This window comes from Gossypium raimondii, chromosome 1 (genome assembly GCF_025698545.1).
Source record: "Gossypium raimondii isolate GPD5lz chromosome 1, ASM2569854v1, whole genome shotgun sequence".
In the NCBI taxonomy this organism is placed as follows: Eukaryota; Viridiplantae; Streptophyta; class Magnoliopsida; order Malvales; family Malvaceae; genus Gossypium; species Gossypium raimondii.
This window is the reverse complement of record NC_068565.1, coordinates 45,694,474-45,755,421: the sequence shown is the minus strand read 5'-3', so window position 1 is coordinate 45,755,421 and position 60,948 is coordinate 45,694,474. Positions and strand designations below refer to the sequence as shown.

Below are 60,948 nucleotides of genomic sequence, written 5' to 3'. Positions count from 1 at the left end.
GGTTTGTATATGTTATGTTATGCATGGAAAGCTATGTCACGTTTAATTTCTGCTCTGAATATGTATGATATTTTCTGTACTCTATGTCTATATCTGGGTTGGGTTGTAAATAACATGTGTTGGAAGTGATTCTGTAAAAGGCGATAAATCGCATATTGATCAGATAGCTCAGCTGCAACAATTCTGTAAAGTGTCTTGTGGACACTAAGTGGTGTGTAGGGATGGATGGGTGTTTTATACCCATATGGTGTGGTGGGATGGACGAAGTTGGTGTGTGGTGGTTAGGGTAGGATTATGTGTCGTATTTGTTCTGCTCTACTATAAATATGTTTCTGATAGATCTGTTTGATATGTATTTTACCATGTGAAGTTTATCGTTATACACTGAGTTTTAAAACTCACTCTCGGTTTCACTGATATTTTCAGGTTATATTAGTATTTCGATTCTTTAACTATTTTAAATTGGATTAAGTGTTCTGTAAAATTTGGACTGTTTAGACATTTTGAGACTGTCTCGGTTTTGGATTTTATTCTAGATATTTGCATGACAATTGATAAAATGATTTACCGAAAACGATTATTTTCCTGCAATCAATTGTTTTCGAGAAAACAAATTTGGTTTTCCAAAATATAATGATTTAAGAGTTTTTGTTGCAAAGTATTTGATTTATTTAGAAAATGTAAACATACAACGTTTTTAATTAAATAATTATTTCAAACACGTTTTTTAATAAAACGGGCTTTTAAGTAACAAAAGTTCACGATGTTTTTTCAAATAAACAAAAGTCGAATTTACAACTGTTTTACGTAACATCTCCAGATCTAGCCATAATGTCCAGACCGAGTTTGGGGTGTTACAAGATATAAATGAGGTTTTCAAGCAAAGGAAAATACATGTAGTGGCAAAATTTGTCAGACTTATCTTCCATCAATATTCCATCGATGATGTACAGTATGTATGCTCTAACATAATGCCCAAACTCTTCATAAATGACATCATATGATGGCAACTTCTTGGTAAATGTTTGTAGCAAAGTGAACTTGATTCGACCCAGTTAATATCAATCTCATCGATCAAATATGAAACTGACTAGTTACAATAATTCCTTCAATTGGAAGGCACATGATTAGGACTATATCTTCCAAGTTGATTGAGGCTTATAGCATAAGGAAAATGGAAGGTAGGGGTTTCTAGCCTTCACCTTTCCACCATAATTGCACGTAGTGGTGATCGCATGTTTCGACACTCATAGATCTTGTCTTCTTGTATTAAGGTTAAAATTCTCAATGGTCAGAATTAAACATAGATACATAACATTATTTACATGAAACTCGACACTTATATATGTCAAAGTCTTATTTCCTAACAATTAAAATAAAGTATTAATACGTGACATCAATTTACATGAAACACGGCATCCATAAATGTTGAAGTTTTCTTGTATTAATTAAAATTAAAACTCGTAGTAGTTAAATTTGAATACAGATATGTTTAATTTACAAATAACCCAACACCCATAGTATCGAAGTTCGACATTTTGTACTGGATGCAATTTTCTTTACTTTATTGTAAATTTGAGAAATTTTAAGCTTGAAAAATTTGACGGCTTAACATACCATCATAATAAATATAGAATACTTCATTTAATATATAATATTTTACATTTTCAAATTAAAAGCATTTTATTCCAAATGAAGTTGAACATTGAAGAGATGGTCAATGCCGTGCTGAAACCCCATTGATGCAAGATTTCAGTTGGCACACCAATCAAAAGTTTGAAAAATACAGTTTCAAATGTGATGGGAGTGTCTCTTAAGCCCGAAACGTGTTCTTTTGAGGTGGTATCATCCTAAATGCGGTCCTAATATGAAATCAAAACATTGACCGGGATTGGAGTTGGATCCCTTAGCTTGATGCCCCCACTTCTCCACTAGTCCGCATCCAATCAATGTTGTGAAACGTTACAGCTGTGTGCCATTGTTGATTTTGGAGCCCCGCACCCCACACACTACATTCCCCTGTCAATGTCCATGCTCCAGTCCAACCTAGAGCTGTCCATGGGTCGGGCTGGGCCGGGTTCGGGTCAGGCCCGGAAAATTTTTTTGGCCCGACTCTTAGGCCCGGGCCCGGCCCGGTTCCAAAATATAGGCCTAAAATTTTGCCCAGGCCCGGCCCGAGAAAAAAAGAGTAAGCCCCAGCTCGGCCCGGCCCGATTTTTAATAAATACAAAAAAATATTTTAAAAATAAAAAATAAAAAAATATTTTAAAATTAAAAAATAAAAATAAAAAATATATATTTATTATATTCGGGCCGGGCCGGGCTAGGGCCAAAAAAGTTGAGCCCGGCCTATTTTTTAAACGGGCCTCGTTTTTTTGCCCAAGCCTATATTTCGGGCCTATATTTTTACCCGAATCCTCCCATATTTCAGGCGGGCCGGGCCGCCTGGCCCATGGACAGGTCTAGTCCAACCCTATCAACCAACCTTATTATAACCTATTTTCTCTTTTAAATTTTAGGTGATCTCTGTTATTCACCTTTCTATTCATGAATTTGATTATTTTAATATTTATATCATTTTTAAAATTCCAAATTTTATTGGATAAATATTATATATAATTTTATGCTAACATGATATTAAAAAGTCATGCTCTTTTAGTTCATAAATTAAACAAAAATTATTTACGATCATAGCTCAAATTTTAAAATTCAAAAAGTATGTGAATTAGAATAATTAAATTAAAAATAAAGATTACATCTACAACTTACATATAATATAAAGCCGATAATAAATTTTAGTATAATGATTTTAATCGTTATTATTCGAATTAATATTAAAATTTTAAGACTCAAAAATAAAATAAAAACTAAAATTGACCAAATTAGACTAAATTCGTAACATAGTACATAATATAGACTAATAATACAATTTCACCTTTATATTGTAACGTACGTGGGGAAAACTTAAAAAGTAAATAAAATAATAGAAGAAAGAGACGAAAGAGGTTTAAAAACGACAAAGGATTAGCATAGTGTTTTAGGATAACATTGATGATCCTGGCTGTCGCTGCCGCTGGCAAAGGCATCTTCTATTTGTGTACGTGCGCATTGTGTGCCAACTCATGTCGTTGCAATCAATTCCAATGCCAACCATTATATTAAGTCGGAGAAATCATAGCCTGAGGCCGGTTCTAGCTTCAATTTTTGTGAACTTGGTCTGCAAAACCACCCCAACCATTAACTTGAATTGGTTTAAATATGCCATCAATCCCTATACTTTTCCTAAATTTGAAATTTAGATTTTGTACTTTTATTTACACGAATGTTATCTTTTTATTTTTCAAATTTTAATAGTTAGGTTTATTTGTTAACATCGTTTATTTTTTTCATTAATTTTTTTGGTGCAGAATTTTAAAATAAAACAAAATACTCACTTTGTAATCATATAACTAAAAATAATAATGTAATGAACTTAAATTAATAAAATAATTTTAACAATATTAACAATAGAATTTAAATTTTCAAATCTAAAAATATAGAGACTGTACCCATAGATTTGGAGTGAAAATATTAAGAAGTGAAATAAAATTTAAATAAAGAGAATTAAATTTATTCGAGTTAAATTTTTTTAAAAGAAAAAGAGACATGTCGAAACAAAATTTTATTGACAAAGAGATTAAATTTTAAAACGTATAAATTTGAGATCTTTTAAAAATCTTCCAAACCAAAATAAGAAAACAAATATACTTTATTATGATAATTTGATTTGGTAATTTACTTTAAAATTATTTTTATAATTTAATATTTTTATATATTTTTGATTTTTTTATTTTGTATAAATCTCTAGAAATTTATATATATATTGAACTTTTGAAGAATATTTTGTATCTATTTTTCAAGAGGGCCAATTTGCTTATTCTTTAAATTGATAGGAACTCAAAAGATATTTACACTAATTTATTAATTGATTTATTTGAATCATAAAAGTTAATTCAACTAAAATTCAGCAAATGAATTACGAGATTATTTGAAAAATAAAATAAATCAATTAAACTAACTCGAAATTAAAAAATCAAATCAAATTAAATTTTGTTAAAATGATATTATGAGTCGCATTTTCTTTAAATTACTCATTAATATTAGAGTAAAAAAAAAGAATGAGGAAATTAATCCTTGTACATTAGATTAAAATAATTTTTTTTGCTAAAATTTTCATTTATTGTTAAAAATTTACCCTTTTTTGGGTTAAGAGGGTAAAATACAATCTAACTTTAAGTAAATGGGCATCGATGATACTTTTACCATGTAAACTAAGGGTGAGTTTGGATGGGCGGTACGTTTACTTGCGATTAGTGTAAAAACAACGGTGGCGGTGAGATTAAATACTGTGGCGTGAGATAAAAAGTAAGTTAAACGCACCGGACCGCACCTAATGCCCAACTAAACCCACATTAAGTTGAGAGAAATTGAATCTAAGGACTTTGACCGATCTCAAAGGTGTAACACTACACTTAACCTTACCATATCCTTCTCCCTTGTCTGCTGCACTGCAACCCAGCTATATTACAGCCTGTTTTCTAATCAGCTCTCAACTTTCCTTTTTGATTACAGATCCCTTTGCCCCCTTACCCTTTTAATATGCTTTAGTCGTCGCATAAGTCGGTAAACTCAACACCAAGTAATTCGCAGGGTTGCAACAGCAGCAGCTGGGAGAAAAGACGATCCAAAACTCTTCCTAAAACGAGCAAAAATAGTAAGAGTTATATTAATGGATCCGTGTCCTTTTGTACGGATCCTCGTAGGTAATTTGGCCCTGAGGTTTCCACTTTCTACAAAGCCCTCGCTTTCAAGGATCCATCCTTCTACTTCTCCATGTTACTGCAAGATCAAACTCAAGAACTTCCCTCACCAGGTGGGTTCAATCCCTTTGATCCATGCAAACACCCAAAACCCAGAAAGCTGCAACTTCTCTTTGCAGAAATCGCTCGCTGCGTGTTTCAGTTTAAGCAAGTCCCAGGTGGATAGGATCATCTCGAAAGGGGGTTCATCATATAAACTTTCCATCGAGGTTTACGCTGACCCTGATGGCAGTACCTGCGGATTGGCATCTGGGAAGTTATTGGGGAGGGTTACGGTGCCCTTGGATTTACGTGGAGCGGAATCAAGGTCGTCTGTTGCTCATAATGGATGGATTGATATAGGCCGAAACAAAAGCAACAAGAATGGATCCTCTGCGCAGATGTTTTTAACTGTCAGGACTGAACCTGACCCGAGATTTGTGTTCCAGTTTGGTGGTGAACCAGAGTGTAGTCCTCAGGTTTTTCAGGTTCAGGGGAGTGTTAAACAGGCCGTTTTCACTTGCAAGTTCGGTTTTAGAAGCTCCAGCGATCGGAACTTGGGATCAAGGTTTGCTTTTTCCTCCTGATCTCTGTTTTTTTTTTCTTTTCAATTATTGTTTGGATTTGCCGTTTAATTTATTGTTGTCCATGTGTTTCTCAAGGTTTTGTTTTGTTATATTATTTTACAGGACATCTTTGCCTGAATCGAACACTTCAAGAAATTGGCTACCATCTCTAAAAACAGATAAAGATCAATCCGCCAAAGAACGAAAAGGCTGGTCAATTACAGTCCACGACCTCTCAGGCTCTCCCGTAGCAATGGCATCAATGGTAACCCCATTTGTCCCTTCCCCTGGCTCGGACAGGGTCAGCCGTTCAAACCCTGGAGCATGGTCAATTCTTCGTCCAGAATGTGGAACCTGGAAACCCTGGGGTCGCCTCGAAGCCTGGCGTGAGCCTGGTTTCACTGACGCCCTTGGATACCGATTTGACCTCTTCCATGATGATATCGTGGCCACAGGAACAACCACCACCGTCGCCAGTTCCACCCTCAGCACCAAACTTGGGGGGAAATTCACCATGGATATGACAACAAACATAACAACTCCATCAGTAAGCCCGCAAAGCAGCTGTGACCTGGGGTCAGGCTCACGTCCCGGGTCAAGACCAGGATCGGGATCAGGGTCAGATTTCGGGTTTGGGTTGCCCCTTTCCCCGCAGAGCATGTACCGGGGTGGATTTGTGATGTCGTCAACGGTGGAAGGTGTGGGGAAATGCAGTAAACCGGAAGTGGAAGTAGGAGTAAAGCACGTGACATGCACGGAGGATGCTGCTGCCTTTGTGGCGTTGGCAGCGGCTATGGATCTAAGCATGGATGCTTGTCAGTCCTTCTCTCAAAAGTTACGGAAAGAGCTGAGACAGCAAAGTCAGAACTTTGTAGATTAAGGGTTTTTGTCGATTTAGTTGTTTTTGGATTGGGATTTGGGATTCTTTCGGCAGATAAGCTAACAGCAGTTTTTGAGTTGGATGTAAGGATTAGTTTGTACAGTGCGGAATGACGAGGCATGAACTTTTTTTATATATATTTAAAAAACTTTATGATTGTTGATTGTTTAATTCCTTGTACTTTCTCCTCATAGATATAAGTGCTTTTGCATGAGAATCCTATGTTGAAAATGTGGAAGGAAAGGGGTAGTCAAGAAAATCCATTTTTCAAGATGCTGGGAGGGATTCATGTTCTTCCCTAACTAGATTGTGTCAAATGCACTAGAAATCGGATAGAATCACCCCCTTTCACTTTAACACAACAATGTTGATTATTAAAGCAGCAGATTAACTAATATGTTTACTTCAATTCATCATGCAATCTTTTATGTTTTTCTTTCATTTCGTTTTGCTGCAGATATAAGCAAGGGAACCAAACCAAATGGTTAATGAATTTCATCATTACTGGAGTTTTTAGATTTACAAGTGTAGAGACATGAGAACAGAAAGCAGAAAGTGAAACAGCCTTTAGTTTTTATCCACCTTGTTGGCATTTATTACAACTTTGGTTTGATGTAATTATTGGATGTGCAGAGCATCCACTCCAATTTTTTTTTTTTATGATATAGAATTAAAAGTTTAATATTCGTGCATTCAATGGTAATAATATATTTACATCACAGAGTTAGATAATACAATTAAAACGAGCTATTCAAATAAAGGGTTGTAATTACTTTTCGAAAATTCAAACTCAAATAAATTTTATGGATAAACAACCCACTCTTTAAAAAACAAAAAAAACTATGGGTAAACTACAAAAATAGTCACTTTTGTTTGGCTCAGGTTTCATTTTACTCACTTATGTTTGAAATGTTACGTTTTAGTCACTTATGTTATCACGTTGTAACATTTTAGTCACTGAGCCGTTAGTTTACATTAGCATTGTAACGATGAAACTGATGTGGCACGTTAAATCATCATTTCAAACAAAATTCTAGGTTAATTTATACAACCGGTCCCCATTTTTTTCGTTTGGAGCAATTTAATTTTTTTCTTTTATGTTTTTAACTTTCTTTCTTTTCATTCTCTTATGCTTCTCCTTTGTTTTCCTCCTTCTCCATTTCTTTCAACATAATTTTTCTATGTTTTATTTTTTGAACAATTTAATTTTTTTTTGAGTGAGGCGAGCTTGTGGACTAGTTACAAATGGAAAGCATAGAAAACTATGTTAAAAGAAATGAAGAAGGAGGAAAATAGAGGAGAAGCATAAGAGAATGGAAAAAAAGTTAGAAGAACATAAAAGAAAATTTTAAATTGTTGAAAACGAAAAATATAGGGACCAATTGTAGAATTTAACCTAAAATTTTCGTTTGAAATGATGATTTAACGTGCCACATCAACTTACCGTTACACCATTGTCGACAATTAACGACTCAGTGACTAAAATGTTACAACACGATAACGTAAGTGACTAAAACGTAACATTTCAAACATAAGTGACTAAAATGTAACCTAAGGCAAACAAAAGTGACTATTTTGATAGTTTACCCAAAAACTATTCATCAAGTGAAACAAGTAAATGAAATCTACCCATTCCTCGATGAGAACAAAAATTTAAAATTTGAGAAACATAACCTTATTTTTAATTTCTTTTATCCAATAAAGATAAACATAACTTGGAGGTTGACCGGTTTCTATGGGGCCGCGGAGGTGCAAGGATGAAGGGAGGCATGAAATATGTTTCCCAAATTAATTTTTTTGTTTCTGGGTTTTGGTATTTCCCTTTTCTTTTAGTTTCTTGTTGCTGTAAAATTTCCATTTTTGGGTTGATAAATCAACTCCCAAGATGGGTTCATCTTTTTGTCTTTCATTCTTATGAAATATCGTACTTTGCAAGAGATGAAAATTTAGATCTAATATTAACTTGAGCCTGCATCAACTACCTCAAAAATTTGAATACCAATCTCACTAATTTCAAAACTATGAGCTTCTTCCCTCGCTTTCCTCATGTATGGTACTCCTTTGAGATTGAATATTGCACCTTATACTGTTATAACCAATTAGATCTCCTTCAACAAATGACCTGTAAAATTTTGATAAAGATTAGACACAAAAGATCATGGCAGCCTCACTGTCAGAATATTGGGCATTCAAGTTAACGTCTTTACTGGTTTCAGCGGTTAAATCAATTCATGACATGCAAATATCTCTCAGAAATTGCAATCGACAACCAAAGGCTAGGCAATTTACTCTGGAAGTACCAAGACATTATCTAAGCTTCTTTTTCGCCGTCAGACATAGGTGTGTAATTCCATTCTGTCAAGCATTTAAAAAGGGATTGAATGAGGGTTTGTAAGGAGACATATATTCATGTTACTAGAGACTAGCAATCAGCAACAATCCTCTAGTGTTTGTTGACAGTCACAATGGTTACTTAATGGGTTCACGTTATACAACAATTTCATGCACATAAAAACAACTCGATGCGATCCTTAGACACAGAAGCCATTGCAATCGTTGGCAATGGTTCACAACAAAAGCTTTCATTGTCACCTTCGAGGGAAGCCCGAGACCGCTGCCTTTTTCGTCCAACTTTTCCATCATAGGGATGAATCCTCCAAGCAAGGGTGAGCCAAAAAGAGAATTAATTGAATAAATTGAATCGATTTTATGGAACCAAGTCCATTTGTTTAGTTTTTGGATTATGTAGTTTGCTTATTTGGCTTCATCGTGTTATTCAATCGGTTATCAATTTTAGGGTGTTTTTGTTTAAAGGAAAATAATTTATAGAAAATGTTGTTTATATTTTTTGTATTAGGTGGAAAATAATATAAGTACATTTTGTTATGGGAAATAAGTTTTCATATTAAAAACGCAAATAACTTTTTGGAAATAGAGTTGTATATAAAATTAGCTTAAATAAAATCAATGATTATATTGATAATAAAGTTTTAATTTTAATTTTTTAAAATAAAAATTAATCTCAAATATTATAATTTTTAATATGGATAAACATCAAAACTATACATACTTTGATTCAATGTGCAATATCATATGTGAACTTTATTTTTGTTCAATTTTTTATTTGATTTAATTTTCGAAATCACTAACATTATTGAATTAGCACAATTTTACGTTGATATATTGCACACACAAATAATTATATTAATCCAATATAAGAAATATTGTATATATTCATTTATGTAAATATGTACAATTAAATTAAGATCAAAATTTTATGTATACATTAATGTTGTCAAAAGCTTCGGAACTAAGACATCTATATAACTTGAGGTGCAAGGTGCAAAAAAAATCAATTGTCTGAGTAAATCTAGCTGCAAGTATATAAATATAAATGTAATATGCATATAAAAACATATGTAAGTGATACATATAGTTAATAAATATTAATTAATTAGTAAAAGAAAGATAAATTATAATATTGCCAGGATTTGGGAACCAATTGTCCAAATGACTGATAGGATCTGGACCTTCGACCCGGATAAACCCGACCTGGAAGATGAATGTTCGCCTACAGGTATAGTCAGCTGAGGACCTCACAGGAATGCAAGATGTTCGCAAAGATAGCTTGCGTAAGCCTCGCGCAAACAAGGTCGCAAGAGGGAGCTTGCATAAACCTCGTAGAGATGAGGTCGCGAGCCATGTCTGCGAAGAGGACCTCCCCTTGTGACTGGCAGGTGTGAGGTTTGTTGGGAGAGTCAGTCCTAGGGTCAGAAAGGATCGAGTGCTTCACAGACAAGCATCCAATAAACCAAATGAGGTTCAAAGAATGCCAACACCAGGGACAGGGAATGTCAGTACCCTTGGCCCAAAGGTCATGGCAAAACAATGAGCCCTATTGTGAGTTGTAATAGTAGTAATAGTAGAAATTGTGTATAAATATCCCCTGTATTTCATTTAATACAACATGAGAAATATTGCTCAACAAATATAATTCAATATATAAATTTAAAACATTCTTCAGTAGTTTAAATTTATTAAATTACTTAATGTATTGTAAAATAAAACACAATAAAAACGAAATTAAATATCAGCATTAGAATCTAGCTTTAAATTTCCTTCTCTTCTCCCCAAAATTCTTAACTTTTAAGAGTTAACTAGGTTTTTATATAATAAAATTTTGTGAATAATTAATTAAAAAAGTCACTTGTTATATTTTATTATATTTTTCTTTTAAAAGTAAAAAAAAAAAAAACAAATAAAGATAATGGAATGGCTCTATAGTGAAATGCGCTTTTTTTGCGCCCGACTTTGCAAAAAAGGCACCTGAAAAGCACACAAACCGCTCGTCTGATTGAAGTCACCTCGCCTTGAGGTGGCTGAGGCGGTAATGGCCACTTTAATTACTTGATTGGAATTCATCTGCTACTTGACAGGTGAAAAGAAGGGTATTTTGTAATTGGGTGATTTATTGTAAACATGCCATCATTTGAATTCGGGTTTAAGGAACAGTTGAGTTAGCCAACAAATAAAGCATTTGAAATTTATGATGCCAAATCTTCTCAAAGACAATATTAACAACAACAATAACAAAAAAAGCTTACTGGATCAATCAGCTCGTAGTAATATTAATGATTTTTCTTATGTTCTGCTTTGGTTAAATTTGCTTTGAAGATAATCCACAGGAATAATTAAACCATATACACCCAACAAAAGGAGGTAAGGAATAAACTCCAAAGTCAAAAGTCTTTGCATGTGTGCTACAAAAAAAAAAAGGTATCTTGAAAGACAAAGTTATTTCAAATAGAAAAACCCAGGAGAAAGAAAGCAAATTTCTTTGTCAGTTTCTTTATCTTCCTAAACTTTCTTCTGCTAAGGATAAAACAGCTGAAAAGGTTCTTGTTAAGAAGGCCTGAGGGTTTTCCCAAAGCTTACTACTTTTACCTAAATGACCGCAATGCTCTAGTTTATATCCAATGATTCACCAAAGGGGGGGGGGGGAACAGGTTAATTGGTAGTCTTAGAGAATATGGATAAACCTTGCTATACAAGTAATTTATTGAGTCACTAAAAAGAAAAGTTAATTTTTACACTGCTCACAGCACATTCTAATAGAAATTTAAACAACAATCCCTTTAAGAACTCATCTTGCAACATTCTAATAGCCTCACATTCCTCTTTGCTTCCTCCGAAAGATATTCCACCAAACATTGCCTCCCTGTTTATACTTTTGTTGTATAATCCCATGCAATATATATATACAATGCAACAACCTGTCTTTCCATATTGTAGCCTTGGGTCAATAGAGCCATGAATAACTGTTTGAAATGCAGGGCCTTAGTTATCAGCCTTCTTATCTTGAATGTCTTTCAAGTTTCAGTAGCTTCGGTTGTTTCCACCGGAGATTTCAACAAAGACTTCTTCGTGATGTGGGCTCCTGATCATGTAAACACTTCATCTAATGGCAGGGAAAGAAGCCTGAAACTTGATCAAGTATCTGGTATGATGGCAACAAGAGACAACTTCCTATTCTTTCATTTTTTTTTTCTTTTTGGTTTTCATATACTTATACATTTGTTGTAATTGATACAGGATCTGGTTTTGCATCAACCCAAATGTTCTTATTTGGTCAAATAGACATGCAAATTAAACTAGTGCCAGGGAACTCAGCAGGGACAGTGTTGGCCTACTATGTAAGCAATTTCCCCTTCATTTCGGTGTTTCTAATTTATTGTGTAATTCGATAAACCAAATTGCTTTGACATTGCAGTTGGCATCGGATCAACCTAATCGAGATGAGATAGATTTTGAGTTTCTTGGCAATCTGAGTGGCCAGCCATATATAGTGCAAACAAATATCTATGTTGATGGTTTCGACAACCGTGAAGAGAGGATTTATTTATGGTTTGATCCAACAGAGGACTTCCATACATATTCCATACTATGGAATCTTCATCAAATTGTGTAAGTTGGTTGTCCTTTAGAAGATAACACATATTTTTGTACTTTGTTTCATCAATCATCACCGATGATATTATGTTCATCTATATTTCAGGTTTATGATAGATTCAATTCCTATTAGATTATATAGAAACCATGCAGACAAGGGAGTGGCATATCCTAGGTGGCAGCCAATGAGCATAAAAACCAGCCTATGGAATGGGGACAGCTGGGCGACACGCGGGGGATTAGACAAAATTGATTGGTCAAAGAGTCCTTTCATAGCTTCATTCAAGAATTACACCATTGATGCCTGTGTTTGGAAAGGAAATCCAAGGTTTTGTAGGGCAGATAGCTCAGCCAACTGGTGGAACAAACGCAGTTTTAGCACTCTAACCAGGGTACAGAATAGATGGTTCAAATGGGTGAGGAAGTACCACATGGTTTATGATTATTGCCAAGATAACCAAAGATTCCAAAATAATCTTCCCAAGGAATGCTTCCTTCCCAAGTACTAATACAAAATGTAATAGATAGTTTTCAAATCGGTTCATTGGCTTTAATTGTTGCAGATTTTTCTTTCATGATACTTATACTCTAATGAACTATTAGTATGTATAGAAACTTTCCCAGCCTCCAAGCCTAGGGCTTCAATGCTTAACATCATCTTTATCAGTAGATTGAAAGTAAGGTATTGGAACTTTTTATGCACTAGCTGTCCCCACTGGGCTGACAATGTTCAATATATTGGTCAAGTTTCTAGCCAGATTCCCTGCAGTAAATGCAACAAATCATTTAAATGGTAAAATGTCGATGAACAATTATCTTAATTCAACATTCGGCCTTTTCTTATGCATTTAGCAACGGGTAAAATGCAAATTCTTGGGCTTTTTCGCCCTTTGCAGGCATATCAACGCCATGATATTTTACTAGGTAAACTACTTAATTAGTCACTGAAATTTTCTCGTGTTTCTATTTTCGTCACCGAATTATGAAAATTTTCAATTTGATCACTAAATTATCCGAATTCAGTTTTTTTGTCATTATGTGATTAAGTCTGAAATGGTTGGACGATGTGATTGTTATAAACTATATGAATGGTCACCTAACTATGAAAATATTTTTATTTTGGTCACCCAACTATAAAAATTTTTCGATGTCACTAAAGTTTTCGAAATTAGATTTTTTAGTTACCATTCTGTTAAGTTGACAATAGAAGTTTGACGTGATTTTTTTTATTGACCTAATAACAAATTTTGCCATTCAATACTTATACGTTGTATTAGTTTAATATGAACTCTAAAGAAATAAATAAACATAGTCCTAAACATTACTAGTATTTGATAATAATTTCTTACTAGTTTTTTCAATGATTTTTTTTATAATAGTAATATTTGAGTTTTTGACAAGGGAGTCAGTACCACATTAGTGGGCGCATTGTTTTCCTATTGGAATTGGTATGTATCGGTACTAGTTTGCTTCGGTGTATCATTTTGAATTTATCAATATTTTTAAAAAAATATTTAATATATGTATATAAATATATTTACAAATATCAAATGGATGATACTACATAAATTTTAAATATAAAATATTCATCAATTATATAAATGACTCAAATCTCAAAAATATATATATATATATATATCATTTAAATAAATCCAAAATTAATAATAAAACCAATCATCAAATTTTAGAGATTTAACTTCTCTCTATTTATAAAAGAAGCTGAATGGCGAGTGGAGATTTTTTCTTTGATATCGGGTGACCGGTTTTTTATTATTATATATTATTATATATTAAATGTGAAAGTATGTCCATAATTTTTTTTTAAAATTTTTACATTTCGATAAAGTCTTTTTTGATCGGTCACATCCCAATTAAATCTTTAACAAGATAGTAAATAATTAAAAAATATATTTTTATATTATTTATGCATCGACTGGTGCATCATGTTTCAACTAGTGTGATCGGAATAGATCGAAAGAAGCTAGTGCAACTGATATGGACTAGAATTTTCATTGGCACAAAAAAGAGTGTTGGTTGTTTCAGTTTAGCATTGGAACGGTATGAACCGATTGATATGACCAGAACCGGTATGGAACCGACCACCATGGTTTTTGAGCATTAGAGAACCACTATTTTAACATAAAAGATTATATATAAAAAACTTTCCAATAATTTATGATCTTTTATCATCGAAAACTAAAAATCTTTGAAATTTTTTGTGTTAGATAAGCATCGTTTAGTCTAAAGTGTTAAAAAATTTTATCAATAACTTAAGATCTTTCTGGTATAGGAGATTGGAAACTTTTAAATTTTCCTGCATTGAATAATATTGGCTAAGAGCATAAAAGAATAGGTAGAGAGAGAGAGAAAAAAGCCAATAATTAGGATTAAATTGATAAATTTGGTAAATATTGAGGGTTAAATTTATTGATTTTAGAATTAAGATTAAATTGATAGAAAACATAAATATTGAAGGGCTAAATTTATTATTAGACCAATAAAAATTTACTTTAAACTTTCGTTATCAACTTAACGACATGATGACTAAATTAGAAAATTTTATAGTTGGATAAACATTGGCCATTCTTTTAGTTTATAACATCTTTTAGTTGTTTCAAACTTAACAGTAAAAACAAATTTGGATAGTTTAGTGATTAAATTGAAAAAATTATAGATTAGTGACTAAAATAGAAAATAAAAAGTTAATTAACTAATTAGAGAGTTTATCCTATTTTAAACACCAAAAAATTAAAGTTTTTAAAACCGAATGAAAGGAGCATCACAGTAAATAAATTAGAAGGGAGTTTAAGCCCAACCTGAAAAAGGCTTAGGGCTGGTCCATTTAATAAAAGTGGATAAAGCCCAAAACACTTCCCACTTCTTTGGTCATGTTAAAAGAGAACAAAAGTAACAGAAGCTCAAACTCTAGTTTACATAAACCCTATAGGCTGCGACGGAGCAAGGAACCGGTTGTTTCTCAACGAAATATAGAGATGGGAAGCTCAAGCAAAGATCTTCTACGGTTTGAACACCATAAATACTCTTCTTCACCCTTAGGTAACTAAGCTCCTATCTAAATTTATGCTAACTTTGTTTTCTAGCCATTGAAATTTCATTATCTGTGCGAGTGTGTTTGAGGGTTTTACATGTTCAACAGAATCCGCTCTACTTGTTTGTAAGAAAAAGGACTCGGAACCTCAAAATCATGAACCTGATTCTTCCAAGAAACCCCCCTTCACTCCTTTTCCTAAAAGCCAAGGTAAACTTTCTTCCATCTTTCTTTTTTGAAGTAGTTATTTTGTACCATTTTTTATGCTAAACATATATACAGCTTTTAAAGAATCTGAAACTGATAGTATGTGATTCGGGAATGGAATTATGATCATTGTTTCGGGCTTGAGGACTGTTAAAGAAAACTTTGAATTGTAGGCAGAATTATGAGAGGTCCAGCCTGTTTAGAGATAATTACGTGTTTCATTGGCATTAGAATATGGAAGCTTCTGCTTTGTGCTGAAATCTTCTTTTGAGTATTGCAGTTTTGGGGAAAGTGAAAGATTTCTTGGGAGTCATGGCAGAAGCTAATAAAAGGCTGGAGCTTGATGCAAAGGTTTTTTTTTTGTCAAATTTTTCATCAGTAAACACTCTTTTTAATTTCTAACCTATGTTCTTGTTTATCATAATGTAGAATAATTCTCAAGCATATGATATTGAAGTACTCAATGGGAATGATTCTGAAGTCATTGAAATGGTAACATTAAAATTGAACCTCTTGAATTGTGCTCATCGAATAGTATATGAGTTTGTTAATATGTTTTGGTTGCATATTGTAAAACAGGATTTGATGTTAGGTGTAGCTGATCTTCACACACCTCAAGCTCTGGCTGCTGCTGAATCTGCAATTGCTGGCAATCAGCCACCAATTATGGTAGCTGGCAACAGTAGTAGTAGCGAAACGGAATCAGATGATAGCAGTGATGAGGAAAGCGATGATGATGGTAATGATGATAAGGAAACATCTTGTCCAACCGAACATGAAACATCCAACACGGTCAAAGAGGATGCTGTCCGTGAAGCAACGGGGAAAAGTCGATCAAAGAAGCGGACGAGGATAGTTGAGCTCTCTTGAAAACAATATTTTTTGATTGGTCAAGAAGTAATGTAAAAATTTCTGAACCATCATATTCCGAAGAATCTCAAAAGACCTGTTGAAGTTTCCTGCTAGTGTTGTTGTCCTTGTATTAAATTTTGACCGCAAAGTGAATCATTGAGATGCAAGTTAAATTGGTGCCAACTTCCAGTTTTAAAGCAATCACCCTCAATTTCCAATGCTAAAATCAGTAGTGAACATCTGGTGCAGCATTTGTAGAATTCTCAGAAACCAGATTTAGTTGAACAAGTGAAATGGATGGAGATGTTTCAAGTATCTTGAGACAATTAATTTGATAAAATTAACGCTAAACTAAACCCCAACTTTTTTATTCTTTGGGTGCATACAATATAGACGGTGATTTGTAAAAAAAAGGAATGATGTTTGTGCAACTTTCTATCCTCTCCACAGCAAATCTTCCTTGCTAAACTGCGTGCTTCGAGCCCAATAAGCTCAACTAAAGCATCAAGGCAATGGCCACTACATGTTACAACTTCCGTAAATAATTTACTGTAAAACGATTATAAATCACACATATCCATAGATAATATGTAGATTGTAGTTTGATGATGACAGTGACTAATTGTAAAGCCTGCTAAGACTACTATCTTCACTTGGACTTTGATCACATTTACAATTTTATTGGCATATGCTGGATAAAATAGGCATCATTACTGTGAAATGTCCATACAATTTAGACATAAAAGGGAAGGGTATCAAAATAACAAAAAGATATAAAGTAAAAGCTGGAAGCACTCACCTGTACACTTCTACTGTTGGAAAGTGCATACAATACTTCCACCCTATAAATAAAAAATGACTAGAAAAGACAATAATAAATGAGTTTGGCGTGAATAACAATTGAACTAAATTATTATCATTTTCTGTATCAAGCATTGAGTATTTTTTTCCCAAATTTGAAAAATAAAAGGTAAAATTATACCATCAGTCTTTATATTCTTCATAAAATTGACATTTAGCTTTTGTATTTTTATTTTTAAAAATTTAGTCATTTTAAATTTAGTTATTAACACTGTTTTTTTTATTTTGTTAAATCTGTTAATGCGACATTTTAAAGTACAAAAAAATACTCACTTGCTAATTATGTAATTAAAAAATAATTTTATAATAAATCTGAATTTGATAAAATAATTTTAACAGTGTTAATAGTTAGACTTGGATTTTGAAATCTAAAATGTAAATAAAAAGAATTTACAAAAATATAGAAATTTATAACATATATTAAGAAAAAAAATAAAATGCTGCAAATGCAAACTATTGATCACTGAGAAAAGGAAATAAGGTGCCATAAAAATGGTAATGAAGAGTCGGGTAAAGATGTTCATGCACAAACAAACAAATGTTTCCAATCAAACCATCCTATTTTCCACTGGTTGCATGAAGTAAATAACTTACTTGAACTGCTCGAACACAGAAGTAACCCAGATCAGCAAACATAGCCTCGGTTCATACAATTTACATATAAAAGGGAAGGGTATCAAAATAACAAAAGGATATAAAGTAAAAGCTTGAAGCACTCACCGGTAATGCAAAGTACAACTCCTCCAAGTGATATCCACCCGTTCTTACCGCGTCTTTTGAAGTAAGCCACTATACACAACGGATTAAACACACGGAATACACCCTAACCATACAAAAAAATACCACTTAGCAAGTTCAACCACAGGCATATGATTGGGGCAAATGAATATCCCAATTTGTCAGTTCCAAATCGTTGAACGCAGAATAGGATGACCAAAATTACCACAGAAATTCTCACCACAACGTCTGACTATTATTCAACCATTTTTACGTCGATACGTGTTTAATTTTATGCAGGCAAAAAATAGTTGAAGAAGGAAGAGTTATACCTGATCAGACAGATGGTAGCTGCCCATATACTAGCCAAAGAGGGGCTGAGGAGGGGCGGGAGCACTTACCTGGTACAACGTAGGACATATGTAGGATCACCCCTTCCAACACTAATTTATTAAAATAATATGTCTAACGTTGTACATTGATTTGGAAAGAGAAGGAAAAAGAAAATAGAGTGACATTAATTTATCATATTTTTATTTTAGACTTAGCATACATCAGCAATATATTATTGAGTTTTACTAATTTTATCTGACAAAAAATTATTTTATTGAAAAGAAATCTATTTATATCGATATAGTTTTATATATGATTAATATTTAAACACGTTTATAATAAATTCAACTTATGTACAACACTAATCATGAAATCATATTAAATTTACATGGATATAAATAAATTCTTTTGTAAATTCAAAAGATAGTACCAACTTATTTTATATTATCTTATTTGTTGGTGCAAAGGACAATAAGCAAGCTGGTTTAGGCTTCCTTAAGCAGCAAGCCTCGTAGCTTGGTGAAGAAACAAAAGCAGAAAAATGGTTTTCAAGTAAAACAAAATAAAAGCAAAGGAAAAATGGAGAGAGTTTGAACGAAAAACAGGCTGAAATTTTTCATTAACAACAAAATAAGGCATTAAGCCATTACATGTATCAGTCAACTTGGGAAAACAAACAAGCTATCACCTAATCAACCTCCTAACACCACTAATTTGCATTGAAACTTGCTAGATTAACTTGTACATGTTGCTTTGCTGATCTTTTAGTCAATAACATAAAACATTTACCTACTAAGATCAAAATGAACTAGATTACAAGAGGATTAAAAAGTAACTAAATAAAACAAACAAAACAATGACATTATGCTTGATTCTTGTCGCAGAGCTAGGCTCGACTGCATGTTGTGCCTTCTGCTGCATGGCCACCTTTGTAGTTCAACTTGTTGCATGGAAACTAACTTCAACACTCCTCCTTAGTTTCCATGCTTGTAACTCCTAGCTGCTTCCTCAATTTTATGAACCTTGACATATTGAGTGCCTTGGTGAAAATATCTGCAATTTGCTCTTCTGAATTGCAATGAATCAGCTCTATTTCATGAGCTTGCTCCATTTCCCTTATAACATGTAGCTTGATATTAAAGTGCTTCGTTCTACCATGGAAAACAGGATTCTTTGCAATTGCAACAGCAGACTTGTTATCATAGTAAATCTCTGTTGCCCCTTCTTGATGTTGGTTTAAGTCAACTAGGATTTTTCTAAGCCATATGGCTTGATTTACTGCACCTGCAGCAGCAACATATTCAGCTTCTGCTGTTGACTGTGCTACAAGGTTTTGCTTCTTTGAACTCCAACAAAACATGTTTGAGCCAAGGCTAAAAGCATATCCAGAAGTGCTTTTCATATCATCACACGAACCAGCCCAGTCACTGTCAGCATAGCCTGTTAGCCTCAAGCTTTCAGCCCTTTTGAATAACACACCATGGCCAATGGTGCCTTTGATGTACCTCATGACTCTTTTAGTTGCTTGAAAGTGCTGGTCATTGCAATAATTCATAAATCTTGACAGCACACTAACAGCAAACATGATATCGCGCCTGGTTGCTGCCAAATACAGCAGGTTACCAATAAGATTTTATACATTGTCTCACAAACTGGCTCACCAATTCCTTGTCTCGATAGTTTCATCCCAACAGCCATCGGTGTGCTAGTTGGCTTGCAGTTCTTCATAGAAAACTTATCTAGAATCTCAATAGCAAAGGATCTCTGACTGAGAAAGATTTCTTTTTCAGTTTGCATCACCTCCATTCCAAGGAAGTAATTCATTTTGCCTAAATCAGACATTTCAAACATCTTTATCATTTTGTTCTTGAAGTCAACCAGCATATTCTTGTCTCCTCCTGTCACCAAGAGATCATCAACATAAAGGGATAAGATGAGCTGTGTTTCAGCTTGATTCTTCTTGACATAAAGTGTTGGTTCACTAACACTTCTCTCAAATCCCAAACTGAGCAAATATGAGTCAATTCGAGCATACCAAGCTCTAGGAGCTTGCTTCAAGCCATATAAGGCCTTTTTAAGCCTGTACACCATTTGTTCCTTCCCAGAAACAACAAATCCTGAGGCTGGTCAATGTAAATTTCTTCTTCTAGGAATCCATTAAGAAATGCTTACTTCACATCTAACTGCTGAATGGTCCATAGGTTTTGTGCAGCCAAAGCAACTAACATTCTGACTATTTCAAGCCTAGCTACTGGTGCAAAAGTCTCCATGTAGTCTAGACCATACCTTTGGCTGAAGCCTTTAATAATAAGCCTAGCTTTTAGCTTGTTCAGACTGCCATCAGCATTCTGTTTGGCTCGATAGACCCATTTTACTCCAATGGTCTTGTTTTTAGCAGGCTTTTCAACCAGCTCCCATGTTTGATTCTTCTGAATCATGTTGATTTCATCAACCATAGCCTGCTTCCAACCTTCATCTGCCTCTGCTTCTTCAAAACTGCTTGGTTCAACTGTAGCAACTTGTGCCCTCTCATAAATTTCATCCAAGAGTCTTGTGCCTCTGACAGGCACATCATCAATGTCCATTTGAGGACCAAACTGATCAGGTTCAGTCTGATCAGCCATTAGCTCTTCTGGAATAGCTTCTGGCTCATTTCTTTTCCAATTCCAACACCTCTTTTCATCAAAGGCCATATCTCTGCTCACCTGAATTTTGTTTGTTGAAGGATTTAGAATCCTGTAGCCTTTCTTGACTGAACTATAGCCTATTAGGATACCTGGTTGGGCCCTTTTTGACAGCTTATCTCTCTTCACAGCTGGTATTTGAGCATATCACAAACAACCAAAGACTTTCAAGTAAGCCAATGATGGCTTGAATCCGAACCATGCTTCAAAAGGTGTCTTGTGAGCAAGTGCCTTAGTTGGGAGCCTGTTCTGAAGATAGATTGCAGTATTTACTGCCTCAGCCCACATGGTTTTGGGTAAATTCTTCTCAAATAGAACACACCTGGCCATATTCATCAAGCTTCTATTTTTTCTTTCACTAACCTCATTCTGCTGAGGTGAGTAGACATTGGTCAGCTGATGTTTAATGCCTCCTTCATCACAGTAAGCTTGGAACTGAGTTGAGGTATACTCAGTCCCATTGTCAAATCTTATGCATTTTAATTTGCATCATGTTTCTGTTTCAACTGCTGCTTTGAACTTCATAAATACTTGAGCTACTTCAGACTTATGTTTCAAAAAGAAAATCCAACAATATCTTGAACAATCATCAATGAAAATAATGAAATACCTGTTTCCATTGAGTGATTCAGTCTTCATTGGACCACAGACATCAGTGTGGACCAGCTGCAAACTTTTCGAGGCTCTCCATGCTTTATTTGCAGGAAATGGGAGTCTTGCTTGTTTTCCTAGCTGGCATAGCTCACAAACTTCATCATTTTCCACTGAGTTGGTGAAGTTTTCTGCCAAATCTTCACTGATCATCTGAGCCATTGATTTGAAGTTAGCATGTCCAAGCCTTTGGTGCCAAAGCTTGAAATCATCAGTAGATGCTGTGTAGGCTGACTTTGAGTCACTTGGCTAATGGACTACGAAGCATTTACCAGTCATAGTGACTGTCATGAGGCTTGATCCACTTGGATCAGTATTCTAGCATTGTTTTCCCTTGAACACAACTAAATAACCTTTCTCAAGCAGTAGAGCAATGCTGAGAATTTTTCTGTCAATCTCAAGCACTAATAGCACACTTGAGATGACTTTGGCACCTGTGGAAGTACATATCAGCACATCCCCCTTTCCTTCAGCGTTTATGAACTGACCATTGCCAACCTTTACTTTGGTTTTGCAGCTTTTGTCCAGAGTTTTAAAGATGGATGCATCTGGTGACATGTGATTAGTACAATCACTGTCTAATAGCCAGCCTTTTGAGCACTTTTTATCATCTAATGAGCAGGACACAGTAACGACCTGTTCTTCATGGTCACTACTGTCTTTAGCCACTCAAACCTCTTCATTTTTCTGTTGTGAGTGAATCTGCTTAGGCTTGCCTTTGTTTTTGCAGACCCTTTCAACATGCCCTCTCTTCTTGCAATGTTGGCATAGTGCATCTGGTCTAAACCAGCATCTTTCTTCTGGATGACCAGGCCACTTGCAGTGCCTGCAGGGTAAGTCACTACTCCTTGTTGCATCAGGCTTAGGCCTGTTTTTCCAGAACTTTTTTCCTTTTTTAGCATTGGTGCTCGAGGCCTCTCTGGCTTTGGCTTGAAAAACACATTCTTGATGGTCTTCAACTCTGCTAGCTCTTCTTTGCTCCTGAGCATAGAAGGTGTTAATTAGCTCAGTCAAAGAGATGCTAGCAAGATCTCTTGAATCCTCTAAAGAGGATATCTTTGCCTCATACCTTTCAGGTAAGGTAGAAAGGACTTTCTCTACTATCATTGCTTCATCAAATTGCTCACCAAGGAGCCTTATGCTGTTAACCACTGCCATGATCCTATTTGCATACTGCTTCACAGTTTCTTCTTCCCTTATCTTTAAGTTTTCAAAGTCTCTTCTCAAATTCAACAGCTGCTGCTGCCTTGTCCTCTCTGTGCCTTGAAACTCCTCCTTGAGCTTGTCCCAGGCTTGCTTTGGTGTCTCACAAGCCATAATTCTGGTGAAAATGACATCTGAGGCACTATTTTGAATGCAGGACATGGCTTTGTGCCTCTTGGTCCTCTCATCAGCATGTTGTTTGATCCGAGCTACTGTGGGATTGGTCCTCAGTGGTGTTGGCTCAGCATCGGTGTTTACAACTTCCCACAGATCAAAGGTATGCAGGTAAGTCCTCATTTTAACCATCCAAAGGTGAAAACTTTCCCCATTGAAGACTGGTGGGGCTGCTGGAGAAAATCCTGAAGAAGCCATTCAAATTTTTGGTTTTGTTGCAACAGGTCCTCTAAGACAAAAGCTCTAGATACCAATTGTTGGTGCAAAGGACAATAAGCAAGCTGGTTTAGGCTTCCTTGAGCAGCAAGCCTCGTAGCTTGGTGAAGAAACAAAAGCAGAAAAATGGTTTTCAAGTAAAACAAAATAAAAGCAAAGGAAAAATGGAGAGAGTTTGAATGAAAAATAGGCTGAAATTTTTCATTAACAACAAAATAAGGCATTAAACCATTACATATATCAGTCAACTTGGGAAAACAAACAAGCTATCACCTAATCAACCACCTAACACCACTAATTTGCATTGAAACTTGCTAGATTAACTTGTACATGTTGCTTTGCTGATCTTTCAGTCAATCAACATAAAAAATTTACCTACTAAGTTCAAAATGAACTAGATTACAAGAGGATTAAAAAGTAACTAAATAAAACAAACAAAACAGCAGCATTATGCTTCAGTTGCTGCACAGCTAGGCTCGACTGCATGTTGTGCCTTTTGCTGCCTGGCCACCTGTGTAGTTGAACTTGTTGCATGGAAACTAACTTTAATATTATTGCATTATTAAACGGTAGTTTTACTTTTCTTAACCAAAATAATTTATTATTTAATGTTAAAATAATAAAATATTCCAGAAAAGAAATGCTAAAGAGAAAAACTCCAAATGAACTTCTCTTCCAAGATGGAAATCAAGGTATAAATAGAAATTAAAATCCCCATTTAAGTTTTTTCTTTATAAATAAATTCTTTTACAGAAGTGAATTATTAATGCTGTTCACATGTTGCATTATGCCATTCATTCATAAATCAAATTCTAAATCCAGATCGTTTGAACTAAATGCCTATAAATAAATTGCCAACCCTTCACTTCATTTCTCACCGTCATCGCAACTTATGGAAGAGAACAAAGCAGGTATGGCCGAGAATGTGGAGAAAGGTGAGGAGATAGAGATGGCAGCAGCAGAAGCTGATAAAAACCAACTAACAGAACGAAAGTTCTCGTGGGCCAAGCTGCGCCGTGTGGATTCTCTCAATTTGGAGGCTGGCAGACTTTCATTTTCTTCAACCAAGTCCCCCCATTCCAAGGTTGTCGCTCCGGACTACACTCATTTATTTATTGCCTAAACCTACAAGCTTTTGCTTACTTTATGTAATTTTGGACAGGTGGATTGGATGAGGACGTTGAGTTTAGCATTTCAGTCTATTGGAGTGATATACGGAGATATTGGAACATCTCCGCTTTATGTATACGCCAGTACTTTCACTGACGGTATTGGTCACCAAGATAACCTTATTGCGGTTCTTTCCCTCATCATCTACTCCATAGTTCTAATCCCTTTTTTCAAGTATGCATTCCTCGTCTTGAGAGCCAATGACAACGGTGAAGGTGAAATTAAATAGAGTTATTCCTACCTAGCTACGCGGTCAGCGCTATCTACCATAGTTAATATATATGATTGATCAGGTGGAACGTTTGCGCTGTATTCTTTGTTGTGCCGACATGTGAAACTGAGCTTACTTCCGAATCAACAACCGGAGGATAGAGAGCTGTCTAACTACCAGTTGGACACTCCATCCAGCCAGTTGAATCGAGCATATAAAATTAGAGGAAAGATGGAGAACAGTTTAAAAGCCAAACTTGCTATTTTCGTGGTCACTATCCTTGCGACTTCAATGGTTATAGGTGATGGGGTTTTGACCCCATCTATCTCAGGTATTCCCTACATATCTGCTCACAATTTGTCACTACCATTGATTCAATCAAGACAGTGAGTTTATTAACCTTTTACTTCTTACTCATTTACATTAATATAATATTCTTTCTTTTCCACAGTTCTTTCTGCGGTTGGTGGCATCGATTCCTTGGGGCAAGGTATAACTCTTACTTCTTCAACCATTTTTTGCATAAATACACGTATTGACGTAAAATGATTGAATAATATTCAGACGCTGTGGTGGGAATTTCTGTGGTAATTCTGGTCATCCTGTTCTGCGTTCAACGATTTGGAACCGACAAATTGGGATATTCATTTGCCCCAATCATATGCCTATGGTTTACCTTGCTAAGTGGTAGTGGTTTGTACAACCTCTTCACATATGGTTGGGGTGTATTACGTGCGTTTAATCCGTTGTATATAGTGGGTTACTTCAAAAGACGCGGTAAGAACGGGTGGATATCACTTGGAGAAGTAGTACTTTGCATTACAGGTGAGTGCTTCTAGCTTTTACTTTGTATCTTTTTGTTATTTTGATACTCTTCCCTTTTATGTCTAAATTGTATGGACATTTGACAATAGGAACCGAGGCTATGTTTGCTGATCTGGGTCACTTCAGTGTTCGAGCAGTTCAAGTAAGTTATTTACTTCATGCAACCAGTGGAAAATAGGATGGTTTGATGGGAAACTGTTATACATATATATTATTCAAAATTTGTTTGTTTGTGCATGGATCTGCAGATTAGTTTCTCCACTATTACCTTGCCTTCTTTACTTACTGTATATTGTGGCCAAGCTGCCTACCTCACAAAACACCCTGAACACGTTGGGGACACTTTCTACAAATCTATTCCAGGTAAACATCTTTTGTTAAGACGAGTATGAAAAGGGATGCTTCGAAAACAAGTTTTGTGATGAACAATGTAATTTATTTGGATATTATGTAGATCCACTCTATTGGCCAACATTTGTGGTAGCGGTAGCTGCTTCCATTATTGCAAGCCAAGCTATGATATCAGGAGCATTTTCAATTATCTCTCAGTCGTTAACACTGGGATGTTTTCCAAGAGTTAAGGTGGTCCACACCTCCACTGAGTATGAGGGGCAGGTTTATATACCAGAAGTCAACTACATGCTCATGATTGCCTGTGTTGCAGTCACTGTTGGGTTCAGAACCACAGTAAACATCGGTCACGCATATGGTAATTAAGCTCGTAACCCAAATTTCAACAAATTTGAAATGCAAAACTTAAAATTTTATTCTGAAGTTTATTTGGGTATACGAATTATAGTTAAGTGAAATTAATATCAAGGATAACACTTCATTTCTCTTGGGTTTACAGGAATTGCTGTTGTAGCTGTAATGGTGATCACAACATGTATGGTTACTCTTATCATGCTTGTTATATGGAAGACAAACATATTATGGATTGCTCTCTTCTGTGTGTTCTTCGGCACTATAGAGACCATATATCTCTCATCAGTCTTGTATAAATTCGTTGAAGGTGGCTACCTTCCACTGGTCTTCTCACTTATCCTAATGACAATCATGGGAATATGGCACTACGTGCACCAAAAAAGATACGAATTTGAGCTCAACAATAAAGTTTCAAAGGAATACATTAAGCAACTGGTGGAAGATCCAAAGATAAACCGGGTACCAGGAATCGGTCTTTTGTACTCAGAGTTGGTTCAAGGCATACCTCCCATATTTCCTCATTTCATTTCCAGCATTCCTTCTATCCATTCAGTTCTAGTCTTTGTCTCCATTAAGAAACTTCCAATCAGCAAGGTAACACCAGAGGAGCGTTTTCTCTTCAGACATGTGGAACCAAGAGAGTATCGAATGTTCCGTTGTGTTGTTAGATATGGTTATAAGGATTTCATGGGAACACCTGTAGAGTTTGAGCAACAACTGGTTGAGAAGTTGAAGGAATTCATTCGTCATGAATATTTCATGGCTGAAGGAGAGGCCGTAGCTGTAGAGAACTCGCCCCAGAGCTCCAATATTCTGGTAAATCAAGGCAAAGACAAAGGAAGTAGTAGAAGGGCTGTTTTTGTGGAGGAAACACTGAACCAGCTCAACCAATCTCGTCGTTCCTCAGCCTCCATCCAGTCATTCAATATGGCCAAATCAAATAACTCGTCGAGTGGGATCGTATCACCAGCACCACCCATACTGGGAGCTGAAGAAGAGATTCAATTTGTTCAGAAAGCAAAGGATGAAGGAATTATTTACCTCCTAGGAGAAGCTGAAGTGATGGCTAAACCCAATTCTTCCTACACAAAGAGGATGGTTGTGGATTATGGCTATAATTTTCTGAGGAGAAACTTCAGGCAAGGGGAGAAAGTGATGATGATACCACAAGCCAAACTTCTAAGGGTTGGAATGACATACGAGATTTAGAGGACTTGATGAAATGCTGAGTGAGTTTACATATAATATATATGTAAGTATGGTGTGGTAGCTTGTCAATAAAATATATCTTTGCTTCGGGTAAATTAAAATTGCAATGCTGCTACACATTTATGACACCCTTTTATATTTTGTTTTCTTCTATTTAGACTTTGTCTATAATTTCAATATAATGCTAAAACAAACAAAAGAAATTTTTTGAGTATTGCAGTTTTGGGGAAAGTGAAAGATTTCTTGGGAGTCATGGCAGAAGCTAATAAAAGGCTGGAGCTTGATGCAAAGGTTTTTTTTGGTCAATTTTGTCATCAGTGAACACTCTTTTTAATTTCTAACCTATGTTCTTGTTTATCATAATGTAGAATAATTCTCAAGCATATGATATTGAAGTACTCAATGATTCTGAAGTCATTGAAATGGTAAATTAAAATTGAATCACTCTCTCTTGAATTGTGCTCATCGAATAGTATATGAGTTTGTTAATATGTTTTGGTTGCATATTGTAAAACAGGATTTGATGTTAGGTGTAGCTGATCTTCACATACCTCAAGCTCTGGCTGCTGCTGAATCTGCAATTGCTGGCAATCAGCCACCAATTATGGTAGCTGGCAGCAGTAGTAGTAGCGAAATGGAATCAGATGATAGCAGTGATGAGGAAAGCGATGATGATGGTAATGATGATAAGGAATGATGTTTGTGCAACTTTCTATCCTCTCCACAGCAAATCTTCCTTGCTAAACAGCGTGCTTCGAGCCTAATAAGCTCAACTAAAGCTTCAAGGCAATGGCCGCTACATGTTACATCTTCCGTAAATATTTTACTGTAAAACGATTATAAATCACACATATCCATAGATAATATGTAGATTGTAATTTGATGATGACAGTGACTAATTGTAAAGCCTGCTAAGACTACTATCTTCACTTGGACTTTGATCACATTCACAAATTTATTGGCTTATGCTGGGTAAAATAGGCATCATTACTGTGAAATATCCATACAATTTAGACATAAAAGGGAAGGGTATCAAAATAACAATAAGATATAAAGTAAAAGCTGGAAGCACTCACCTGTCATGCACCTGTCATGCAAAGTACTACTCCAAGTGATGTCCACGCGTCCTTACCGCGTCTTTTGAAGTAATCCACTATATACAACGGATTAAACGCACGTAATACACCCCAACCATATGTGAAGAGGTTGTACAAACCAATACCACTTAGCAAGGTAAACCACAGCCATATGATTGGGGCAAATGAATATCCCACTTTGTCAGTTCCAAATTGTTGAAAGCAGAATAGGATGACCAGAATTATCACAGAAATTCCCACCACAGCGTCTGAATATTATTCAATCTTTTTTACGTCAATACGTGTATTTATGCAGGCAAAAAATGGTTGAAGAAGGAAGAGTTATACCTGAGATAGATGGTAGTTGCCCATATACTAGCAAAAGAGGGGCTGAGGAGGGGTGGGAGCACTTACCTGGTGGAGACTGTGCCGATTCTACGAGGGCGGCGGTGGAAACTGACCGGTTTGGTCGGCAAGGGGATATAGTGGATTACGTGCATTTAATCCGTTGTATATAGTGGATTACTTCAAAAGACGCGGTAAGAACGGGTAGATATCACTTGGAGGAGTAGTACTTTGCATTACAGGTGAGTGCTTCCAGCTTTTACTTTATATGTTTTTGTTGTTTTGATACCCATCCCTTGTATGTCTAAATTGTATGAACATTTGACGGTAGGAACCGAGGCTATGTTTGCTGATCTGGGTCACTTCAGTGTTCGAACAGTTCAAGTAAGTTATTTACTTCATGCGAGGAGTGGAAAACAGGATGGTTTGATAGGAAACTATTTTACATTTATTTGATTTAACTTATACCTTATGATTTTGGTTTTAATTTCTACAAGTTCCTTAGTTTAGTTGTAGTATAATTATTATTTCTTAATATTTACATATTTATTTTTCAAATTATTCACATACAAGACTGTAATGTAATGATTCATTTATATTAAATTATAAAAAGTGTGGAACAACTAACATATATTTTTATGATTAATTTCTAAACATGTTATTTTTCAAACGGTATAATTTTTAAAATATATTTTAATACATTAATATAATATTTTAAAAATATTTTTAATACTATTTATATCTTAATAATTTTCTTTCCATAATATTTAAAATATTACAAATATATTATATTCTAAATAATTTATATACACGATAAATTTGTGCATTGTGTAGGTAAACAAAATTAATTTATATATTTATATATATGTGTGAATTTGGAAAAAATTAAAGTGGTATTGATACTGTACATTAATTGAACAGCTTTTAAGAAAATTTGAAGTTGGATCTTAACTTGAATAATTTTGGATTGATATTAATGTTATATATTAGCCTGGATGATGAACATCTTTACCTGACTCTTCATTACCATTTTTGTGGCTCCTTATTCCCTTTTCTCAGCGATCAAAACTTCACATTTGGAGCAATGTTATAAATTTCTATATTTTTGTAAATTTATTTTTATTTTTAAGATTTTAGTTTTTATATTTTAGATTTTAAAATCTAAATCTAATTATTAATAATATTAAAATTATTTTATTAAATCTAGATTTGTTATAAAATTATTTTTTATTTATATGACTAGCTTTTTTTTTACTTTAAAATGTCGCATTAATGATTAAAAAAAGCAGTGTTAATAACTAATAAAAAGTAAATTTTAAAAATAAAAATATAAAGACTAAATGCCAAATTTATGAAGAATATAAAGAGTTCTTCTGAATTTCGAATAGTATTCAAGATCCTCTCTTTTTGATTATCTAATAAATCACTTAATGAAAGTAGACTACCTTTCCATTTGTTTTTTTTATTTCAAAAATTTCATGATCCCTTCCCGAACCAAACACGAACCTTTCGATTCATTTGGCTCTCACGCTCAATTATTTCTTATTTATTGGGAATTAATTCCCAATATCTTTTTTTCTAATGTAATGAGCTTAACCTCTCCTTCTCATCTCTATTCATATTCCAAAATATCGAAACTGATTATTAATCCAAGACCAGAATATTCAGAGGAATCTTCTGACCAAAATAGAAAATATATCAAAAAACTAAAAAGTATAATAAAATAATAATAAATCTACTTACCGTATAATTTTACCCTTTATTTTTCAAATTTGGGAAAAGAAATACTAGGAGGCTTACACCATCTCGATACAGAAAATGATAATAGTTTAGTTCAATTATTATTCACGCCAAACTCAATTATTATGTGGAATTTACGAGTTTTACAAATTAAAACGATTGTACTTACCAAACCTTTGATGAAAAGAAACATATGCTATTAATGGTGAAATTGATAACTGGTAGGAAAAACGAGTCAAGCGGGGATTGATTTGATTCGATAAGTAAAAATATTCAACAGTAAAAAGGATGTTAGGATTTGAAAAGGGGAAAATCTAATTTAATTGGGAAAGGAAGGGTTAAATAGTTTAGGGTTTGGAAACCCTAGGGCGGCAAGGGTAATTATCCTAAAGTTTTGGGTTGAAAATGAAAATAAAATGGATTTGGGGATGACTCAAACCTAAACCACTAAGAGGGAGATACTAATGCTTAACCATTAAGTTACTATCCAATGAAAAGAAAATAAGGGGAGTGGAGCTTGAACTTAATATCTTTAAAAAGGCAAAAACTAGTTAACTGCCGAGCCAATTCAATTTCTTAATTAATTATTTTAATTAACCTCCTAAATTTTGGTGCTTTCAAATAACGACCATATTGTTTGTGCAAATCCTATCCTAAATCCTATCCTAAATAATGCGGTCGTTGAAAGCAAAAAAAATATCCTATCCTAAATAATGAAAAAGAATAGTAAAAGGGAAGTAAGGTCAAATCCTCAGGGATTGGATTTGCATAATATCTTGTTCCGTGAAATCCTAGGCAGAATCTTGCCCAAGAAAACCTGCGTTCCTGGAAAAAAAAAACAGAATTAAAGGTTTGGATCTGAAAACAAAAAATAAAATAAAAAGAGAATTAAGAATATTGAATCGAAAATTCGAGAAATTAAAAATAGATTTGAGAGAAAGAAAATTCTTATGGGAGGTTCCAGCCTCCAGTTGTCTTGTTCCGCCTTAGGTTCAATCATCGATTTTTAGATGATCCTTCCAAAACTGAATAAGCTAGTTATAGTGGAAGAGGATGCCTACAACCACCAGCTCCAAGGATTTAGACTTACGATTTAGTGGAACCTGACTCTAAACAACAATCGCTTCTGTGGGATCGTCTTATGCTAGATCAACGCTTCTCAATGGCGAATCCTACGCCATTTTGTCTCTTGGGCTTGCCAACCTCTGATGCAATAAGCTAATGATTAAATGCTAAAGTTACATATTTTATGTAATTAATTTGGTTAATTTATGAGAATGCACCACTAATTTTGCCATATTTATTGAATTTTGTGCAGGAATGCAATTTGGGGTTAAATAGAAGAAAAAAGAAATAATTGGGCTAGATTGAAGAAAGAAGCAAAGAAGGAGGGCCAAAGCAGAATTTTTCCAAGAATAATTAGCTGAAATTGTTGGCTTAGTGGGAGATTATTTTGGGATATTTTTTATATTATGGAATATTTTCCTTGATTTTCTATACTAGTTGGGTCTTAATTTAGCAAGGCCACTAGTATAAATAGAGGCTACATTTGTTCATTTTAATCATCAATTGAAATATCAAGCATTCATCTTTCAATACATTCTCTCTTTTCTCACAAATTTATTTGTTGTCTTTAGTTTCCTTTACTTTCAAATCCTAATTTTCCAGCTTGTTACCACTTAAACCATTTTCAATTTCCTTTTCAAACTTTCTTTCCATCTCCAGTAGCTAATTCACTTTATTACTTTATTTCACCACCAAAATTTTAGCCCCCCAAATTAAATCACGCTTCCCATTCCTTTCATCCATTTTACCTTATTTAATTATTCCAATACCAACATGCCTCAAACCTTAGCCAACTATATCCATTTTCAGCTTTAGGCAGGAATTAGCCTCGTCAAAACTCGTGAGTTACGAACCCGAGCGATTTAACTCCTAAATTCTAGTACTTATTATTTCTCCGGATTAAGAGTATGATTTTGTCAACTCACAAAGTCAGATCAACATTAAGTCAAAAAGACGTCATTTGATTTAGTGTGGTTAGACGTACAGTTGGAATTCTGAAAGGAACATTTCTAATCGGTTTTCTGTGAACACATTGGCGTGCCAAGTGGAGATAGTTGTTTGGTTCCGTCAAGGGAAGTAGTAACCGGATTTAAATGTCCCACGAGGTTGAGGACATTGGTTCGAGCTAGGCTCTTCTAGAACGCAAAATTGTCGGAGTTCTAAATCACGAACGTTTCGTGGTTGTTCGATCGGTAAGGGTTAGTTATTGGACGTTCCATAACTAATTTACACAAGGAATAGTTGGTGTCCGAGGCGTCCTTAGTAGCTATAACTAGCTTATTGGATAGGAGGAGTTCATCTAATTTCGAGGATCGGTTCAAAGACGAGGAAAAATCTGTGCCTAAGGCTGAGCTTATTCTAATTAATTTTTCTTCAAACTTATTTAACTGCATTTTATTATTTCATTTTCAACTTTTACTTTTTACGCGTTTTATTTATTTGCTTCAGGTTCTAGGTTTTCGATTTTATTCTCCCCCCTAATATCTTGGGCACGACAATTGCCCCGACATAAATCTGGTCAAGAGAGCAACAATTTGAAGTAAACTCAGTCTCTGAGGGATCGACCCTACTCCCTATACTGCTCAAATTGCAAACTAGGCGTAGGTTTATATTGGTAGACTCAACACCCATCAGTTTTGGCGCCGTTGTCGGGGACTGACGACACTTATAATTGTTTAAGTTATCTTCATGACCAGATCTTCATCCGGAGATCTCGAATATGACCCAGAGATCAAAAAATTAGCACGAGCACGACGAAAAGAGACAAAAGCTCTTAAACGTGCAAGTAAAGCAGAAGTTGAGCTAGGACAAAGGCTCTTAGAAACCGACATTGAAAAATTGAGACAAGCTATTCGTGTAGAGGCAATTCGATATGGGAAACAAGTCGAAGTGGTTGATCCTGAGACCGAACCACTTCCTAAAACAAAAGAAGTAGAAGACAACCTCGGTGAACCAGAAAGGATGGCGAATCGAACTATTCGTCAACTAGCCGCTGCTCCCAACGAGCAAACACCGTTATGCATCAACTATCTAGCCGGAGAAACCCCATTCGAGTTGAAGTCAAGCCTGATCCACCTTTTGCCCACTTTTCGAGGCTTGAAGAATGAGAATCCATATACCCACTTGAGAGAATTCCACATGGTCTGCTCAAGCATGAAACCACAGGGAGTAACCGAAGATGAAATTAAACTTCGGGCCTTTCCTTTTTCTTTAGTTGATACAGCAAGAGAATGGTTATTTTACTTACCCCATGGTTCAATTACAACGTGGGATGACTTATCTCGTGTTTTTCTTGACAGATTTTTCCCAGCATCGCGAGCAGCTGAACTTAGGAGAGACATAGTGGGAATTCGTCAAATGGAGAGTGAATCGCTCTACGACTATTGGGAGCGATACAAAAAACAGTGTGCAAGTTGTCCTCAACACTGTTTGACCGAACAATCACTTCTTCAGTATTTCTACGAGGGTTTACTCCCTATGGAAATGAAAATGATTGACGCTGCTAGTGGAGGGGCGCTTGTCAATATGACTCCTCAAAGGGCAAGAGAACTGATATCCACCATGGCGGCAAATTCTCAACAGTATCGGCCAAATTCAGAACCCACAAGACGGGTTAATGGGGTAAACGTTTCATCCTTAGAAGATAAATTGGATAAGCTCACTAATATGGTTCAATCTATGCTTACAGAAAAGAAAAATCGGACTCAATTGTGTGGAATTTGTACTACATCTGAACATACAACAGATTTGTGCCCAATCCTTAACGAAAATTCAACGGCACATGTCGACGCTGTCGGAGGTTTTTCGGGATCTCTACAAAGACGCTATGATCCTTTCTCCAACACTTACAATCCCGGGTGGAAGGATCATCCCAACCTGAATTACGGAGCTAACCCCCGATATAATCCATCTTACCAACCAAGACCTCCGCAACCGCAACCCAAGCCGAGCACATCTCTAGAAGTTGTTATGGAAAGACTTGCCATCGATGCTGTAAAATACCAATAGAGGACAGACGCATCAATACAGGAGTTAACTAATCAAGTTAGTAAACTCTCGATGGCAGTTAATCGTTTGGAATCTCAAGGTAAATTACCTTCCTAGACAGAGCCAAATCCTCGACAGAATGCAAGTGCAATAACTCTTCGTAGCAGAAAAGTTTTGGAAATAGTTCCAGACAAAAGTCATGGGCAAGACAATGAACGGGAAAAACATATCTCTGATCCAAAAGTCAGAATGGTATCAGAAATCCAGAAACCGTTGGATGCTGAAATGATATACCCGATCTCCGACAGTGATTGAGTTAGCCCGGTTCATGTCGTGCCCAAGAAAACTGGCGTGACAGTGGTGAAAAATTTGTCAGGAGAGCTAGTTCCTACCCGAGTCCAGAATGGATGGAGGGTTTGCATCGATTACAGGAAGTTGAACGCAGCTACCCTGAAAGACCACTTTCCACTTCCCTTCATCGATCAAATGCTCGAGCGATTAGCTGGTAAGACTCATTATTGTTGTCTCAATGGATATTCAAGATTTTTCCAAATTCCGGTGGCGCCTGAGGATCAAGACAAAATAACTTTCACGTGCCCCTTTGGAACGTTTGCGTATAGACGAATACCATTTGGACTCTGTAATGCTCCGGCCACTTTTTAGAGATGTATGGTGAGCATATTCTCCGATTATGTCGAGAAAATCATTGAAGTCTTCATGAATTATTTCACGGTGTACGGTAACTCTTTTAACGAATGTCTCGATAATCTTGCTAAGATATTACAGAGATGCCTAGAATTTAATCTTGTTTTAAATTATGAAAAATGCCACTTTATGGTTAACAAAGGATTAATTTTAGGTCATATAGTTTCTTCAGAAGGTATTGAGGTCGATAAAGAAAAAACGGATATTATTAACTCATTACCTTACCCCACATCTGTGAGGGAAAGTCATTCGTTTCTTGGGCATGCAAGATTTTACAGACGATTCATAAAAGACTTCTCGAAGATCGTGCAATAGCTTTGCAGTCTGTTACAGAAGGATAAAGAATTTAAATTTGACCAGACTTGTAAAGACGCATTTGACGCGCTGAAGCAGAAATTGGTCTTTGCCCCTATAGTACAATCACCAAATTGGAATTTCCCGTTCGAAATCATGTGTGATGCAAGTGATCGAAGTGTGGGAGCTGTTCTTGGCCAAAGAATAGGGAAAGAGCCTCATGTGATCTACTACGCTTCAAAAACCTTGGATGCTGCCCAAAGCAATCAGACAACCACTGAGAAAGAATTATTAGCTATTGTGTTTGCTTTAGATAAATTTAGATCTTACCTATTGGGAACTAAAGTAGTTATCTTTTCTGATCATGGAGCTTTGAAATATCTGATAGGGAAGAATGAGGCAAAACCTCGACTGATAAAGTGGATTCTACTTCTGCAAGAATTCGATTTTGAAATTCGAGATAAAAAGGGATGCGAAAACTTAGTAGCTGACCATCTGAGTCGATTACCGATTCCAGTAGATGACACACCATTAAAAGAAAACTTCCCAGATGAAAACCTATTTTCAGCAAATGCGGTTCATCCTTGGTACGCAGACATAGTAAATTATCTCGTTACAGGTACTGTTCCTTCGGAATTACCAAGGTCTAAAAAAGATAAGAGCAAAAAAGATGCACGGTACTTCATTTGGGATGACCCTTACCTTTGGAAGCATTGCTCCGACCAGGTAATTCGACGGTGTGTAGCAGAAACAGAGGTACAGTCTATCTTAACTTTTTGTCATTCTTATGCATGTGGGGGACACTTTGGACCTAAACGCACCGCACATAAAATTCTCGAATGTGGACTATTTTGGCCAAGTATATTTCGTGACACATTCTTATTCTGTAAAACCTGTGAAAGATGTCAAAAAGTCGGTAATCTTAGCCGTCGAAATGAGATGCCCCTTACTCCCATCCATATTTGCGAAATTTTTGATGTGTGGGGCATCAATTTTATGGGTCCTTTTATTTCTTCTTTCGGTAATTTCTATATACTCTTAGCTGTTGATTACGTTTCTAAGTGGATAGAAGCAAAGGCTACTCACAATGATAATGCTAAGACTGTGGTTGACTTTTTTAAAAGTTCTATCTTTTCCAGGTATGTCACCCCACGAGCATTAATCAGCGACAGAGGAACTCATTTCTGCAATAAACTCGTAAGTGCACTTATGGAAAAATATGGAGTGACTCAACGAATTGCCATTGCCTACCATCCACAAACAAACGGACAAGCTGAAGTGTCAAATCGAGAAATCAAGTCCATATTGGAGAAAACTGTTAAATCTAACAGAAAAGATTGGAGCTTGAGACTAAATGAGGCACTTTGGGCTTATAGGACAACTTACAAGGGACCAATAGGCATGTCACCTTATCGACCTATTTTTGGTAAACCGTACTATCTCCCGGTCGAATTAGAGCACAAAGCATTTTGGGCAGTTAAACAGTGTAATATGGAGATGGAGATCGCAGGAAGAGCTCGAAAGTTGGACATTCAGAAACTCGAGGAAATTAGAAACGATGCATATGAAAATGCTCGAGTTTATAAAGAAAAGACGAAGACGTTCCATGATAAAATGATCACTAGGAAGCAGTTTTCAATAGGACAAAAAGTTCTCCTATACGACTCCACCTTAAAAATTTTCGCTGGTAAGCTTCGATCCAAATGGATAGGTCCATTTACTATCACTAATTTATTCTCAAATGGTGCAGTGGAAATTCAAAGCGAAGAAACCCGGAAGTGCTTTAAAGTGAATGGTCAACGATTGAAACCCTTCTACGAGAATTTTCAAACGCACACGATTGAGAAAATTGTTCTCGAGGAGCCCAAAATTTGAATAACAGGTCGTTGAGCTAACGACGTTAAACAAAGCGCTGTTGGGAGGCAACCCAAAATTTCTTTTCCTTTATGCAAATAAAATTTTTGGTAAAATGGAAAATGAAAATGCATGTCGAGGATTAGTTCTGTCTAAGGAAAGACTTGGTACTTAAGTATGTCCATTGTGACTCACCTCTCTTTCTTGGGAACTTATTTGGAGCATTTGTCACGACTATTTTACCAAATCTCGTAATCTTAGTTTTTAATAATTTATTTCTTGAGTTTATAGTTTAGCTAATAAATTTGAAAAGAAAAAAAATTTAATTTTTCTATTATTATTATTATTATTATTATTTATTTTTACTATTTTATTTTATTTTTGTAGGAAAACATTCCAAGACAAAGTTAAATTCTACATGTCAACCCACAAAATTCTTTTTATTTCAGCCAAGGCCCACTCTACCTACGAGACCAACCTCCATGACATTGAAATACATGGGGAGTTTTTTTTCTCTCTTTCTTCTACTTATCTTTACTTTTATTCTTTGAATTACATTGGGACAATGTAAAATAATTAGGGGGGAGGGAAACATAAATTGGTTCTAATTTGCTTATCTGTCATCGCTATTTTTGCATGTTTTTGGTAAAAGGTAAAATTTTTCTTTTAAATTGGGATGGTACACTTATGGTTTGACCTATTTAGCTATTTAATTCTTTACACATGAAACTTTTCAATAACCTAGACTTAGTGGGTAAGAAATTTTTGGGAATTATAAGTTTGCTTGACTGTCTACTTTTTATCATATGTCAAATTTTTGAATGCAAAAAAAAAAAAACTCCTCTGATACGAATGTTAAGAGTGAAAAATTGGGGCTGTACATCGGGCTGAGTAACCGGAACGTGGTGCTTGGGTTGTCATTACATCTCGCGTAAAAAGGTTCGTATGGCTGCCTAATTTCTTTGCACTCACTCCGCTAACAAGTTATCATGAGTAGGGTGACATAACCTGCTTAGAGACGTCCGAATTGAGTAACCAGAACATGGTGCTTGGGTTGTCATCATGTCTCGCGTCAAAAAATTCGATAATGTCCTAAGTACAAAAACAAATAAATAAAAAATAAATTAGGGGTAGGCCTATCAAGCTCTAATAAATTCCAAAATATATTTACTTACTTCTTAGGCTAGGCTATTTGAGATGCTAATGTGCTATGATTAAATTGTTGAATTGTGCAAACCATGGGGGTCAAGTCCTATTTTGGAGAAATTTTTTCCTTTTGTAGATACATACAAAATGCTCGAGGACTAGCATAAGCTAAATAGGGAGATTTGATTAAATGCTAAAGTTACATAGTAATTAATTTGGTTAATTTATGAGAATGCACCACTAATTTTTGCCATATTTATTGAATTTTGTGCAGGAATGCAATTTGGGGCTAAATAGAAGAAAAAGGAAACAATTGGGCTAGATTGAAGAAAGAAGCAAAGAAGGAGGGCCAAAGTAGAATTTTTCCAAGAATAATTAACTAAAATTGTTGACTTAGTGGGAGATTATTTTGGGATATTTTTTATATTATAGAATATTTTCCTTGATTTTCTATACTAGTTGGCTCTTAATTTAGCAAGGCCACTAGTATAAATAGAGGCTACATTTGTTCATTTTAATCATCAATTGAAATATCAAGCATTCATCTTTCAATACATTCTCTCTTTTCTCACAAATTTATTTGTTGTCTTTAGTTTCCTTTACTTTCAAATCCTAATTTTCCAGCTTGTTACCACTTAAACCATTTTCAATTTCCTTTTCAAACTTTCTTTCCATCTCTAGTAGCTAATTCACTTTATTACTTTATTTCACCACCAAAATTTCAGCCCCCCCAAATTAAATCACGCTTCACATTCCTTTCATCCATTTTACCTTATTTAATTATTCCAATACCAACATGCCTCAAACTTTAGCCAACTAAATCCATTTTCAGCTTTAGGCCGGAATTAGCCTCGTCAAAACTCGTGAGTTACGAACCCGAGCGATTTAACTCCTAAATTCCAGTACTTATTATTTCTCCAGATTAAGAGTATGATTTTGTCAACTCACAAAGTCAGATCAACATTAAGTCAAAAAGACGTCATTTGATTTAGTGTGGTTAGACGTACAGTTGGATTCTGAAAGAAACGATTCTAATCGGTTTTCTGTGAACACATTGGCGTGCCAAGTGGAGATAACTGTTTGGTTCCGTCAAGGGAAGTAGTAACCAGATTTAAATGTCCCATGCGGTTGAGGACATTGGTTCGAGCTAGGCTCTTCTAGAACGCTGCCGAAGTTCTAAATCACGAACGTTTCATGGTTGTTCGATCGGTAAGGGTTAGTTATTGGACGTTCCATAACTAATTTACACAAGGAAGAGTTGGTGTCCGAGGCGTCTTTGGTAGCTATAACTAGCTTATTGGATAGGAAGAGTTCATCTAATTTCGAGAATCGGTTCAAAGACGAGGAAAAATCTGTGCCTAAGGCTGAGCTTATTCTAATTAATTTTTCTTCAAACTTATTTAACTTCATTTTATTATTTCATTTTCAACTTTTACTTTTTACGCATTTTAGTTATTTATTTTAGGTTCCAGGTTTTCGATTTTATTCTCCCCCCTAATATCTTGGGCACGACAACTGCCCCGACATAAATCTGGTCAAGAGAGCAACAATTTGAAGTAAACCCAGTCTCTGAGGGATCGACCCTACTCCCTATACTGCTCAAATTGCAAACTAGGCGTAGGTTTATATTGGTGGACTCGACACCCATCAGCTAAAGAACCGACTGTGCAACCTTCCCAAATCATACAAAGTGGCCGCCTTTGCATATGTTGAAAAGCTTACTTTTTAAGGGACATAAGCAAGGCGTCGGCCAGTAGTCTGAGAAATGGTGAATACTCAGCGAGGAGGCTAAGTACAGACTCTAAGCCTCAAGAACCCTTTTTGGAGAATATCGACAACTTTTAGCTAGATGGGTTTAGTGGCTCATGGTTGTGGTGGAAAAAAAATATAATAAAATTGGAGATTTTATTGAAAGGAAATATGAGAAGAACAAAAGCCTAGACTTTTGGGGAAAAGTGTTTACAAAAAAAGATAGATCTCTTTTGAGTCACTTCACCTCCTATTTATAGTGCTAGGGGAGATAATCTAATCCTACTTAAACTCCCAAAAGATAAATACATTTAGTTGAAGATAAATAAAGATAAATAAAATAAAATCCTAAAATTGAATAATCCTTAATAATTATCTTAATATTAATTATCCTAATATAATCAAAATAGAGTCTGATAGAATAAAATCTCTTCTTTTTGCATTTCAACCATTGTGTCCTCCATGCTTGCACTTTTGGTACCAACTTTTCATTGTGTCGCACATTGGCCCATTTTATCTCTAAATTCACGCTTTTGGCCCTTCATTTTGCTTTTGCCTCAAATTTAGCCCCTATGAGATAAAAGATCATAAATAATCATACTCAGAATAAATATATAATTAATACATAAAAATATGTTATTCTAGAGTGATATCAAATTCCCCCTACTTAGCCCATGCTTGCCCTCAAGTATGGTTCCTATCTACTGTGAAAGTTAAATTCTGGCTTAAAAGAAATGCCACTCCAAAGCTTTATAGAAATCAGTCAAAAATGCATATGAAAAATAAAGAGAACCCTAAGCTTACTTTAAGTAAAACAGAAAAAGTTTTCCAATTAATACACACAAAAATTAGAATCGACTTGAATTATTTAACGAAAATTAGGTGAATTACCAAACCTACCAAGACACCCTATATGTTTCCTCTTTTAGTCCCCAAATTATATATTTTTTCTAATTTTTTTATTTTTTATTTATTTATTTTGATTTTGGTTTATTTATTATTTATATTTTTTTATGCTTTGGGAATATACCTAACCTTTTGGCACGAAGAGAGATAACAACCAAGCACCCCACTCCGGTTACTCAGCTCAGTAGAATCCTAATTTATTATAATTTTTTCTTAAGAACACATCGAAATTTTTGACGCGAAGAGAGATAACAGCCAAGCACCCCACCCCGGTTACTCAGCCTAACATGTTCTTAAAAATTAATTTCAATTAGCGAAGTTTTACCTAACACGTCACACAACCTTTTGACGCGAAATTGGATGACAACCCAAGCACCCTACCCCTGTTACTTAGTCAGTCACATTTTTAAGCTGCACTCATAACCACGGAAGCATTAAACGACATTTTAATAATAACTTTTTTTATGAGGACTTTAGAGAAAAAAAACAATCAAGTGTCAAAAATAAGTTTTAGTAATTACCTTAATAGTCATGAACATATTTTAGCATGCAAACATATTAAGTGTCTACTTTGTATTAAACTTGATCAATTTTACAAAAAAAAAATATAAAGTTAACTCTATGAATCACAATTATTTTTAGCCTAATAAGAATAAAACAATGGAGATGGCATCAATTATGAAAAATCCGTAATTGCCTCAGAAAATAAGAATCATGCTTGTAGGTCAAGCAGTAGGCAATTCTTGGTAAAAATCTTAGGCATGAAAAGAGGCAGGAGATTATAAAAAAAACAAATATGGACAAAATGGAGCCTCAAGCAGCAACATCAGCCAAAAATAATCATAGCAACAGCAACAACAACCAAAATCACAGCAGAAAATGACAGTAATAACGAAGAGTACCTCCCCCTACTGAAAGCACATTGTCCTCAATGGGGACGAAAAGAAATAAATAGGTAGAAAAGTTTAGAAAAACTCTCTGTGTTGTTACTGTCGATCGTGTATGATGGTAATGAGCTTGGTTAGTTGCTGGCCAAAGGTTTCAAGTCAGGCTTCAATGTGCTCTAAGCGTTGCTCAATGGTTAACAGATGTTGGAGTTGGGTGTTTGCTGGTGCTTCGTTTAGATTTTGTTGTCGAAAGACTCATTCGAATGGTTGGCTGCAGGAATAGGGTAATTTGGCTGCAGGCATTCTGGGTTGGAATAGTATCTGGAATAGAGGCTGTTTGGTACCATGGATATGGCTGTTTGGTTCTATTTTTCTAGCTTTTCCCTTTTTCTTCTCATTTTCACTCTGTTTTATCTAAGCAAAAGAAAAGAAATTTATTAATATCCAAATAAGTAATAAATAATAAAATAAAGTAATAAATAAAGTAAATAAAATAAAATAAAATAAAATAAAATAAAAAATAAAAATAAAAATAAAAATTGGGTGGCCTTTCAATAAGCGCTTGTTTAACGTCATTAGCTTGACACCGTTATTGGTTCTATGGTGGTTCCAAATAGATTTTCTCAACAGTGTGGGCTTGAAAATTCTCATAAAACGGCTTTAACTACTGGCCATTGACTATGAACTGCTTTCTAGATTCTTCATTCTCTATTTGAATCGCTCCATGTGTGAACACTTCAGTAACAATAAAAGATCCTTGCCATCGAGACCGAAACTTACCTGGGAATAACTTTAACACGGAGTTATAAAGTAAAACTTTTTGTCCTATCAAAAAATGCTTCTGAGCTATTCTCTTATCGTGAAATAACTTTGTCTTGTCTTTATAAATGCAAGCATTCTCATAGGCATCATTGCGAATTTCTTCTAACTCTTAGATGTCTAATTTTCTTGCCTTTCCTATGGGTTCTAAATCCATGTTACATTGCCGAACGACCCCATAGGCTTTATGTTCCAATTCGACCGGAAGGTGGTAAGCTTTGCAAAAAATAAGTCGATACGGGGTCATGCCAATCGGTTCCTTATACGTAGTCCGATAGGCCCAAAGTGCATCATTTAGTCGAAGGCTCCAATCCTTTCGGTTGGGACGAACTGTTTTCTCCAAAATAGTCTTGATTTCCCTATTCAAGACCTTGGCTTGACCGTTCGTTTGGGGTTGGCAAGTCGTAGCTATACAGTGGTGGACTCCGTATTTTGTCAACAGTGCCTCCATGACCTTATTACAAAAGTGGGTGCCACGATCACTGATTAGGGTTCGAGGTGTGCCAAACCTGGAAAAAATAGTTCGTTTTAGAAATTCCACAACAGTTTTGGCATTATCATTGTGAGTAGGCTTTGCTTCTATCCACTTAGAAACATAGTGTACTGCAAGAATTATATATACATTGCTAAATGAAGAAATAAATGGGCCCATGAAATTGATACCCCATACATCAAAGATTTCGCATACATGAATCGAGAAAATTAGCATTTGATTTCATTTAGTGATGTTACCTGTATGTTGGCACTTATCGCAAGACTTACAAAAGTTATATGCGTCTCGAAAAATTGTGGGCCAATATAACCCACATTATTACACCTTATGAGCGGTCCGGTTAGGGCCAAAGTGACCTCCGCAAGCTTCAGTATTATAAAAATTAAGGATAGAAATTACCTCGGATCCTGGAACAAATCTTCGTATTATCTGGTCTGAATAGTGTTTCCACAAGTATGGGTCATCCCAAATGTAATATCGAGCGTCGCGTCTAAGCTTGTCCCTCACGGAACGTGCTAACTCAGTGGATAATGATCCTGTGGCTATAAAGTTTACTATATCTGCATACCATAGGAGACGTGCCTCAGTCGAGAATAGGCTTTCATCAGGGAATTCTTCCTTAATAGGGATGTTGTCAAAATGTACTTTTATTCTGCTTAAGTGGTCAGCCACTAAATTCTCACATCCCCTTTTATCTTGAATCTCGATGTCAAATTCTTGGAGCAGTAAAATCTACCTAATGAGCCTCGGTTTTGCTTCCTTCTTCGTGATCAAGTACCTGAGGGCTGTATGTTCAGAAAAAATAATTACTTTAGATCTCAATAAATAAGGTCTAAATTTATCTAAAGCAAATACAACGGCTAAGAGTTCTTTTTCCGTAATAGTGTAGTTTCTCTGCACAGCATCTAGGGCTTTCGAGGCATAACATATGACATGTGGTTCTTCGTCTATCCTTTGCCCCAACATAACTCCTACACTGCACTCGCTGGCATCGCACATAATTTCAAATGGGTATTTCCAATCTGGCAGTTGCACTATAGGAGCGGAGACTAACTTTTGCTTGAGTGTATCAAATGTCTCCTTACATTTTGGGCCAAACTCAAATTTCTTATCCTTCTGTAACAACTTACATAGTGGTTCAGCTACCTTCGAGAAGTTCCTTATGAAGCACTTGTAGAACCCTGCATGGCTAAGGAAAGAACGAATTTCCCTCATAGTGGAGGGATAAGGCAAAGAATTTATAAAATCAATTTTGACCTTATTGACCTCAATTCCTTTAGATGAAACAACATGACCCAGAATTAAACTCTTATCTACCATAAAATGACAGTTTTCATTATTCAAGACAATATTAAATTCTATGCACCTACTCAAAATTATCGTTAGATTTTTAAGGCATTCATCAAAACAACACTCATATATAGTAAAATCATCCATAAAAACTGTTAGAGTATGCCCAAAGATCAATCATGAAATGGTTGTAATAAAATACTTGATTTATCATGTTTATTAATATAAGGCATTACCATTATTATTTTAGTTTCTTTTACGTGTGTATAAATAAACTATTTTATCATAATGTCACGAGAATAATATGATTATTCTTAAAGGTCCTTAGTCAAATATTATTGTTGGCTAGGACAACAATAATGCATTAAGACTAACATGTAGTTGATTGATGATAAAGAGTTGTCATTGATATGGAGTGTCAAAATCAATGCATGAATATGTATGTTAGAGAACAACATATTGGACTGACCCGTTATGAGCATGTTTCTTGGATTATTATGTAATTGTCACAACATTACTCATAGTGATTAATATGTATATGATCCTTAGACTTGAGATCATCATTATCCCAACATAGTGAGTTGTATATTTTGATATAGTCAAACGTATACCGTAACTAGGTATTCTATAAAAGCTGATGTTGGATATACCACAATCTATGTAGAGGGATATGGTTGATCAATATAGGATAAGTCCCTCCTACATAATGGGAGTAATATCTTAGGCCACTTGATTGAGTGAGACTAGAAATGCATGGCCATGCTCAAATAAGCTGATATGAGATGTCATACTTTTTTGTATATCATAGTCTACTCAAGATATCAAGGAACATGGGATGGACTATGCAAGTGTGACTATTCCATGACTTGTGTCCAACCCAGTGATAAAGGACTTAAGGATTAATGCATGAAAGGTTAATCGCAAAAAGTTATGTCGAATCATGATTTCTTGTAACTTAGGTAGCAATGATGCATTGCTAGATGTCACTCATTGTTTGTAACATTAGAATAGTTCTAGTATTACTGCTAACGTTGCAAGAACCTACAGGGTCACACCCTAAGATTGAAATGAACGAAATAAAACATAGTTGGTATTGTGTTTGGTTGTCACATGATTAATTTAATTGGGTAATCAAATATCAAACAAATCATATGTACAAGGTTGTTGTACACATATTGAGAACATAGTTCTATTACTATATGAATTTGATTCGTATATAAATTCAAATAAATATAGTTTATCAAATCATTATTATAATTAATGTAATTATAATTTTCGGTTTAAAACATTGTTATATTTATTTAATTTCAATTATGATTATTATGTTCGAATAAATATTTAACGAATTATGATTCATTATATATATACCAATTATAAGAGGGTTAATGTGTATGTTTTAAAAAAACCCTAAAATTAAAAATCTCATTTTTCCTTTGCTTAAAAAGTCTAGCAGCTGTCAAGCAAAGTCTTCTCCAAAATAGTTTTGGGGATTTCTTCCGTTCATTGTCAATTGGGTGGATTACGTAGAGGCCGGAGTCACTAAAGGTCGTGGCTTGGTTCGATAGTAGATCAGAATACTCGTTGTCGAGGCGTCGTTGTCTGCTCTGTTTAAAGATTTGGTAATTTCAAAACCTTATTTCACCCCGATTCGTTCCTCGCACATGGATCCATGGTTTGGATCGTCAGATGTATTAATTTTTGCTGTTCCGTAGGGGTGTCGGCGTTCCAACAAAAACTTCGATAATTTTTCCACATATTCAAAAAATATACTCATCATGCATCTCTGGAAGGTGGCCGGCGTATTGCAAAGACCGAATGACATTCTTCTATACGCAAATGTACCAAATGGGCATGTAAAAGTGGTCTTTTCTTGGTCCTCCGGTGCGACTAGAATTTGAAAGAAACCTGAGTATCCATCAAGAAAACAAAAGTGAGTTTTTGTGGCTAATCTTTCAAGCATTTGATCTATAAAAGGAAGAGGGAAATGATTTTTTCTAGTGTATGAGTTCAACTTCCTATAATCAATACAGACGCGCCACCCATTTTGTACTCGGGTAGGTACCAAGTCACCTTCAACATTTTTCTTTACTGTCACACCCGTTTTCTTGGGCACGACTTGTACTGGACTTACCCACCTACTGTCAGAAATAGGGTAAATTACGTTAATGTCTAGAAGCTTGATTATTTCATTTTTTTACTACCTCCATCATATTCGGATTTAGCTATCTTTGTGCCTCTCACCTCGATTTCGTGTCTTCCTCCAAGTAGATCCTGTGTGTGCACGTCAAAGGGCTTATCCCTTTTAAGTCTGCAATGGTCCAGCCAATCGCCTCCTTATGACTTTTTAGTACATGAACCAAACTTTCATCTTCATGTGTGGAGAGTCTATTGGAGATTATGGCTAGTATGGTATTACCCTTCCCCAAAAATACATATTTCAGATGCTCAGGAAACAGTTTCAACTCCAACTCTGGTGCCTGTATAACAGAAGGTAACATTTTTGTATTTGGAGATAATAACTCATTAACAAATTCAAATTCATCTAGTTCAGAGTTATCTCCATAAATTGACTCAAAAATTCTCTTCCACCAAAGAGTCAATTATGTCGATACGATTTACGCTCAAGATTTCGCTTGAATGGCTAATGGCGTCGTAAACATTAAACTTTACGATCTCCCCATCAAACTACATCATGAGAGTTTCACTTCAAACGTCGATTTTAGTACTAGCTATACTAAAAAATGGTTGACCTAGTAGGAGAACTGAAGATCCATGAGTGCTATCCTCCTCTATTTTGATCACATAAAAATTTATAGGGAAAATAAGCTCTTTAACTTTTACCAGAACATCCTCCAGGACTCCTTCTGGATGCACAACAGACCTGTCTGCCAATTGAATGATAACACCTATTTTTGTCAAAAACCCACATTAAGTGATTCGTAAATAGAATATTGCATTACATTTATAGAAGCCCCTACATCACACATAGCCTTCTTAATTCCCAGATGGCCTATTTTGTATGGTATTGCAAACATGCCCCATATGCTTACATTTTACCGCATTTTCTGCTGTAACGCTGCGAATACATTCTCACCAACAGTCACCCTTTCATTACCTATTAATTTTCACTTGTTGGTGCAAAGCTCTTTAAGAAATTTAGTATATCGCGGTATTTGCTTAATAGCGTCCAACTGCGGAATATTGATCTCGACATTCCTAAATGTTTTGAGGATTTTCTTGTCCTCTTTATCTTTCGACACCGGTTGAATCGTTCTAGAAATAGAGGTTGAATTTTAGGCAATAAAGGCTTCTGTAGGACCTGTTCATCTTTCACGGGTTTTTTCTGGGCGATTTCTTGGCCAAGATTCCTGTCAGGAATCGGTTCCAGTACTTTTTTGCTTCGCAACGTCACTGTATTTGTATTTTGTCTAGGGTTTGGTTCTATTTGTGACTGTAGCTTTCCTTGAGAGGTCAATTTCTCGATCGACGTGGTCAACTATCTGATGGACGCCTCAGTTTTCTATTGGAAATCCTTCGTCTCTTTTTAAAAATTAAGAGTTTGTTGCTGGACTTGCTGTTGAAAATCAAGAACATTAGCTGCTAACTTATTAACCATGGTTTCTAGAGAATTACCTGAACCTTGCGGCTATTGTGGAAACCGATTTTGGTATGGCTGGTTATTTCGTGGATTGGCCCCATAACTTAAGTTAGGATGGTCCCTCCACCCTGGGTTGTAGGTATTAGCGTAGGGGTTGTATCACCTTTGTGGCGGCCTAAGGAAATTTCCCACAGCATCTAGATGGGTCATGATATCATCATACAAACTGGGACATGCATCAGTTGCATGATCAGGTGTAGCACATATTCCGCATAACCGGACTGTCTTCGCTTTTTCTACAATAAGAAAGTTCATCATATTAGTAAGTCTATCAGCTTTATCCTATAAGGTTGAATTACTTAGCTAGTGAACCCTTCTAGGGGGTTCAGTATTGGCTCGGAACTGCTGAGAATTTACAGCCATTGTAGAGATCAGTTCTCTCGCTTGTTGGGGAGTCATGTTGACCAACGCTCCTCAACTAGCGGCGTCTACCATTTTCATCTCCATGGGATTCAAACTTTCATAAAAGTATTAGAGGAGAGATTGCTCCGTTATACCATGTTGTGGGCAGCTTGCACACAATTTCTTAAACCGCTCCTAATAATCATAAAGGGACTCAACTTCTTTTTGCCTTATTCGAACGATATCTCTTTTTAGCTCAGCTACTCTAGACATTAGAAAAAACTTGTTCAGAAACAAACGAGATAGATTAGCCCAAGTTGTAATAGAGCTAAGGGATAAATAAAATAACCATTCCTTAGCGGGATCTGCTAGGGAGAAAGGGAAATCACACAATTTAATCTGATCCTCAGTTACCCCCTAAGGTTTAATGCTAAGACGAACCATATGAAACTCTTTCAAATGCTTATGGGGATTTTCATTTTGCAACCCACGAAAAGTTGGCAGTAACTGGATTAAACCTGACTTCAACTCAAAATCAGTATCCATAGTAGGATACGTGATGCACAATGGCGATTGTTCTGTCGGAGCTTCGGCCAGTTGCTGAATCGTTTGAGCCATTTGTTGGTGTGCTAGATTCGGGTTTTCGTTAACCCTAGCATTAAACACTTCTTCTGGTGAGTCAACTTCTACTTTTTCGCTTTCAAGTGTTCGAGTAGGGTTTTCGTTAACCCTAGACTCAGCTTCGCCGTCGGCTTCAATTCCTGGCGGTGGGTTACTTGGATATTTGAGTTTTTGACAAGGTAGTCAGTACCGTACTAGTGGGCGCACTGTTTTCTTATTGGAATTGGTATGTATCATTATTAGTTTGTTTCTGGGTATCATTTTGAATTTATCAGTATTTTTAAAAAAATATTTAATATATCTATATAAATATATTTACAAATATCAAATGAATGATACTAAATAAATTTTAAATATAAAATATTCATCAATTATATAAATGATTCAAAACTCAAAAATAAAAAATATATCATTTAAATAAATATAAAATTAATAATAAAAACCAATCATCAAATTTTAGGGATTTAACTTCTCTCTATTTATAAAAGAAGTTGAATGGCAAGTGGAGATTTTTTCTTTGATATCGGGTGAGCGGGTTTTTTTCATCATTTTGATAAAGTCTTTTTTGATCGGCCACATCCCAATTAAATCTTTAACACAATAGTAAAAAATTAAAAAAATACATTTTTATATTATTTATGCATTGATTGGTGCACCATGTTTCAGCTAGTGTGATCGAAATAGATCGAAAGAAGCTAGTGCAATTGATATGGACTAGAATTTTCATTGGCACAAAAAAGGGTGTTGGTTGTTTCGGTTTAGCATTGGAACGATATGAACCAACTGATATGACCAGAACCAGTATGGGACCGACCATCATGGTTTTTAAGCATTAGAGTACCACTATTTTAACATAAAAAATTATGTATAAAAAACTTTCCAATAATTTATGATCTTTTATCATCGAAAACTAAAAATCTTTGAAATTTTTAGTGTCAGATAAGCATCGTTTAGTCTAAACTGTTAAAAAAATTTTATCGATCACTTAAGATCTATCTGGTATAGGAGATTGGAAACTTTTAAATTTTCTTGCATTGAAGAGAGAGAGAGAGAGAGAGAGAGAGAGAGAGAGAGAGAGAGAGAGAGAGAGAGAGAGAAAGCCAATAATTAGGATTAAATTGATAAATTTGGTAAATATTGAGGGCTAAATTTATTGATTTTTAGAATTAAGACTAAATTGATAGAAAATATAAATATTGATGGGCTAAATTTGTTATTAGACCTATAAAAATGTCACTTCAAACTTTCGTTATCAACTTAACGGCATTATGACTAAATTAGAAAATTTTTATAGTTGGATAAACATTGTCATAATTGAGTGGCTATTCGCTTAGTTTATAACATCTTTTAGTTGTTTCAAACTTAACAAAAAAAATAAATTTGACTAGTTTAGTGATCAAATTGAAAAAATTCATAGATTAGTGACTAAAATAGAAAATAAAAAAAATTTAAGTAAGTAATTAGAGAGTTTATCGTATTTTATACACCAAAAAATTAAAGTTTCTAAAACCAAATAAAAGGAGCATCACAGTACATAAATTAGAAGGGAGTTTAAGCCCAACCTGAAAAAGGCTTTCAATATTAAAAACAAGGGTTGGTCCATTTAATAGAAGTGGATAGAGCCCAAAACACTTCCCACTTCTTTGGCCATGTTAAAAGATAACAAAAAGTAACAGAAGCTCAAACTCTAGTTTACATAAACCCTATAGGCTGTTGACGGAACAAGGAACCTGTTGATTCTCAACTAAATATAGAGATGGGAAGCTCAAGCAAAGATCTTCTACGGTTTGAACACAATAAATCCTATTCTTCACCCTTAGGTAACTAATCCCACCTCTTTGGTCCTTAGACTTCAGGTGCGATTTCAATCCGTTAAAGAGATGAAATGTTTACCTTCACATATATTACATGTCACATCGCTTAACTTGCGTTCTTGTAAGGATTTGTATTGTCCCTTGCCCATGTCTGTGAAAATACGTAGATTCAAGAATAAGATTTTATTAAAGAAACTTCCAATTCAATGGTGAAATTAGAATTTGTTTAGAGGTTAAAATTAAATTGTAAATTTTACAATAGCAAAAATGTAATTTCACCATTTTAATAGTTTATATCTTTATAATTTTAAAGGATTAAATAAATTTTTTTATATTTTTAGGAAGAATCAAAGTGCAATTTTACCTTATATAAAAGCTAACCCAAGTTCACTAAGTGTTTAAAAGCTTAAGGCTTAACCAAGACTTACAATTACAAGAGAAGAGAACACTTTTATTAATACACAATACAATTACAATATGACACCAGTTCTCTCTTTTAAACATCACATGAATGAAAGCTCCTACCCTTATTTATATAGAGTTTAGTAATCGTTGGATTTTTGACACATATCGACATCCTTACCATTAATTTCACAAATATCTAATGACTAGAATGTTCATGTATAATATCTAGTCTTCTAGAGAATATCCTATTTTTTTATTTTATATATATTCTAGAAGTTGCATTGGATTTCAACATGTATGTATGTTTGTATATGTATTCATGTTTGTTTTATTTGGGAGGCAACTACAACAGAAAGGTCTTCCTAAAGAAAGTTCAATTATGTAACCTTGCCATACAATGGTTCAATTGCACTATAGATACAACAAGTTGCACACTCAAAATTCGACATCATTAGTAATTCAACTTATTCAAACAAACAAAACAAAGATTTCATTACTTGTTTTTTAAGCTTATTTTCCTAAACAAAACATAAACAAGCAAGCAGTTGCCTGTCCTCTCAAGTCCATTCTTATGGCACCATAGATACCTGCAACTTAAGAAAACAAGGAAATCTCTTTTACCACTTCATATCATCTAAAAGCAACATTCATCTCAAAATTAGTGGTGGAAATATGCCTGGAGTAATTAAATGATTGAGTATTTTGTTAAGATATGAAAATAATATTACCTGATGATTGAGCAACATATTTAAGTTCTAACCTCAACATAAACAAGTTGGATGAAGCTTGTCTCTAATGGTACAAAGCTTGGTAACAACATCACTTATATAAATATGCTCATGCGATGATTTTGAAGAACAAGTGAGTCTGATTTCAAATATTGAATTCAAGCATCGAAGTTCTATATCATTCCCTAAGCTATTTTCATTGAGAGTTCCTCATTTGACTCTTTCTTGAAGAGGAATGGGATCTATAATGTCAATCACTCGTTCGGGCAAAGCTGCCTTAGAGAAATTGTAAAGACTTAAACCTTCTTTGAACCCTTCATCGGTCAGACTTTTCCCTGTAATCATCTCTAGCAAAAGAATGCCAAAATTATGCACATCACCTTTCGTTGATAACTCATTCCCAATTGTTAAATAAACTTAAATGAAAAGTCAAGAGTTTGTTAAATGAAAGGTCAAGAGTTATGTTTTTAATGGGTTTAAATTAGTAGTTTTTTTATTTAGGAGAATGAAAGGTCAAGAGTCATTGGTTTATAGCTATTATTAGATTTTAATATTTTCAGTTTTTATTTCGGTTTTAAAGGGTTAACTATAATCTATAAATAGTTTGTTAGCATTTGATATAGTAATGTGAACAATTTTACAATTTGGTATCTGAGCTATGGAGAGTGTGACCAGTAATATGCCGCTGCCTTGACTAACAAATGTGAACTATGAGAATTGGAGCATCCAAATGAAAGGTCTCTTGGGTCTCAAGATGGTTGGAAGGTGGTCCAAGAAGGTCTCATAGAACTGACAACTACTGCGAGATATACGGCGACTCAAAACAAGGCGCTAAAAGAAATGCGATAGAAAGATAATGCGACATTGTACATGTTATTCCGAGCTGTTGACGAGTCAGGCTTTGAGAAGATTGTAAGTGCGATAACTTCAAAAGAAGCGTGGGACATTTTACCAAAGGTGTACAAAGGAGCCGACCAAGTTAAACAAGTCTGCCTTCAAATTCTTCGCGGCGAGTTGGAAGGCATGAAGATGAAGGAATCAGAAGGTGTCTCCGACTACATAACGCGTATTCAAACCGTGGTGAACCAAATCAACCGAAACAGAGAAGCGTTAACCGATGCATGAGTTGTGGAGAAGATTTTGAGATCATTAACTGACAGTTTCGAGAATGTCATATATGCCATAGAAGAGTCAAATTATCTAGCAACGCTCACAGTCGATGAACTCGCCGGTTCTCTCGAGGCACATGAACAACGTAAGAAGAAGAAGAAAGAGGAGACATTCGAGCAAGCACTTCAAACCAATGCATCACTCAAAGACGAAAGCTTCTCTATTCTCAAAGCTTTCGAGGTAGAGGCCGTGGTCGTGGAGATCGAGGAAATGGTCGTGGTGGAAAAGGCCACGGTCAAGAAAGGAATTATGAAGAGGAGCAATCAAACCAACAAAATTGGTGTGGAAGAAGACGTGGTCGTGGAAGAGGCAGATGGTCGAATTATTCCAATGTCGAGTGCTACAAGTGTGGCAAATATGGTCACTATGCGAAGGATTGTAACTCTGATAAGTGTTACAATTGTGGTAAGACGGGACACTTCGCGAAAGAATGCCGCGTCTCAAAAAAGGTGGAAGAGACAACCAACCTAACACGGAAAATGAGGAGACAAAAGAAGGTTTTCTCTTGATGGCACACAATGAAGTCAACACCAACAACAACATGGTATGGTACCTTGACACGGGTGCAAGCAACCATATGTGCGGGCACAAGCACCTATTCAAAGAGATGCAAAAGGTTGAAACGGGACATGTGTCATTTGGAGATGCGTCTAAGGTTGAGGTAAAAGGCCAAGGTACCATTTGTTATTTACAACAAGATGGGTTAGTTGGGTTAATCCAAGATGTGTATTACGTACCAGACCTCAAGAGTAATATTTTGAGTATGGGGCAACTCATAGAAAAAGGTTATTCGGTATTTATGAAAGATCGGGTGTTATACTTGAAAGATAAGGAATGGCGTTTGGTCGCTCTAGTTGAAATGGAGAGAAATTGCATGTACAAGTTGAATTTGAAAAGCGTTCGAGGAAAATTTTTGTGAGTCGACGTTGAAGACAAGGCGTCGCTGTGGCATCTCTGTTTTGGCCACTTACATTATGGTGGTCTAAACGAGTTAGCGAAGAAGAACATGGTGCATGGGCTACCAGGCATGGACTATGAGGGAAAATTTTATGAAGAATGTGTGCTTGGCAAGCATGCGAGAATTTCGTTTCAAAAGAAAGTAGAATATCGGGCTAAGCAACTTCTCGAATTGATTCATACCGACATATGTGGACCAATCACCCCCGAATCTTTTAACGGTAAAAGGTATTTCATTTCTTTTATCGATGATTTCTCACAAAAAACTTGAGTTTATTTTCTTAAAGAAAAATTCTAGGCATTCGAGGTGTTTAAGAAGTTTAAAGTGATGGTGGAAAAAGCAACTGGTAGACACATCAAATCTGTGCGATCTGATAGAGGTGGCGAGTATACTTCAACGGCTTTCATGGAGTACTGTGAGGAGCAAGGCATAAGACGATTCCTAACCGCACCGTACTCTCCCTAACAAAATGGTGTGGTCGAGAGGAAGAACCGGACTGTTCTCGACATGGTTTGATCAATGCTCAAGAGCAAGAAGATGCCGAAGGAATTTTGGGCGGAAGCTGTACAATGTGCCATCTATGTGCAAAATCGATGTCCACATGCGAAGTTGGATGATCAAACACCACAAGAGGCTTGGAGCGGACAAAAACCATCAATTTCTCATCTCAAAGTATTCGGTAGTGAGGCCTATGCACATGTGCCGGATCAGCGAAGAATGAAGCTCGAAGACAAAAGCAAAAGGTTTATTTTTATTGGGTATGATGAGAAAACAAAAGGATACAAGCTACTCAACCCGATAAATAAGAAGGTTGTGGTAAGTCGTGGTGTACGATTCAATGAAGCAAGCGAGTGGGATTGGAATAACTCAGCGAAGGTTATCATCAAAGATTGAGGATCATCAATCGCTACACCATACCGACAAATCCTGAAACTACCGATGATGAAGATGAACCGCAACAACCAAAAATGCTAAGTTTGAATGATTTGTATGATTCAACAAATGAGGTACATATTGTATGCCTTCTGGCAGTTCTGAGAATATAAGTTTTGAAGAGGCAGTGTGAGACAAGAAGTGGCAAACTGCTATGGACGAGGGGATTAAAGCAATTGATCGCAACAACACATGGGAGTTAACAGAATTGCCGAAAGAAAGTCAGCCCATTGGTGTGAAGTGGGTGTTCAAAAGAAAGATGAATGCTCAAGGTGAGTTAGAACGGTACAAGGCGCGACTTGTTGCAAAGGGATATAAGCAAAAGGAGGGGATATAAGGTATTTGTACCCGTTGTAAGAATGGAGACAATCCGGTTGCTCTTTGCACAAGCTACTCAATTTAAATGGCCAATATTTCAAATGGATGTCAAGTCGGCATTCTTGAATGGTGTGCTTGAAGAAGAAGTCTACATCGAACAACCACCCGAGTACATAAAAAATAGAAAAGAGAAAAAGGTGCTGAAATTGAAGAAGGCACTTTACTGGTTGAAGCAAGCACCGCGAGCATGGAATACTCGTATTGGTACATACTTCAAGGAGAACGGGTTCAAACAATGTCCTTATGAACATGTCCTCTACGTGAAGAAGAATGGAGGTAATATATTATTTGTTGCTCTTTATGTCGATGACCTCATTTTTATGGGGAACAATGGTGAGATGATACTAGATTTTAAGAGCAAAATGACACAGGAATTCGAGATGACAGATTTGGGTTTAATGAAGTATTTCCTTGGTTTAGAGGTTAGACAAGAAGAGACAGGTATTTTTGTGTCACAGGAGGCATATGCAAACGAAATTTTGAAGAAGTATAAGATGGCACATTGCAACCCGGTATCAACACCAATGTAACCAGGTGTAAAACTCTTGAAATTCGATGGAGGAGAACGAGTCGACGCGAGAAAATACCGGAGTTTGGTGGAAAGCCTTCGCTATCTCACTTGCACAGGCCTGACATTTCGCTAAGTGTTGGCATTGTAAGTCGGCTCATGGAGGAGCCAATTTATTCACATTGGAAGGCGTTGAAGCGAATCCTACGGTACATTCAAGGAACGGTGTCACTCGGGTTATTCTATTCAAATATGGAAGATTACAAGTTGATTGGGTATTCCGACAGTGATTGGTGCGAAGACTTAGACGATCAGAAAAGTACATCGGGATATGTGTTCTTTATGGGTAACACAACGTTTACTTGGCTTTCAAAGAAGCAACCAATCGTGACACTTTCGACATGTGAAGCTGAATATGTGGCAGCATCCTTGTGTGTGTGTCATGCTACATGGCTCAGAAATTTGTTGGGCGAGTTAGAGAAACAACAACTCGGTGCAACTGAGATACGAGTTGACAATAAATCAGCGATTGAGTTGGCAAAGAACCCACTGAATCATGAGAGAAGCAAACACATTGACACTCGTTTCCATTTCATCCGAGATCATGTAAAGGAAGGAACTGTGAAATTAGTGCATGTGGCAAGTCGAGACCAAGTCGTGGATATCTTCACAAAATCGCTACCGATGGTACTCTTCGACAACTACAAGAAATTAATCGGCATGAAGGATGGCAAAAGCATTTAAGTTTACAGGGGAGTTTTGTTAAATAAACTTAAATGAAAAGTCAAGAGTAATGTTAAATGAAAGGTCAAGAGTTATATTTTTAATGGGTTTAAATTAGTAGTTTTTTTATTTAGGAGAATGAAAGGTCAAGAGTCATTGGTTTATGGCTATTATTAGATTTTAATATTTTCAGTTTTTTTTTTTTGCTTTAAAGGGTTAACTATAATCTATAAATAGTTTGTAAGAATTTGATATAGTAATGTGAACAATTTTACATTGTGAACAATTTTACACCAATACCATATTCTGCAATTAATTAATCACAAATTACATATAGAAATAACTACAAAAGGAAACCCTCTCAATATACGAAAAAGTGTTTTTAGATTGTATGCTTTGCTGTTAAATGATCGAAGAAATTAATTAATTAAAATTACCTGGCGCGGCAAAACCAATAGTTCCTCTTAATCCAAGGGAGCTTGATTTATTAGCAGAATAGTTCAGTCTGTCCGTAGAAAGGATTTTTACTAAGCCGAAGTCACTTATATGACCAACCATTTCCTCATCAAGTAGAATATTGCTTGGCTTGAGGTCACAATGAATGATTCGTTCTTCACAATGATGGTGCAGATACTCGAGTGCATGAGCAACATGTATGGCCACACTTACTCTTCGGAAGAAGTTTAGGCTTCTCGCCGTCTCTGGTTTATTCATGCCAATAAGTGGATGCAACCAGTCCTCCAAGCTTCCATTTTCCATGAACTCATAAACCATGTATGAAATTTTACTTATTTTGTACTAGATAAACAAGTATAATTAAGTATAATCAAGCTAGTTTGATTTATATTTCAAATCAAGTCCAATTTTTAAAAGTTATGCTACATTTGAGAACATTAAATTTGAATTGAGGTTGAGCTTTTTATAACTTACAACCCTTAATCTCTTTTTTATATGGTAAAAAAATCAAATTAAGTGATCTTTAATACCAACCAAGTGTCAAAATTTTATTTCACTTTCCAACTTTCAAGTTCATCCATTTTTTTATTTGGGAATGCGCCAAACACATTATGCTTGTTTGATTTGGGATGCAACAACAACGGAAAGGTCTTCCTAAAGAAATTTCAATTATGTAATCTTGCCATATTTTCTCATATTGGTACAAACAAAAAGCTGCAAGAATTAAGCAGATAAACAATCTTTATTTATTTATTTATTTAAGAATAAAGTTTGTTTTCATTTACTGTTTATTTATTAATTTTTTTAAAATGTGTAAAAAAGGCAATGCATGGACAAGGGAAAAACAATTCTCCAAGTGCTAGACAATGTAGGCGAAAGCAGCATGTTGTATTAATGAAGGCTTTGTCGTAATTTCTCACTTGTTTTGATTAATTTGTAGTAATACAGTATTAATGACTATACAATGCTGTAAATATACATACTCATAACCTCTATTCCAAACTTTTGCTTAAAATCTTCCGTGAAATTGTTCTTAAACATAATTATACGTTAAATTAAAAAAGAAAAAGAAATGTGTTGACACCATTTTTTTGACAAACGGGGTTGACTTGAATTTTAAAAATGAAAATGAATATGGGAGTCGCTACCAATCCTTTTTGATAAGGTGTGATCGGGCCGCCTTAAAAAGTGGTTGTTTTTAATAAAAAATTTAATTTTATTAAAACAACAATTTTGGTCCACGAAATTCAGAAAAATAGGTTCGGGAGTCAATTACGTACGAGGAAGGATTAACACCCTCGTAACGCCCAAAATTGGTACCTAGTTGATTATTTAGTGTCTTCAGTGTCGAGGATTGAAAACTTCGAAGAATTTTAAAAATACGATCCTAAAAACTTTTGAACAATATGGGTTGGAATTTAGGATTCTCTTGTTCCGAAAGAATATCACGCCCAGCACATTAGGATACGATACTTTAAACTCTCGAAACCAAGATCACCTTATGGTTTCCAAAACCCATACTTTGAAACTTTAAGAGGATATTTGGCTATTTGGCTAAACGAGAAATCGAAACCCAGCACATTAGGGCACGCTTTCTCTAATTTCCAAATGCAAAATATTGCTTTTATTATTTTTAGAAAAAAAATCATCATCTCAAGACAACGACATGTCATATCCAATGCGTTAGGACACAACGTATCGAATTCCCGATAATGAGCTTTTTATGCTTTTTGATTAAAGAGCATTCTCGATTATTTAGATTCAATGAGAAAATTGGAACCCAATACATTAGGGCTCAATCCTCTCGAATCTAAACACGAAATTTTACCTATTTGAGAGTCGAAACTTATACGTCGAGATAAATTAATCTAATTTGAAATAGTAGAAATGAAACAAGAGGTTAATATGCGTACAAAGCAATATTGAACGTGATAGTATAATAAATAATACGAGCAACAATAATAAAAATAAATGAAATAAAAATCAGATTAATGACATGCAAAATAAAAAATATATGAGCAAGTAAGGTTAAAACATTCTTTTAAAACACTAATGAAAACATAAATAATTAAAAAATATAAAAGATAGTATATATATGTATATATATGCATTTACGAAAATAAAATAGGTATATAGATATATGTAGACATATATATAAATTAAAAACATATGTATAAAAATATGAGTATGTATATATATACATACAAATAAGTTATAAAATATATATATGTATATGCGTATATATATATATATATATAAAATGTATGTATGAATATATGTATACAAAATTATAAAGTATAAAAATACATAAGTAGGTATGTATAAAAGAAATAATAAATAGAATAATAATAATAACTAACGAACCGAATAACACAAAACTAAAAAATAATAAGAAAATAAAAAAGGATAAAAATAAAAAAGGTTGAATAAACAAATGAGCTAAACTGATTTAGGGACTTGATCGTAACTCAAACCAAATTTAAAGGAAAAATTAAAATAAAGTAAACAAGTAAAAGACCAAAATGAAAAGCGCGACAACTAACGAGGACCAAAATGGGAATAAAACCCAAATTCGAACACATGTCCATCATTTTAGTGCATCAGTGAGCCAGGGACGAGATTAAAAAACAAACAAAATTTTGGGGCTAAATTAAAATAAAACAAAAATGAACAAAAAGGAGTAAATTTAAAAGAAAATAAACGCGGAAGGACCAGGGCGCAAATAGACACTTGATCCAAAAACACGCGGATCCTTGTTGTCCAATGGGTCGGATCTCTGGTCTCTTCAAAACGACGCCGTTTTGGCATTGAAGCTCCCCAGGAAACGGTGTCATTTTAATAATAGTATAAAAACCAAAATTTTTCCAAAATAAGCTCATTTTCTTCTTGTTCCAGAAAAAAATATAGGGGTTCTCTCTAACCCCTCTCCCATTTTCCTTCTCCGGCCTGGTACCCGCCCAGGCGCCTGCTTCTTGGCCATCAGAATCCGGCGGTGGCGTTCTGCCGAAAGGCCGATTCGACCCCGGCTTTCGGGGCATTCAAAAGCCCAGCCCTTTTTTTTAAGCCAAGAGGCCGAGAGAAAAGAAGATTTCGACCCCCCCGAACACGGGTCCAACGCCAACGGAGGGTCACTGGCGACGGATTGCAAGCTGATTCAGGTGAGACCCTTTTCCTTTGATTCTTTATTACTATTTTAGAATAGATTTAAAAGAAAAAAATGAAGAAAAATAAGAAAAGAAAACAAAGTAGAGCAGATTTAAAAGAAGTTAGAACAACCTTTTGAGCTTCTGTTTTTTTATTGATTTTTTTTAAAGAAAATTCCCCCATTACATCGTTTGGTTTCTGGCTTATATAGCCGATTACAAAATGTTTTTTTTCTTTTACTTTTCAGTTTTGTTGCCTCTACTGTTCTTGTATCTATCCTCTTCTTTTGTTTTGTCTTGCAGGTCATGGGGTCAACGGGCAGAAACCTTTGCCGTTTTGGTGCAAGGGAGGCTACCCCGGGCGATGGGCGCGCTGACACCGCACATGGGGTAGCGGCGCAAGGGAAAGGAGGGACCTCTAGGGTTCCCTGATACTTCTTAGTTTTTAGGCCCT

General features: G+C 35.3%; 5 protein-coding genes and 1 long non-coding RNA gene across 9 annotated transcripts; 5 read left to right on the top strand and 1 right to left on the bottom strand.

Annotated features, from left to right (window-relative positions):
- The first annotated feature begins 4,595 nt into the window (after positions 1–4,595).
- Positions 4,596–6,976, top strand: LOC105786066 (uncharacterized). Of its 2 annotated transcripts, XR_008198539.1 has the most exons (3): positions 4,596–5,406; positions 5,528–6,401; positions 6,742–6,976. XR_008198539.1 is itself a non-coding variant. In XM_012612330.2 (2 exons), exons 1-2 carry the CDS (start codon positions 4,769–4,771, stop codon positions 6,282–6,284), a joined length of 1,395 nt encoding a protein of 464 aa, XP_012467784.1. In that variant the 5' UTR covers positions 4,596–4,768; the 3' UTR covers positions 6,285–6,455. The 2 variants fall into 2 exon arrangements, 1 of the variants encoding a protein (XP_012467784.1); XM_012612330.2 differs by lacking the exon at positions 6,742–6,976 and having other exon boundaries at positions 5,528–6,455.
- A 4,581-nt stretch (positions 6,977–11,557) lies between these two features.
- Positions 11,558–13,080, top strand: LOC105786065 (probable xyloglucan endotransglucosylase/hydrolase protein 10). Its single transcript, XM_012612329.2, has 4 exons — positions 11,558–11,784; positions 11,877–11,977; positions 12,055–12,248; positions 12,340–13,080. The coding sequence occupies exons 1-4, from the start codon at positions 11,595–11,597 to the stop codon at positions 12,740–12,742; spliced, it is 888 nt and encodes a 295-aa protein (XP_012467783.1). The 5' UTR covers positions 11,558–11,594; the 3' UTR covers positions 12,743–13,080.
- A 2,059-nt stretch (positions 13,081–15,139) lies between these two features.
- Positions 15,140–28,205, top strand: LOC105786064 (uncharacterized). Of its 3 annotated transcripts, none has more exons than XM_052634406.1 (5): positions 15,140–15,290; positions 15,391–15,492; positions 27,521–27,591; positions 27,669–27,725; positions 27,818–28,205. In XM_052634406.1, exons 1-5 carry the CDS (start codon positions 15,227–15,229, stop codon positions 27,995–27,997), a joined length of 474 nt encoding a protein of 157 aa, XP_052490366.1. In that variant the 5' UTR covers positions 15,140–15,226; the 3' UTR covers positions 27,998–28,205. The 3 variants fall into 3 exon arrangements, with proteins under 3 accessions (XP_052490366.1, XP_052490365.1, XP_012467782.1); XM_052634405.1 differs by lacking the exon at positions 27,521–27,591 and adding an exon at positions 15,770–15,840 and having other exon boundaries at positions 27,818–28,204; XM_012612328.2 differs by lacking the exons at positions 27,521–27,591; positions 27,669–27,725; positions 27,818–28,205 and adding exons at positions 15,770–15,840; positions 15,919–15,981; positions 16,069–16,524.
- LOC105786063 (potassium transporter 5) lies at positions 24,094–27,511 on the top strand. Its single transcript, XM_012612325.2, has 9 exons — positions 24,094–24,264; positions 24,343–24,565; positions 24,644–24,892; positions 25,013–25,051; positions 25,126–25,386; positions 25,476–25,528; positions 25,635–25,749; positions 25,841–26,095; positions 26,237–27,511. Exons 1-9 carry the CDS (start codon positions 24,094–24,096, stop codon positions 27,298–27,300), a joined length of 2,430 nt encoding a protein of 809 aa, XP_012467779.2. The 3' UTR covers positions 27,301–27,511.
- Positions 28,206–28,491: 286 nt separating the features above from the next.
- Positions 28,492–32,092, top strand: LOC128042927 (uncharacterized). Its single transcript, XR_008198529.1, has 3 exons — positions 28,492–28,963; positions 29,053–29,105; positions 31,780–32,092. It is a non-coding gene; the product is annotated as an uncharacterized LOC128042927 (long non-coding RNA).
- A 25,074-nt stretch (positions 32,093–57,166) lies between these two features.
- LOC128035053 (receptor kinase-like protein Xa21) lies at positions 57,167–57,669 on the bottom strand. Its single transcript, XM_052624638.1, has 2 exons — positions 57,333–57,669; positions 57,167–57,201 (listed from the first exon to the last, which is right to left on the bottom strand). The coding sequence occupies exons 1-2, from the start codon at positions 57,667–57,669 to the stop codon at positions 57,167–57,169; spliced, it is 372 nt and encodes a 123-aa protein (XP_052480598.1).
- Positions 57,670–60,948: the final 3,279 nt, after the last annotated feature.

Coding starts and splice junctions, on each gene's coding strand:
- LOC105786066 (XM_012612330.2), top strand. CDS start 4,769: ATGGATCCGTGTCCTTTTGTACGGATCCTCGTAGGTAATTTGGCCCTG. Junction 5,407..5,527: donor GATCGGAACTTGGGATCAAG/GTTTGCTTTTTC, acceptor ATTATTTTACAG/GACATCTTTGCCTGAATCGA.
- LOC105786065 (XM_012612329.2), top strand. CDS start 11,595: ATGAATAACTGTTTGAAATGCAGGGCCTTAGTTATCAGCCTTCTTATC. Junction 11,785..11,876: donor GAAACTTGATCAAGTATCTG/GTATGATGGCAA, acceptor TAATTGATACAG/GATCTGGTTTTGCATCAACC. Junction 11,978..12,054: donor GGACAGTGTTGGCCTACTAT/GTAAGCAATTTC, acceptor TTGACATTGCAG/TTGGCATCGGATCAACCTAA.
- LOC105786064 (XM_012612328.2), top strand. CDS start 15,227: ATGGGAAGCTCAAGCAAAGATCTTCTACGGTTTGAACACCATAAATAC. Junction 15,493..15,769: donor TCCTTTTCCTAAAAGCCAAG/GTAAACTTTCTT, acceptor TGAGTATTGCAG/TTTTGGGGAAAGTGAAAGAT. Junction 15,841..15,918: donor GGCTGGAGCTTGATGCAAAG/GTTTTTTTTTTG, acceptor ATCATAATGTAG/AATAATTCTCAAGCATATGA.
- LOC105786063 (XM_012612325.2), top strand. CDS start 24,094: ATGGCCGAGAATGTGGAGAAAGGTGAGGAGATAGAGATGGCAGCAGCA. Junction 24,893..25,012: donor TTTGACCCCATCTATCTCAG/GTATTCCCTACA, acceptor TCTTTTCCACAG/TTCTTTCTGCGGTTGGTGGC. Junction 25,750..25,840: donor TTTCTACAAATCTATTCCAG/GTAAACATCTTT, acceptor GATATTATGTAG/ATCCACTCTATTGGCCAACA.
- LOC128035053 (XM_052624638.1), bottom strand. CDS start 57,669: ATGGTTTATGAGTTCATGGAAAATGGAAGCTTGGAGGACTGGTTGCAT. Junction 57,202..57,332: donor TATTGGTTTTGCCGCGCCAG/GTAATTTTAATT, acceptor AATTAATTGCAG/AATATGGTATTGGTGTAAAA.